The 53,536-nt window shown below is 38.9% G+C and overlaps 2 protein-coding genes across 2 annotated transcripts; both read left to right on the top strand.

Moving 5' to 3' along the window:
* Positions 1 to 1,531: 1,531 nt before the first annotated feature.
* Positions 1,532 to 14,764, top strand: LOC139764609 (protein Asterix). The gene is made up of 4 exons (XM_071691452.1): positions 1,532 to 1,666; positions 3,705 to 3,813; positions 6,939 to 7,036; positions 13,085 to 14,764. The coding sequence occupies exons 1-4, from the start codon at positions 1,614 to 1,616 to the stop codon at positions 13,158 to 13,160; spliced, it is 336 nt and encodes a 111-aa protein (XP_071547553.1). The 5' UTR covers positions 1,532 to 1,613; the 3' UTR covers positions 13,161 to 14,764.
* A 6,233-nt stretch (positions 14,765 to 20,997) lies between these two features.
* Positions 20,998 to 49,108, top strand: cni (protein cornichon). Its single transcript, XM_071691451.1, has 5 exons — positions 20,998 to 21,122; positions 22,937 to 23,005; positions 32,896 to 33,008; positions 46,477 to 46,620; positions 46,897 to 49,108. Exons 1-5 carry the CDS (start codon positions 21,042 to 21,044, stop codon positions 46,925 to 46,927), a joined length of 438 nt encoding a protein of 145 aa, XP_071547552.1. The 5' UTR covers positions 20,998 to 21,041; the 3' UTR covers positions 46,928 to 49,108.
* The last annotated feature ends 4,428 nt before the right edge of the window (positions 49,109 to 53,536 follow it).

Below are 53,536 nucleotides of genomic sequence, written 5' to 3'. Positions count from 1 at the left end.
GCGTTGAAAAATGTGTGGAAGTCGAGAACGTTATCTTGGAAAGCAAAAATGGGTATGTTTGTAGGAATAGTGGTTCCAACAATGTTACACGGTTGCGAGGCGTGGGCTATAGATAAAGTTGTGCGGAGGAGGATGGATGTGCTGGAAATTAGATGTTTGAGGACAATATGTGGTGTGAGGTGGTTTGATCGAGTAAGTAATGAAAGGGTAAGAGAGATGTGTGGTAATAAAAAGAGTGTGGTTGAGAGAGCAGAAGAGGGTGTTTTGAAATGGTTTGGTCACATGGAGAGAATGAGTGAGGAAAGATTGACAAAGGGGATATATGTGTCAGAGGTAGAGGGAACGAGAAGTGGGAGACCAAATTGGAGGTGGAAAGATGGAGTGAAAAAGATTCTGAGTGATCGGGGCCTGAACATGCAGGAGGATGAAAGGCGTTCAAGGAATAGAGTGAATTGGAACGATGTAGTATACCGTGATCGACGTGCTGTCAGTGAATTGAACCAGGGTATGTGAAGCGTCTGGGGTAAACCATGGAAAGGTTTGTGGGGCCTGGATGTGGAAAGGGAGCTGTTGTTTCGGTGCATTATACATGACAGCTAGAGACAGTGTGAACGAATGTGGCCTTTGTTGTCTTTTCTCACCGCTACCTTGCGCACATGCGGGGAGGGGGTTGTCATTTCATGTGTAGCGGGGTGGTGACAAGAATGAATAAGGGCAGACAATATGAATTATGTACATGTGTATATATGTATATGTTTGTGTTTGTATATATATGTATACGTTGAGATGTATAGGTATTTATATGTGCTGTGTCTGGACGTGTATGTATATACATGTGTATGTGGGTAGGTTGGGCCATTCTTTCGTCTGTTTCCTTGCGCTACCTCGCTAACGCGGGAGACAGCGACAATATATATATATATATATATTATCCCTGGGGATAGGGGAGAAAGAATACTTCCCACGTATTCCCTGCGTGTCGTAGAAGGCGACTAAAAGGGGAGGGAGCGGGTGGCTGGAAATCCTCCCCTTTCTTGTTTTTTTTTTTTTTTTTTTTTTTTTTTTTCCAAAAGAAGGAACAGAGAAGGGGGTCAGGTGAGGATATTCCCTCTAAGGCCCAGTTCTCTGTTCTTAACGCTACCTCGCTAACGCGGGAAATGGCAAATAGTATAAAAAAAAAAAAAAAAAATATATATATATATATATATATATATATATATATATATATATATATATATATTATATATATATATATATATATATATATATATATATATATATATATATATATATATGTATGTATACACATATATATATAAAGACCACGATCTGTATGACCTATTTCCATGTAGAGACAGTAGCGCTCTCTGTAGGAATTTCAATAAACCATTACAACTGAAGTGCGGTTATCCATATATATACATATATATATATATATATATATATATATATATATATATATATATATATATATATATATATATATATATCGTATAGTTATCCCTTAGAAAAGAAGTAAAGAACCATCGTCGTGTTGTCAGCTGAGGAACGTCAACAGCAGACGATTGGAGTGTCTGTTACACGTACGAAAAGTTGCCTTTCGCCAAGAAAAAATGCAGATGTCAAATAGCAGTTCGGATCCAAGGAGATCAGATAAAATTATGAGGTAATACCTTATCATCTTAACCGCATGGAAAGCTTTATATGTTTTCTAAACGTAATTATGGTCAAGGGAAGTGGGAGCACGGACCTGACGAGATGGCAACATGCATATATATTTCAGTTTTCTTCCTACTTTCAAAAGTGATGTAGATTTTGTGTACAAAAAAAAAGTTAATAATAGATGTGGGTAATGTTCCTGTTTAGAGGCACCACAGGAATAACTCGGGGGCTTTAGGTAAAATGCATATAATGGATTCCTTTCATCAAATACAATTGATTTAGACACGGGGAACTGGTCATTACTTTTTTTTTTAGTATCACAGGGATAATTACGAACAAAGTAGGCGGGACTTTGATTGATGACAGAAATTTTGGGAATGATAACAAGGAATTTATGTTAAATTTAGCGCATACCTGTATTAACCAAATTAATGTAAATTTATCCTCAGTACAGCATAGTATAATAGCATACCATACTATAACACACCCTTTTTACATCCATATTATAACGTTTTCCTTATAGTCTTTGATATTATACATCAATACGAGACAAGCACATGAAGCAAATATCGCTAATGAATCAGAGAGCAGATGCATAATGTATAGTTGATGAGTTTTGATTGAAGTAGTATCATTGGATTCATTGCATTCTACACTCTGTAGAGTTGATGTATATTGTGGGTTATTACTTGTAGCCTTTCCTTCTGCAAGGTAAAGTCCTTAGAAGTTGGGCAGGGCTTTGAATTTGAAGGAAGTGTTATGTTAAAAATTATTCTTTACTAAGTGTTCAGAGTGGAAGGAATAGATTAGTACCACTTCCACTAGAATTCATCAGATGGAGCAGGAGTAAGTTGCAGATGTCCACATGCTATGTGTGAGGACATTTACAAATAACTGTCCTGCTGTCCTACGACAGCAGCAACAAAACATCCACCTAATGCTTTCATCAGATTCTAAAGAGCTTCACTTGAAGTGTAAATCAGTTTGAAAATTGAACAAAGCTTTAAAAAAGACAATTTGCTAGTGAATTCAAGCAAGGGCAAATTTTCCTTTGTATTAAGCATTGTAACATTTGAAAATTGAACACAAATGAATCTAAGACCTGCAAGTGTGTTAGGTGAGTTCAGATGTCTACAGATATGAAAGGATCAAATTACTGCCTAAGGGGGTCTGTGTGCAAACCAAGTAAAGCTCAGTAAAATATGAAAAGTGCCAGTTAGATGTTTTATTACAGCAGTCCACGGGACAGTCATGTGCAAAGGTGCGAGGCCAAAGCAAATGCCTTGCAGATGCTAAAGGCATCCCTCTTGTGATTGGAACAATTTGCCATGCCTCATACAGAGTTGGATTTTAGCATATTTACAGAAATTTAACACGTTGTTCAGCTTTATTCATGTGGTAGGAGTTTGGAGTGAACCAACATATTTGATGCACATAGCAGTCCTTGTTTCTTTGTCATCTATATTTTGCCAATATTGTTTGGGCCATTGATGTGATAAAGCAAAAATGATTTGTGAGATTATCTCAGTAATTATTTAAATCATCAGAATATAACCTTTGTTTTGCAAAACCTTTGATTACCCTAGAAGAATACCATGGTCAGAGATTTGATTCCCAAAACCAGTTGTCGAACAAAGCAAAGGTAGCTTTTCTCATGTGACCCATGCTGGACATAGTTTCATAGTTTAGTGAAAATCTAATACTGTATATCTTTTCTCTTTCATTAATAGAGGTTTTAATTTCATGGTAAGTTTTTCTTCCTTTCAGAACAATGAGTTTCAGGAATCTGGAGGGGGTATGTTTGCATTTAGGAGAACTGTGAATGGTACGGAAATCTTGTATTTGAATGCTGTAGTTTTTTGATTGCAGCTACTTTGAATTACTGCACAGTAGATCTTCTGCACACCCATCATTTTGCAATCATAAGTGGTGAACCTGTCACCTTGTGCTGTTTTGCAGTACTGGTTTTATCACTGTCATTTGATATTATCATAATGACTTGATATTAGATGTGATCTCTCAAAGAAGATCATTATTGACAGGTACAAACCTCCAGCACAGGGAACTCCTGGGGCTCCTGGTGAAGATCCAACAACTGACTACATGAATGTACTCGGCATGATATTCAGCATGTGTGGACTCATGATGAGGGTAAGTGATAGATTAGTAAGGAAGATGAGATTTGTGAATATTTCATTGGTTGTTTATGATAAAGCATACCTTCAAGTTTTTATGGTTACTTCTGAGAGTAAATTGAATGTAACCTTAAACTTAAACACAATTGCCCTTACCTGCACATATACATACATATGTATAACATATATGTATACACACAGACAAATACATATATACACATGTACGTATTCATACTTGCTTGCCTTCATCCATTTCTTTCGCTAACCCACCCCATAGGAAACTGCATCGCTACCTCCCCGCTACAGTGAGGTAGCACCAGGAAAATAGACAAAAAAAGGCCACAGTCATTCACACTTGGTCTCTAGCTGTCATGTGTAATGCACCAAAACCACAGCTCCCTATCCACATCCAGGCCCCACAGACCTTTCCATGGTTTACCCAAGATGCTTCACATGCCCTGATTCAGTCCATTGACAACACATTGACCTGGTATACCACATCGTTCCAATTCAATCCATTCCTTGCACACCCCTCACCCTGCTGTATGTTCAGGCCCTGATTGCTCAAAATCCTTTTCAGTCCATCCTTCCTCCTCCAATTTGGTCTCCTGCTTCTCCTTCTTCCCTTCACCTCTGATACATATAACTTTTTTGTCAGTGTATATATATATATATATATATATATATATATATATATATATATATATATATATATATATATATATATATTTTATACATATTCACCATTTTCCGTGTTAACAAGTTTTAACAAGCATTAAGAACAGAGGACTGTGCCAAGGAGGAAAAATCCTCACTTGACCCCCTTCTCTGTTCCTTCTTTTGGAAAATAAAAACTAGAGGGGAGGATTTCCAGCCCCCCCACTCCCTCCCCTTTTAGTTGCCTTTTACGACACTCATATATATATATATATTTTATTTTATTTTATTTTTCTTTGTCGCTGTCTCCCGCATTAACTAGGTAGCACAAGGAAACAGACGAAAGAATGGCCCAACCCACCCACATACACATGTTTATACATACACATCCACACACGCAAATATACATACCTATACATCTCAATGTATACATATATATACACACAGACATATGCATATATACACATGTACATAATTCATACTGTCTGCCTTTATTCATTCCCATCGCCACCTCGCCACACATGGAATAACAACCCCCTCCCCCCTCATGTGTGCGAGGTAGTGCTAAAGACAACATAGGCCCCATTCGTTCACACTTAGTCTCTAGCTGTTATGTAATAATGCAGTGAAACCACAGCTCCCTTTCCACATCCAGGCCCCACAGAACTTTCCATGGTTTACCTCAGACGCTTCACACGCCCTGGTTCAATCCATTGATAGCACGTCGACCCCGGTATACCACATCGTTCCAATTCACTCTATTTCTTGCACGCCTTTCACCCTCCTGCATGTTCAGGCCCCGATCACTCAAAATCTTTTTCACTCCATCTTTCCACCTCCAATTTGGTCTCCCACTTCTCCTCGTTCCCTCCACCTCTGACACATATATCCTCTTGGTCAATCTTTCCTCACTCATTCTCTCCATGTGACCAAACCATTTCAAAACACTCTCTTCTGCTCTCTCAACCACACTCTTTTTATCACCACACATCTCTCTTACCCTATTATTACTTACTCGATCAAACCACCTCACATCACATATTGTCCTCAGACATCTCATTTCCAGCACATCCACCCTCCTGCGCACAACTCTATCCATAGCCCACGCCTCGCAACCATACAACATTGTTGGAACCACTATTCCTTCAAACATACCCATTTTTGCTTTCCGAGATAATGTTCTCGACTTCCACACATTCTTCAAGGCTCCCAGAATTTTCACCCCCTCCCCCACCCTATGATTCACCTCCGCTTCCATGGTTCCATCCGCTGCCAAATCCACTCCCAGATATCTAAAACACTTCACTTCCTCCATATATATATGATGTAGGTGTTACTGGACTCTGCTGACTCACGGTTAACTGCAAGGGAAAAGTTACCTTTGATGAGGTTGTATCATTGGAAGTACAGTCTCATCAAAGGACACAAAGGAGTCCATATTTCTTCAAGTCTTGATATCAGGACCTTTTCATAGAAATATGTACTGAGAAACATTATATCGGAACCTTTGCAAACACTGCACAAGAGTTGGCCTCTACCAGTGGATAAGAAGCAACTCTTAAGAGTTCGCTAGTTATGGAGACTGTGTTGTCATGGCCACCCCCTTTATGGAGTTTCAGGAGGGAACAGACATCAGAGATATAGATAGAAAGATAGAGATGTCTTCTTGTGGAACAAGTGCTGTAGAATTGCTTCCTTGGGTGGTAGTAATGGTTATTGTTCTTAAGAATACCAAATGAAAATAAATTCAACATTCACAAGTTTGTTTTAGCTTGCTGTATCATTGATCGCCTCTGCCGTGCTCTCACAGGACTATACACTTTCCATTGTCTCCAGCAGAATATTCCATGTGTGGACACCTCTGTTGCATCTAACGACATGGTGGGCTGGCTGATAATTTTTTATTTTTCATCACTTTTTGTTTTACTGGTAGAGGTAGCTAATCCAGGTGCCTCATCCATATATTCCGGAATCTCACCTTCCTTAACCTTGTATATCACACACATTGTTAGGTTTATATTAACCACTTTCTTGGGCACCATTGATGTTTTACCTACACTCACACTTATATGCCATTTTCCAGGTATGATGGGTTTAAAATGTTCTCTAGATACAAACAGGGAATAGCTGTAGAGAGAGCAATGAAGACTAAACTGATGCAGATTATGGCATTGGGTGCACAGTTGCCTTAGAGAATGGAAACAAAGATTGTAGTGAGTGTCTTGACTTTTCTACCAGTGTATGGAGAAATTTTTCACCAAATATCCAGATTGGTTTCTTTCTTATTAAACACATTATTTATATTCACACATTATTTTTTTTTATAAATTGGTTTTCGATCACTTTGTTACACAGCTTTTTGTATGTTTGATTTTATATGGAGAACAAATTTCTCTTAGGGGAGCTGTATGACACTGTATATTTATTAATTTTCTGTGTTATTTAGTAAGAAAAGTAATTTACTCCATATTATTTTCCTTACAGTTGAAGTGGTGTGCTTGGGTGGCACTATACTGTTCATGCATCAGTTTTGCCAACTCCAGAGTAAATGATGACACTAAGCAGATGCTCAGCAGCTTCATGTAAGACTTTCGTGTGATATAGTTGTTAGATGTATGATATCTGTAATCGGCTTCTGGTAACCAGAATGTTTGGGTAAAATTTCATTTGTCTTTTCCTGATTTGAGTATATTGAATAATATATTTCTTATTAATAAATTGATTGAGCAGTATTATAAGTGCAGTTACTGAAGATGATAAAGGATTCCTTTAATCCTTTCAGGATGAAGCCATGAAAATTAAGGGGATTCCTTAGGTTGGAGGGTTATCAAAAATTTCAAAAAGCTGTTGTAGTCATTAATTTATAGAATATATCAAGATGAAAACACAAAAAAATAGGATATTAACCATATTTTGTTGCTGTACAGGCATTTAAATTTGGTGTACATTTCAAAGCCATACCTTTCTCCCTGTGTTTTATATGGGTAACTCACTCACAAGAATTCTTTCCCAATGCTAATTGTAATTGCTTGTGACATAAGGCATGTTTACATATCAGTTAAATGTGCCATACATTTTAAATGACAATAGGAAAAAGCATCCCATACAAGTAAACATAGACTTTCCACATTGACAGTCACACTACCCCATCATGTATGGGTAAATGACAACATAGGATTTTTTTTCTTGTACTAGTTATAGTTGCTTGTGGAATGTGACACCTTTACATACCAATAAAGTATGCCTTCCAGTTAAAATGAGGATGGGACAAAGCAATTCTTATAAGTATGGCTGAGTCCTGGCACCCTAGATTATACATATAAAGAGTTAAGAGAAAAGAGCATAAGGTACTAACCCTCAAGTTTTAATGTGGGATCAGACCTGAATCTTTCGTGTTCATTTGTATTTTGATATATCTGAGTTATACCCCACCATGATTATATATGCAGAATTAAGATTGTTAGATGAAAATGGCCAGCTAGATGCAATTTGGAAGCCCTTTAAAATGACAGATTACATAGAGTAAAGGAAAGTTATGAGGTATGGTATTCCTCCTTCAGCAGGAATTGCCATTTTGAGACAATAATTTGATAATAACTATGGTCATACTTTGTGACTAATGGGCACTCAATCCCCTTGCTTCACTTCTAAGCTGCCATGTAATGCAAATAGTGACACAATTCCATCTTTTGCTTCTTTTTTTACCCAATTTGTTATTTTTTTTCTGCAAGTAGAAGTGGATGTGCTGGAAATGAGATGTTTGAGGACAATGTGTGGTGTGAGGTGGTTTGATCGAGTAAGTAACGTAAGGGTAAGAGAGATGTGTGGAAATAAAAAGAGCGTGGTTGAGAGAGCAGAAGAGGGTGTTTTGAAATGGTTTGGGCACATGGAGAGAATGAGTGAGGAAAGATTGACCAAGAGGATATATGTGTCGGAGGTGGAGGGAACGAGGAGAAGAGGGAGACCAAATTGGAGGTGGAAAGATGGAGTGAAAAAGATTTTGTGTGATCGGGGCCTGAACATGCAGGAGGGTGAAAGGAGGGCAAGGAATAGAGTGAATTGGAGTGATGTGGTATACAGGGGTTGACGTGCTGTCAGTGGAGTGAATCAAGGCATGTGAAGCGTCTGGGGTAAACCATGGAAAGCTGTGTAGGTATGTATATTTGCGTGTGTGGACGTGTGTATGTACATGTGTATGGGGGGGGGGTTGGGCCATTTCTTTCGTCTGTTTCCTTGCGCTACCTCGCATACGCGGGAGACAGCGACAAAGTATAAAAAAAAAAAAAAAAAAAAAAAAAAAAAGAAGTTATAATATATGCACAACTTTGTGCCATTTGATTTGTGAGACATTCGTCTATCTAAACAATTTAATATCACAATTTTGTTCATGGTTTAACATAATAAGAGTTTATAGTGTTCGTGGTTTTACATGATAAGAGTTTAATATGTTCATGGTTTTACATAATCAGAGTTTAATATGTTCATGGTTTTTCATAATAAGAGTTTAATTATTTTTTATATTTTTTATTGTACATGATTGCCATTTCCTGCTTCAGCAAGGTAGCACCAGGAAACAGACAAAGAATGGTCCATCCACTCACATACACACATATATATATGCATATATATATATGCATATAAACGTGCATACACGCGACAGGAATGAATAAGGGCAGTCAGTATGAATTATGTACATGTGTATATATATGTATATGTGTATATGTGTGTATATATATGTATACTTTGAGATGTAGAGGTATGTATATGTGCGTGTGTGGACGTGTATGTATATACATGTGTATGTGGGTGGGTTGGGCTATTCTTTTGTCTGTTTCCTTGCACTACCTCGCTAACGTGGGAGACAGCGACAAAGTATAGTAAAATGAGAATGAAAAAAATACATACATGAACATATACATACATCAACACATATACATATCAGTATATACACATATGCATATCAACATATACACATATACATAGACAGGCATATACATACATGTACATATTCATACTTGCTTGCCTTCATCCATTCCTGTCGCTACCCCGTCCCACTGGAAATAGGATCACTACCTCCTACTTTGGCGAGGTAGTGCCAGGAAAACAAACAGAAAAAAAGGCCACATTCATTCACACTCAGTCTCTAGTTTTCATGTGTAATGCACCAAAACCACAGCTCCCTATGCACATCAAGGTCCCACAGACCTTTCCATGGTTTATCCCAGATGTTTCACATGCCCTGCTTCAGTCCATTGATAGCACTTCAACCCTGATATACCACGTCATTCCAGTTCATTCCACGTCATTCCAGTTTTCACTCCATCCTTTCACCTCCAGTTTGGTCTCCCACTTCTTGTTCCCTCCACCTCTGACACATATATCCTTTGTTGATCTTTCCTCACTCATTCTCTCCATATGTCGGAACCATTTCAAGACACCCTCTGCTGCTCTATTTTCACACATCTCTCTTACCCTTTCATTACATAGTCGATCAAACCACTTCACACCACATATTATCCTCAAACATTTCATTTCCAACACATCCACCCTCCTCCGTACAACCCTCTCCATAGCCCATGCCTTGCAACCATATAATATTGTTGGAAATACTGTTCCTTCAAACATACCCATTTTTGCTCTCCGAGGTAACGTTCTCTTCTTCCACACATTCTTCATCGCCCCCAAAACCTTTGCCCCCATCCCCCACCCAGTGACTCACTTCTGTTTCCATGGTTCCATTTGCTGCCAAGTTAACTCCTAGATATCTAAAACACTTCACTTCCTCCAATTTTTCTCCATTCAAACTTTCATCCCAATCAACTTATCTCTCAACACTACTGAACCTAGTAACCTTGCTCTTATTTGCATTTACTCTCAACTTTCTCCTTTCAAACACTTTTCCAGACTCAGTCACCAATTGCTGCAGTTTCTTCCGTGAATCAGCCACCAGAGCTGTATCATTGGCAAACAACAACTGACTCACTTCCCAGGCCCTTTCATCCCCAACAGACTTCATACTCACCCCCTTTCACCAAAACTCTTGCATTTACCTCCCTAATCGCCCCCATCCTTAAACAAATTAAACAACCATGGGGATGTAACACCCCTGCCACAGACTGACCTTCACTGGGAACCAATCACTCTCCTCTCTTCCTTCATGTACACATGCCTTACGTCCTTGGTAAAAATTTTCAGGGCTTGAAACAGCTTACCTCCCACACAATAAACTTTTTAGGCCTTCCACAAAGCATCTCTATCAATCCTATCATATGCCTTCTCCAGATCTGTAAATGCTACATACAAATCCATCTGTTTTTCTAAGTATTTCTCACACACATTCTTCATAGCAAACTCCTGCTCCACTGATCCTCTGCCACTTTTGAAACCACATGCTCTTCCCCAGTCCGATGCTCTGCACATGCCTTCCCATATAATTTCCCAGGAATACTCAATAAACTTATGCCTCTGTAGTTTAAACACTCACCTTTATCCCCTTTGCCTTTTTCCAAGGCACTATCCATGCATTCTGCCAATCCTCAGGGACCTCACCATGATATATACATACATTGAATATCCTTACCAACCAATCAACGACACAGTCACCCCCTTTCTTAATAGGTTCAACTGCAATACCATCCAAACCCGCTGCCTTGCCAGATTTCATTTTCTGCAAAGCTTTCACTACCCCTTCTATATTAACCGAACCATTCTCCCTGAGCCTCTAGCTTCGTACACCACCCTGACTAAAACACCCTACATCTGCCACTCTTATCATCAAACACATTCAACAAACGTTCAGAAAAGTCACTCCATCTCACTTCATCACTGCTTGTTATTACTCCCCCTCCTTGCCCCCTTCACTGATGTTCCCATTTGTTCTCTTTTCTTACACACGTTCCAAAACATCTTTTTATTCTCCTTAAAGTTTAATGATATTCTTTCACCCCATGTCTCATTTGCCTTTTTTTCAACCCTTGCATGTTCCTCTTGTCCTCCTGCCACTTTCATTTATACATCTTCCAGTCCTTTGCATTCCAATCGCCTCTCTTTTCTCTCACTAACAACTTCTTCATCCCACCACTCACAACCAATAAATAGCAGTTTAATATGTTCATGGTTTTACATAATAAGAGTTTAATATGTTTATGGTTTTACTTAATAAGAGTTTAATATGTTCATGGTTTTGCATAAGAGTTTAGTATAAGAAATTTACATGGTCTCCAGTGTGCATAAAAGAACCACAGATTTTGATCCCATGCTTTTTCAGTTAAAAAGAATCCCATTTTCATTTGCAATATTTCTTAATAAACCAAGAAACTCTTATATGAAACATCTTCTACACCAAGTTAGATGGGGTTTGAAAAATGTATTTTGTTGCAAACCTTGCAGGCCAACTTGTTGAAAATTTATGCTAAATTTTTCTTCTTTTGCGACCTACTTACACACTATCTGTTCTCTCTACAGATCACATATACATCACTTTTAAATCACCTATATATTAGTATTCATTTTTCATACATGTTCATCATTTCCCGTGTTAGTGAGGTAAAGTTAAGAACAGAGGACTGAGCCTTAGAGGGAATAACCTCGCTTGGCCCCCTCCTCTGTTCCTTCTTTTTGAAAAGTGCAAACAAGAGGGGAGGTTTTCCAGCCCCTGCTTCCTCCCTTTCAGTCACCTTTTACGGCATGCAAGGAATACATGGGAAGTATTCTTTCTCCCACCCCCAGGGATAATTGGTATTCATATTAATGATAAGAATTATATGCTAAAGCATTTTTGTCAATAGACACCATGCAGTCACCATACACACACAACAAAATGGGCCATACTGATGGAAGGCCATGTCATTATGACAGTTTGACAGATAGAATTCATTTATCCACCTAAGATCACTGTGTAATGATGACATCAGTCTTTCAATGTGCAATTGATTTTTTGGCCTCCCATTGTGCTAAACATAGCTTTCTTTTCTTTTCACGGAGGTGCACAAGCAGTATAGAAACTTTTTTGAAAGAATTGAGATTAAACATACCTAGTTTAGGAAAAGCACAAGCACAGTATACTGTATATTTATACATTACAAGATCTGCCAATCCGAAGTACACAAGTTTATATTTACTTACATTTCGTGTTTTTTTTATGTAACTGATTAAGAGCAGACAAACCATGAAAGCCATTTTTGTTTTCTTATGAATTAAAAGTTAAGCTTTTGAAGCTTAGGTATTTTTTACCAGAATGGTTTATCCTGTGTATTGGTGGTGTGGGTGCACTGATGGGAACTATGGGTTGCAGTGAGTGCTCTGCTTGAACTATTTCCCAAATACTAGGTGCACCATGGTCATTAGTGGGTTACTGAGGCTTCCAGGCACCTCCAGTGATTCATCCTATGTTTTGGGTTACCATCTGTGGCAAATTATTCTTGAGGGAATCTGTTTTTATTTGTTCAGAGCCAGTTCAGTTTCCCAGTTCATTCATTAGAAAAATTATTGTCTAGGGTATGGCCTTTTTGACACAATATTTTTCAGGGATCTAAAGCAGTTTCTTGACTTTTCATAACTAATGTAAGAAAAGACTTCCCAGATCATTTTATTTGTACTGTACACATATTTCTTTTGTTTTTACATTGCAGGCTTTCCATATCTGCCGTTGTGATGTCTTACCTCCAGAACCCCCAGCCAATGACACCTCCATGGTCTAATATATAGATGATTTGAATATTAGCTCTTCACTTCATTGGGAAATTTAAGATATGTTTCAATGTATTCAATGTATTGTTGAGTTGTTGAATGATGAATGTTTGAATTAAATGGTTTAACATTTTGGGCCAGTCAAATTTTCCAATGCTGTCATCAAATGGAAGATGTATACCAAGATTTTTGTAATCTGTAGTAATGCATAGGAATGTCTGAACAAGCAAGGCATTGTTATGAAATTTTCGTAACAGTGTGTGTTATGTAGGACATGGGAAAGAGGTAATGCTTTATGGACTTTAAATGGAGGGTAACGTGATCTATCTCTTGTTAATATATGAATATTTGGTTTTGATTCATTTTTTGTAAAATAATGTTTATCCATTCCATTTGTCACAATATTTGATAATAACATTTATCATTCATATTAGCAAATAATAATACCTACAAATAACTTTTTTATCTACTTGCCCTTTTCTGCCATAGCAAGATAGCATTAGAAACAGAAGAACAAATAACATAAACATTTATATATGACACCTATAACAGACATAAGTATTTTGAATGTGTTTCTGGATAATAGGTGATGTTACTGAGTGTGAGCCCATGTTTTGTCATTGATTTGCAAAAAATTTGGATTTTTCAAAATTATTTTGTTGATCTCGTTTTACCTTACATGGGCAAAGGCCCTGTGAGTCTTCATCATCATTTGGCATAAGTCAATGTATTGTCTCCTTTAACTTCTAATATTTTAAACTTCTCTGAAACTCCATAGCAAATTTGAACCAACCTTAGCAGAGTTAGTCCATAGATAGTCCGTTTTCAAATTTGTATCTAGAGATCCTAACATCATCCATGATGGCTGCTGCTACTAAAAACATATTCAGACAGCCATAACTTTTTTATAGCAAAATTGGCTGAAATTTGAGATGCAAGTAAGGCTTATTGCCAAACCTTTAATGGAAAATATCCTTCAAAAGCACTGGACCAATTTGGACTGTACTTGTGCAATTGGTTTTTGTGCAGTCCCTTTTCAGAATTGTGTATGGTATCCAAGATAGCCACTGCAATTAATTTCTTTAATGGCCAAAACTCCATAGTGTAACAGCAGATTTGCTTTGATTTCAAATAAAGCTAAAAAGTTATTAGTACATAACATATAATCACAGAATTGGCTCAGATATTGACTGTATGAGTTGTTTGACATGTAGGTTTTTCTTTTTCTCTATTTTGCCTGTTAGGCCTATCTTGTAAAAATAATCACATGATGAAGCCAGATGAGTGATACAAGCTCTTGGGAGCCTCTAGTTTAAGGATGTAATTCATATATATGTTTTTACTTGTACCATCCTTCAAAAACTCTTTATGGAAATTGACATATCTGTATATTTTCATGCCTCTCCCAGTTATACATCCCAGTTGTTAGTTTTAATAATAGTTATTCTCTTGATATTCAAAGTGGAGAGAAAAATAAGTGTTTGAAAATGTTATCATTCATTGTTTGTGTAATAATATTTATACATGTACAGAATATAATACTGTATATATTTAAGTACTAGCAATACATACTACAGTTTAAGATGTACTTTTTTATTGCTAAGTAAACCCTTTTACAAAAATGTTATTTTCCTCTCCCTTTAACAATAGATTATATACCACATGTATCTTCTCTAAATTCATTGCCTGAAGCTGTAGCTTTTTCTTATTATAAATGTATTCTTTAAGAATTTGTAGTTCTCATATTATGTCTGCCAAGTTAAAAAGCCATCAAAACCTTAAACAGAATCCAGATACCACAGCTGCCATTTTTATTACAACAAATGCTAATAATCTAAATGAGTTTTTGTGGTTTATTTGATTTTGTGATGTATGGTGTTCCCATAAGCTAAGCTGGTGGCATTAGAGGAGAAATGATGGTTATACGTAAGAGAAACCAACAAAGATATTGTTTCACTCATCTGTGGTCAAGATTTTTACACAGTTCTATACGTGATACCTTTAACTTTCATCAATTGACTTGAATGGTATTATCAGTATTATTTTCCCTTTGAGAGGGAAGGGTAGTTCTAGGCTTGGAGGTCAGGGCAAGGGAAGGCCATGAAGAGTAGTTGTCTAGGAAGAGGTAGGTCATACAAGGTATGAGGGGCTCAGTGGATGAGAGGGCAGTGCAAGGAATGGGGTTTTGGAAAAGAAGGGTTAAGCAGGTGTGGGGAGTGGAGTATGCCACAGGGGATATAAGAGTTGAGGGTTGTGAATGTAATGCAAGGGGTGTGAGTCAGGGTTAAGTGAGGGGGATGTGGTTGGTGGAATGCAGGGCCATACAGGGGGTGGAGGGCAGGGGATGGCAGCACAAAAGGCCTGGGGAAGGGAGTGCCATGTAGAAGGAAGAGGTTAGGGGATGGGAGTTCTGTGCAGAATGTAAGGGGTCATATAATGGAAGAAGTGTTTGTGAGGACTATATCCAACCATGAAAGTTACCAAAATGATGGTAGCTTTAAAGCTACATTCAAGGTTGCCTAATAATGACAATAAAGATATATATAATAGGGTTGATAGAGATGCATTGTGGAAGGTTTTAAGAGTATATGGTGTGCGAGGTAAGTTGCTGGAGGAAGTGAAAAGTTTTTAACAAGGATGTAAGGCATGTATATGAGTAGGAACGGAGGAAAGTGATTGGTTCCCAGTGAATATCGGTTTGTGGCATGGGTGCGTGATGTCTCCATGGTTGTTTAATTTGTTTATGGATGGGGTGGTTAGGGAGGTGAATGCAAGAGTTTTGGAGAGAGGGGCAAGTATGCAGTCTGTTGTGGATGAAAGGGCTTGGGAAGTGAATCAGTTATTATTCACAGATGATAAAGCGCTAGTGGCTGATTCTGGAGAGAAACTGCAGAGGTTGGTGACTGAGTTTGGTAAAGTGTGTAAAAGAAGAAAGTTGAAAGTAAATGTGAATAAGAGCAAGGTTATTAGGTTCAGTATGGCAGAGGGACAAGTTGATTGGGAGGTAAGTTTGAATGGAATAAGACTGGAGGAAGTGAAGTGTTTCAGATATCTGGGAGTGGATTTAGCAGCAGATGGAACCATGGTAGCAGAAGTGAGTCACAGGGTGGGGTGGGGGCGAAGGTTCTGAGAGCGTTGAAGAATGTGTGGAGGGAGAGAATGTTATCTCGTTGAGCAAATATGGGTATGTTTGAAGGAAGAGTGGTTCCAACAATGTTATATGGTTGCGAGGCATGGGCTATAAATAGGGTTGTGTGGAGGAGAGTGGATGTGTTGGAAATGAAATGTTTGAGGACTATGTTGTGTGAGGTGGTTTGATCAAGTAAGTAATGAAAGGGTAAGAGGGATGTGTGGTAATATAAAGAGTGTGGTTGAGAGAGCAAAAGAGGGTGTGTTGAAATGGTTTGGACACATGGAAAGAAGTAAGGAAAGATTGACCAAGAGGATATATGTCTCAGAGGTGGAAGAAACAAGGAGAAGTGGGAGACCAAATTGGAGGTGGAAGGAGGGAATGAATAAGATTTTGAGTGACTGGGGCCTGAACATACAGGAGTGTGAAAGGTGTGCAAGTAATAGAGTGAATTGAAATGATGTGGTATACCAGGTCGACATGCTGTTAATGGAGTGAACCAGGGCATGTGAATCATCTGGGGTAAACCATGGAAAAGTCTGTGGGGCCTGTATGTGGAAAGGGAACTGTGGTTTCGGTGCATTACACATGACAGCTATAAACTGAGTGTGAACTTTTTTGTCTTTTCCTGACACTACCTACCTTGGGTGGAGGATGCTATTTCACGTGTGACAGGAATAGATGAAGGCAGCAAGTATGAATATGTACATGTGTATATATTTTTTTTTTTTTTTTTTTTTTTATACTTTGTCGCTGTCTCCCGCGTTTGCGAGGTAGCGCAAGGAAACAGACGAAAGAAATGGCCCAACCCCCCCCCCCATACACATGTACATACACACGTCCACACACACAAATATACATACCTACACAGCTTTCCATGGTTTACCCCAGACGCTTCACATGCCTTGCTTCAATCCACTGACAGCACGTCAACCCCTGTATACCACATGACTCCAATTCACTCTATTCCTTGCCCTCCTTTCACCCTCCTGCATGTTCAGGCCCCGATCACACAAAATCTTTTTCACTCCATCTTTCCACCTCCAATTTGGTCTCCCTCTTCTCCTCGTTCCCTCCACCTCCGACACATATATCCTCTTGGTCAATCTCTCCTCACTCATTCTCTCCATGTGCCCAAACCATTTCAAAACACCCTCTTCTGCTCTCTCAACCACGCTCTTTTTATTTCCACACATCTCTCTTACCCTTACGTTACTTACTCGATCAAACCACCTCACACCACACATTGTCCTCAAACATCTCATTTCCAGCACATCCATCCTCCTGCGCACATCTCTATCCATAGCCCACGCCTCGCAACCATACAGCATTGTTGGAACCACTATTCCCTCAAACATACCCATTTTTGCTTTCCGAGATAATGTTCTCGACTTCCACACATTTTTCAAGGCTCCCAAAATTTTCGCCCCCTCCCCCACCCTATGATCCACTTCCGCTTCCATGGTTCCATCCGCTGACAGATCCACTCCCAGATATCTAAAACACTTCACTTCCTCCAGTTTTTCTCCATTCAAACTCACCTCCCAATTGACTTGACCCTCACCCCTACTGTACCTAATAACCTTGCTCTTATTCACATTTACTCTCAACTTTCTTCTTCCACACACTTTACCAAACTCAGTCACCAGCTTCTGCAGTTTCTCACATGAATCAGCCACCAGCGCTGTATCATCAGCGAACAACAATTGACTCACTTCCCAAGCTCTCTCATCCCCAACAGACTTCATACTTGCCCCTCTTTCCAGGACTCTTGCATTTACCTCCTTTACAACCCCATCCATATACAAATTAAACAACCATGGAGACATCACACACCCCTGCCGCAAACCTACATTCACTGAGAACCAATCACTTTCCTCTCTTCCTACACGTACACATGTGTATATATGTGTATATATATACGTATGTATCTGTTGAAATGTGCATGTATGTATATGTGTGTGTATTGCCATTTATGTATATTAATGTGTATGTAGGTGGTTGGGCCATTCCTCGTCTTTTTCATTGGGCTACCTTGCTGATACGGGAAACAGAGATTAAGTATAATGAAATTAATAAAATAGTAATATATGATAATAATAATGATAATAATAATAAAGTACCTTGCTAATACAGAAAATGGTGAACAAATATAAAAAGATAATTGTAATAGTAATGTGTAAACAAAAATGTAGACTTAATACTGATGATAATAATTACTGTTGTCATAAGATTAATAATTTGAAATCTGTAATAGCAAAATATGCCATGAATATAATCACATGTAGAGACAAGCACTGGGACAAGAAACAGATGAAAGTAGATGGCATACCTCTTGAAGTCTTAAAGGAGTGTGCCTCTGAGCTAGCTATGATCCTTGTTCATCTATTTCACCTGTCTAAAAACTCAAACTTTTCCTTCCTATTAGAAGCATGTGTTAGTGTAGCCTATGACTAAAACGGACACTTCTCTAACCTTTCCTACTATTACCAAGTTGCTCTCACTTTTACTATCTCCCATGTCTTCGAAACTCTCCTAAACTCCCACTTTCTCAAAACACTTTGAATACTGTTTCCTTCTTTCTCATTATCACTATAGATTTTGCAGTGCTAGTTCAACTAGCCAGCTTTACTGTGTGATTCATTTCTGCTCCTCTTCTCTCATATCCCTTGTTATCTCCAAAATATTTGACTGGGTTCTTGGTTTTTAAACTCCCCTTCCTTTAGTGTTTCTGCTTAACTTTGTTCCTCAGTGCAGAGTGTCTTCTGGCCATTCTGCTGCAGTAGCCACTAATGAAGCAACTTCCCCTACCTACCCAATCAATAGTTGTGTTCCACAGGGTTCTGTCCTTTTACTATCTCGCTTCTCTCAATAAATGATTTTCTCTCTTCTACTTTTTACCATATTCTGTCTTATGCTGATCATTCCACTTTACATACTTCAACTCATCTTCCCTACACTCCCTACTCTATTACTAATTCTCTTTCTCATATTGAGTATATTTCCTCTTTCAGTTCAGACCTGTGTAGCATTTCAGAAATTTTAATTCAGTTGTGCTTCAATACAATTTCTCCCTGTATCTTTAAGAATAATTTATTTCCCCCTGTTCAGTTTCAGAACAGCATAATTCAACCATATAAAAAGATAAATATGTTGGACATAATCACTGAAACACATCTATCCAAGAAACCCCATGTAATTAAAATCACAAAGACTGCAAAAAGCTGGGAATGCGGTGCAAATTCCACAATTAATGTATTTTAATCACGAGCAGCTATTTCATGTCTACAGGGGTTATATTTGCTCACATACCAAGAGTGGCTGGCTCTTCCTCCATTTCTCCCTCAACCAAGGTCAAAAGCTTGATGATCTCACTAATTCTCATGGCATCACCAATCTTCACCCAATCCTTTCGGGACGTTCTCTCTCTCTCTCTCTCTCTCTCTCTCTCTCTCTCTCTCTCTCTCTCTCTCTCTCTCTCTCTCTCTCTCAGTGCTAGAGGTATATATAATTTTGGCCACTGTTCTTACGAGCCTGTTGCTTATCCCCCTCCCCTCCACCACCACCAAAAAAAAAAAAAGCTTTGACCCGAAGCACCATCGAGCTGTTGCTTCCCATAGTTTCTGAGTGGAATGCGGAGGCCAGCCACTTGAGGGTTGGCCGTTACAATACTCCCCTCAAACAGCTTAACTATGGAATTCTCTTCCTCCTCTCTTTTATCTCCTCTTACTAAAGTATAACCTTTCTACCTTGAAGAGTCAGTACCACACAAAAAAAGGCTAATCTCATTAATTTCCACTTTTCTTTTCCCTTTATTTCCTTCATCCGTGATGGCCTTTCAGACAGGCGTGTTTATCCCTGCTCCATGTCGGCCACTAACATCCACCAGTGAATGTGAAATGCCTCCTACTGCCCCATCATGTCCACTAAGGAGGGAGATGCCAACAAACAGTGCTAACTATAGCCTCGATAAACTTTACTCGTAAACCTTTCTTCATTACACGGAAAGTCATTTCCTCCTCGACAAATGCATCATCATGACATTCTCAATAATACTGTTGGCCTTTGACCTGTCCCCGTTTATGTCAGAGGCCATGCACCTCAGTAATCCTTGATAATGAACCGGTAATGTTCTGGTAAATCGCATCTTCACTATTTTAGCACCAGGGTCAGAATGCTGATTTTTTTTCTTTCTTTTTCTATGAATTTAGCAAAAACACGTATTTTCTACCCAAGAAGGATAAGCATTAGTAGATGATGAAGACATCAAGTTGAGCATAAGGAAGATTTAATAGTGGCATTATTATAACGTTAATAATAACAGAGTACGGTAAGCACGAACAGATATATCGCGTTGTTGGATTAAAAGATATGAAACAGTTAAAACTATGAGAATGATGATGAGGGATGGATGAGGGGAATAGGAAAGATGATAAAACATAGAAGAAATGTGATACCTTTGTACGTTTATTTCCGATTTGCATTATATAATTTTTGTGTAACAGCCTCGTAAGTATATTTTTGAAACACGTTATATAATTCTTGCATAAGTTTAGAGAGGAATGTTACAAGCATTATGAAGTTCGTCCTCATAAAAATTTTTTTTTGATATAATCCGAAGAAAATAAAACATAAATCTTCGTTATTTCACTTATTTTCTTGAATAAGTGAAAGATTATATTTTTTTGCAAAATCTAAATAACTTGTTATTAGAACCAACGGATTCGCAGGTTTAACTCCAGTGTTCCAAACATAAACAAGAGGTTAACATGGCGTTCACATTTGCGGCATTTTCTTACATTGTTGCCCTGATTGCTGATGCATTTCTCATATTCTTCGCTATTTTCCACGTGAGTAACATCATTAAACAATAATCTTATGAATAGACTATTTGGCCTTTGTTTTTATTAAGGTTTTCATTAAAGATTTGTGCATGATAGCGGGTGTGTCGTTTCGGCACCATGTCATGACAGTAAGTATGTAATGCCATGCCAGACAATAGATAATAGTTCAGTATATATTCCGTATTGATGACACAGACTATACATTGATCTATATAGATGTTACTCAGATTTCGTCCCTAGTAATCATTTGATTTAGTCTTTCCATTTATTTGAATGTTATATAAATATCGGTATTTTTGATCACCATCTAACTCCACAAGTGTCTGAGTCATCATTGCTTTGTGATACTTTTAGGTCGTTCTTTGAGAGAGCATTTGATAAGTTTTATCCTGAATCATTATCTTGTATCATTATTTTCCCGTTCATCCATCTCCTACAGTTACACCAAGTTTTAGCGTTATTTGTATAACCTAACACCTCGTGATTGATAAATAATACCAGTGGGCTTGAAATGATAATTAGAATATGATCATGGATAATCTTGGGGCATCACAGATATACCTTATGAGCTGAACAAATGCATATTCTCTGTACTTAGTAGTGGTGATTTAGGGTAAAGTTCATGGTTGCTACAGAAATAAGTTTTGTATTTGAAAGAAGTGCTTAGTAGTGGACTCTTCATACTTAGTAGACGTGATATGGATTGTAGAAGTGTAATTTAGGGTATCATACTTTAAACTATCATAATAAATAGAGAAGTGGGGATGGCAGTGATGATTAGGGAAAATGTGGGATAACAATAAGATATAACACTTCGAGAAATCAACAGAACTTGGAAACCTTACTTTCCTTCCCTTAGCATCATAGCTTAACCTAATTTATAGTATAAATTGTAAAGTGTTTATGTTAGGTTGTGATTGCATTGTGTTATTAGGAGGTTTCTATGCTGTAGCCACACTGCATATACTTAAGATTGCTCAGTCAGGTATTCAGGTTTTTTTTTTTTTTTCAAGGCTAGGGGTACTTATCACTTGATTCAGATGGAATGTTGTTATTTTGCCTATTAGTCAGCATTATTGGATCTGAAAGAAGTGTTTAAGAAAGAGTTTAGGGAATTTTCAAAGATTTTAGAGATGGCAGAAGTGAAAGCAGTGGAAGGGTTTAGAGCAATTTTGCTTTGTAGGTATGGGTTGCACCAACTAGTGGTTACAAGTAGAAGGGGAAGTCTGGGTTTTTAGTTAGACGAAATAGGTAATATCCATACTGTGACTAGCTTAACCCTTAAATTGCTATAATTATAATTTGATAATGCACATTTTACTATAATGAGTCATAAGATTGGAGAGGAGGCTGAGTTGCTGGGTGCATTTATGAGTGTATGGAAGGAGAGGTCACTGTATGGAAAATAATGGGTATATTCGGAGATATAATAGTCACAACAGTGTTTTATTGATATTATCCCTAGGAAGCTGGTTGTAGTGAAAGTGAAATGCTGGAAGATAGTATTTAGTGTGAGGTGGTTTGATTATGTGAAAAATGATAGTGTAAAAGAGAGGTGTGGTAGTGAAATCATAATGACTGAGATAGCTGACCAGGGCATGCTGAAATGGTTTGGATATATGGAGTGGACAAATAAAAAAGACTAAGAAGATTTATTCATCAGGAGTGGAGGGAGGATGGGGAGGTGAAGACTAAGGAGATGGAAGAATGTTATGAGGGCTTTGGCATATTATGGTATTATTGGTTGTAAATGAGAATGAGCTCTCATTTTTCATATTATCAGTTATGTATGAACTGTACTGTTATACTTTTCCTTACAGATTATTGCCTTTGATGAACTGAAAACAGACTACAAAAATCCAATTGACCAGTGCAATAGTTTAAACCCTGTAAGTATTCAATATCATCAGTAATCATTTTTATCTGTAGTAATGCATTAATCATTCAGGACTGAATTGTCTAAAGTGTGATTGATAATATCTGTAGTATTACATTGACTGGTTTGCTCTAGATTGTCATGTAGTGTGTGATAGTAAAACCTGAATATAATAGATATTATCTGCAGACACTGATAGGTCTAGATATCTGACATAACAGTGCATCACATTTCAGTGTTTCTTTTTTGATCAGTGCTGCTTTTTGAAGAATGTGTATGTATACATGTACAGTAAATGTCTTAGCATCAAAGTGTTCATGCATGGTCTTGTATAAATACGTAGGTCATTTATTTCTTTACCAGTATTAAAGTATTGCTGGTGAAGAGATGAAAATAATTTATATATTAGGTTTGAGAATACCCTTCAAAAAAGAAGTAAAATTCTAACTAAGAATGAAAGGACTGTTCATTGGGAAACTGTTTTGACAAATAATCAAAATGCTTGATTTATCGACCAAGAAATAGGCAAAATATAGGAGTATTAGACAAATCTGAAACTTTGCCTTTTAGAATTCTAAAGCAGAGCAATTTAGAGAAAGAATCAGACATCGCAGTAGCCCACCCTTAAGTCATCAACAGCTACACAGTAGGTGATGCAGTAGCTTGCTGAGCCTTGTTTAATCTGACTATCCAGTGAATGGTGAAATCATGCAGTCAACTTGCTTTCAGGAAAAGAAATTAATGCTATATCCGTAGAAGAAGGGTAAAAACCAACAGCATAGCACAGGGGAAGTTGGTTGAGTTTTGTTGTTAGATTAAGAGAGTTGCCATGTTAGACTGCTGTTGACTGAACTCTTCATAAAGTATATGAACTTAGAGCCACCATGTATGTGTAAGCTCCACGCTAAGTAAGGAGAGATCAGTCTGAACAAGATAGCCATTTGTATATAGTGAGGTTCTAAACATGAATTGATATTGCTAATGCGGGAGACAGCGACAAAGCAAAATAAATATAAATATATATATATATTTATCCCTGGGGATAGGGGTGAAAGAATACTTCCCACGCATTCCTCGCGTGTCGTAGAAAGCGACTAGAGGGGACGGGAGCGGGGGGCCAGAAATCCTCCCCTCCTTGTACTTTTTTTTAACTTTCTAAAATGGGAAACAGAAGAAGGAGTCACGCGGGGAGTGCTCATCCTCCGCGAAGGCTTAGATTGGGGTGTCTAAATGTGTGTGGATGTAACCAAGATGTGAAAAAAGGAGAGATAGGTAGTATGTTTGAGGAAAGGAACCTGGAAGTTTTGGCTCTGAGTGAAACGAAGCTCAAGGGTAAAGGGGAAGAGTGGTTTGGGAAGGTCTTGGGAGTAAAGTCAGGGGTTAGTGAGAAGACAAGAGCAAGGGAAGGAGTAGCAATACTCCTGAAACAGGAGTTGTGGGAGTATGTGATAGAATGTAAGAAAGTAAATTCTCGATTAATATGGGTAAAACTGAAAGTTGATGGAGAGATATGGGTGATTATTGGTGCATATGCACCTGGGCATGAGAAGAAAGATCATGAGAGGCAAGTGTTTTGGGAGCAGCTGAATGAGTGTGTTAGTGGTTTTGATGCACGAGACCGGGTTATAGTGATGGGTGATTTGAATGCAAAGGTGAGTAGTGTGGCAGTTGAGGGAATAATTGGTATACATGGGGTGTTCAGTGTTGTAAATGGAAATGGTGAAGAGCTTGTAGATTTATGTGCTGAAAAAGGACTGATGATTGGGAATACATGGTTTAAAAAGCGAGATATACATAAGTATACTTATATAAGTAGGAGAGATGGCCAGAGAGCGTTATTGGATTACGTGTTAATTGACAGGCGCGCGAAAGAGAGACTTTTGGATGTTAATGTGCTGAGAGGTGCAACTGGAGGGATGTCTGATCATTATCTTGTGGAGGCTAAGGTGAAGATTTGTATGGGTTTTCAGAAAAGAAGAGTGAATGTTGGGGTGAAGAGGGTGGTGAGAGTAAGTGAGCTTGGGAAGGAGACTTGTGTGAGGAAGTACCAGGAGAGACTGAGTACAGAATGGAAAAAGGTGAGAACAATGGAAGTAAGGGGAGTGGGGGAGGAATGGGATGTATTTAGGGAATCAGTGATGGATTGCGCAAAAGATGCTTGTGGCATGAGAAGAGTGGGAGATGGGTTGATTAGAAAGGGTAGTGAGTGGTGGGATGAAGAAGTAAGAGTATTAGTGAAAGAGAAGAGAGAGGCATTTGGACGATTTTTGCAGGGAAAAAATGCAATTGAGTGGGAGATGTATAAAAGAAAGAGACAGGAGGTCAAGAGAAAGGTGCAAGAGGTGAAAAAAAGGGCAAATGAGAGTTGGGGTGAGAGAGTATCATTAAATTTTAGGGAGAATAAAAAGATGTTCTGGAAGGAGGTAAATAAAGTGCGTAAGACAAGGGAGCAAATGGGAACTTCAGTGAAGGGCGCAAATGGGGAGGTGATAACAAGTAGTGGTGATGTGAGAAGGAGATGGAGTTAGTATTTTGAAGGTTTGTTGAATGTCTTTGATGATAGAGTGGCAGATATAGGGTGTTTTGGTCGAGGTGGTGTGCAAAGTGAGAGGGTTAGGGAAAATGATTTGGTAAACAGAGAAGAGGTAGTAAAAGCTTTGCAGAAGATGAAAGCCGGCAAGGCAGCAGGTTTGGATGGTATTGCAGTGGAATTTATTAAAAAAGGGGGTGACTGTATTGTTGACTGGTTGGTAAGGTTATTTAATGTATGTATGACTCATGGTGAGGTGCCTGAGGATTGGCGGAATGCGTGCATAGTGCCATTGTATTAAGGCAAAGGGGATAAGAGTGAGTGCTCAAATTACAGAGGTATAAGTTTGTTGAGTATTCCTGGTAAATTATATGGGAGGGTATTGATTGAGAGGGTGAAGGCAGGTACAGAGCATCAGATTGGGGAAGAGCAGTGTGGTTTCAGAAGTGGTAGAGGATGTGTGGATCAGGTGTTTGCTTTGAAGAATGTATGTGAGAAATACTTAGAAAAGCAAATGGATTTGTATGTAGCATTTATGGATCTGGAGAAGGCATATGATAGAGTTGATAGAGATGCTCTGTGGAAGGTATTAAGAATATATGGTGTGGGAGGCAAGTTGTTAGAAGCAGTGAAAAGTTTTTATCGAGGATGTAAGGCTTGTGTACGTGTAGGAAGAGAGGAAAGTGATTGGTTCTCAGTGAATGTAGGTTTGTGGCAGGGGTGTGTGATGTCTCCATGGTTGTTTAATTTGTTTATGGATGGGGTTGTTAGGGAGGTGAATGCAAGAGTTTTGGAAAGAGGGGCAAGTATGAAGTCTGTTGGGGATGAGAGAGCTTGGGAAGTGAGTCAGATGTTGTTCGCTGATGATACAGCGCTGGTGGCTGATTCATGTGAGAAACTGCAGAAGCTGGTGACTGAGTTTGGTAAAGTGTGTGAAAGAAGAAAGTTAAGAGTAAATGTGAATAAGAGCAAGGTTATTAGGTACAGTAGGGTTGAGGGTCAAGTCAATTGGGAGGTGAGTTTGAATGGAGAAAAACTGGAGGAAGTAAAGTGTTTTAGATATCTGGGAGTGGATCTGGCAGCGGATGGAACCATGGAAGCGGAAATGGATCATAGGATGGGGGAGGGGGCGAAAATTCTGGGAGCCTTGAAGAATGTGTGGAAGTCGAGAACATTATCTTGGAAAGCAAAAATGGGTATGTTTGAAGGAATCGAGGTTCCAACAATGTTGTATGGTTGCGAGGCGTGGGCTATGGATAGAGTGGTGCGCAGGAGGATGGATGTGCTGGAAATGAGGTGTTTGAGGACAATATGTGGTGTGAGGTGGTTTGATCGAGTAAGTAACGTAAGGGTAAGAGAGATGTGTGGAAATAAAAAGAGCGTGGTTGAGAGAGCAGAAGAGGGTGTTTTGAAATGGTTTGGGCACATGGAGAGAATGAGTGAGGAAAGGTTGACCAAGAGGATATATGTGTCGGCGGTGGAGGGAACGAGGAGAAGAGGGAGACCAAATTGGAGGTGGAAGGATGGAGTGAAAAAGATTTTGTGTGATCGGGGCCTGAACATGCAGGAGGGTGAAAGGAGGGCAAGGAATAGAGTGAATTGGAGCGATGTGGTATACAGGGGTTGACGTGCTGTCAGTGGATTGAATCAGGGCATGTGAAGCATCTGGGGTAAACCATGGAAAGCTGTGTAGGTATGTATATTTGCGTCTCTGGACGTATGTATATACATGTGTATGGGGGTGGGTTGGGCCATTTCTTTCGTCTGTTTCCTTGCGCTACCTCGCAAACGCGGGAGACAGCGACAAAGTATAAAAAAAAAAAAAAAATATATATATATATATATATATATATATATATATATATATATCCCTAGGGATAGGGGAGAAAGAATACTTCCCACGTATTCCCTGCGTGTCGTAGAAGGCAACTAAAAGGGGAGGGAGCAGGGGGCTGGAAATCCTCCCCTCATTTTTTTTTTTTTTTTTTTTTTTTTCCAAAAGAAGGAACAGAGAAGGGGCCAGGTGAGGATATTCCCTCAAAGGCCCAGTTCTCTGTTCTTAACGCTACCTCGCTAACGCGGGAAATGGCGAATAGTTTGAAAAAAAAAAATATATATATATATATGGAGTGGGGGAGGTTTTGTGTGGTCGGGGCCTGAGCATGCGGGGGGGTGAGGGGAGGGCGGGGAATGGGGTGAATTCCGTCGATGTGGTGTGCCGGGGTTGGCGTGCTTTCGGTGGATTGAATCGGGGCGTGTGGGGCGTCTGGGGTAAACCATGGAAAGCTGTGTAGGTATGTATATTTGCGTGTGTGGACGTGTATGTATATACATGTGTATGGGGGGTGGGTTGGGCCATTTCTTTCGTCTGTTTCCTTGCGCTGCCTCGCAAACGCGGGAGACAGCGGCAAAAAAATATATATATATATAGGGTGGGGGAGGGGGCGAAAATTTTGGGTGGGCCTTGAAGAATGTGTGGAAGTCGAGAACATTATCTCGGAAAGCAAAAATGGGTATGTTTGAAGGAATAGTGGTTCCAACAATGTTGTATGGTTGCGAGGCGTGGGCTATGGATAGAGTTGTGCGCAGGAGGATGGATGTGCTGGAAATGAGATGTTTGAGGACAATGTGTGGTGTGAGGTGGTTTGATCGAGTGAGTAACGTAAGGGTAAGAGAGATGTGTGTAAATAAAAAGAGCGTGGTTGAGAGAGCAGAAGAGGGTGTTTTGAAGTGGTTTGGGCACATGGAGAGGATGAGTGAGGAAAGATTGACCAAGAGGATATATGTGTCGGAGGTGGAGGGAACAAGGAGAAGAGGGAGACCAAATTGGAGGTGGAAAGATGGAGTGAAAAAGATTTTGTGTGATCGGGGCCTGAACATGCAGGAGGGTGAAAGGAGGGCAAGGAACAGAGTGAATTGGAGCGATGTGGTATACCGGGGCTGACGTGCTGTCAGTGGATTGAATCAAGGCATGTGAAGCGTCTGGGGTAAACCATGGAAAGCTGTGTAGGTATGTATATTTGCGTGTGTGGACGTATGTATATACATGTGTATGGGGGGGGGTTGGGCCATTTCTTTCGTCTGTTTCCTTGCGCTACCTCGCAAACGCGGGAGACAGCGACAAAGTATAAAAAAAAAAAAAATATATATATATATATATATATATATATATATCTTTTCTTTCTTTCGTACTATTCGCCATTTCCCGCATTAGCGAGGTAGCGTTAAGAACAGAGGACTGGGCCTTTGAGGAAATATCCTCACCTGGCCCCCTTCTCTGTTCCTTCTTTTGGAAAAAAAAAAAAAAAAAAAAAATGAGAGGGGAGGATTTCCAGCTCCCCGCTCCCTTCCCTTTTAGTCGCCTTCTACGACACGCAGGGAATACGTGGGAAGTATTCTTTCTCCCCTATCCCCAGGGATATATATATATATATATATATATATATATATATATATATATATATATATATATATATATATATATATAAAAATATATATATATATATATATATATATATATATATATATATGTATATATATATATATATATATATATATATATATATATATATATATATATATATATATATATATATATATATATGTATATTTATATATATATATATATATATATATATATATATATATATATATATATATATATATATATATATATATACATATATATATATATATATATATATATATATATATATATATATATATATATATATACATACATATATACATATATATATATATATATATATATATATATATATATATATATATATATACCTTATCCCTGGGGATAGGGGAGAAAGAATACTTCTCACGTATTCCCTGCGTGTCGTAGAAGGCGATTAAAAGGGAAGGGAGCGGGGGGCTGGAAATCCTCCCCTCTCGTTTTTTAATTTTCCAAAAGAAGGAACAGAGAAGGGAGCCAAGTGAGGATATTCCCTGAAAGGCTCAGTCTTCTGTTCTTAACGCTACCTTGCCAATGTGGGAAATGGCGAATAGTATGAAAAAAAAAAAAAAAAAATATATATATATATATATGTAATTTATATATTAGTTGTTAGAAGCAGTGAAAAGTTTTTATCGAGGATGTAAGGCATGTGTACGTGTAGGAAGAGAGGAAAGTGATTGGTTCTCAGTGAATGTAGGTTTGCGGCAGGGGTGTGTGATGTCTCCATGGTTGTTTAATTTGTTTATGGATGGGGTTGTTAGGGAGGTGAACGCAAGAGTTTTGGAAAGAGGGGCAAGTATGCAGTCTGTTGTGGATGAGAGAGCTTGGGAAGTGAGTCAGTTGTTGTTTGCTGATGGTACAGCGCTGGTGGCTGATTCATGTGAGAAACTGCAGAAGCTGGTGACTGAGTTTGTTAAAGTGTGTGAAAGAAGAAAGTTAAGAGTAAATGTGAATAAGAGCAAGGTTATTAGGTACAGTAGGGTTGAGGGTCAAGTCAATTGGGAGGTAAGTTTGAATGGAGAAAAGCTGGAGGAAGTGAAGTGTTTTAGATATCTGGGAGTGGATCTGGCAGCGGATGGAACTATGGAAGCGGAAGTGAATCATAGGGTGGGGGAGGGGGCGAAAATTCTGGGAGCCTTGAAGAATGTTTGGAAGTCGAGAACATTATCTCGGAAAGCAAAAATGGGTATGTTTGAAGGAATAGTGGTTCCAACAATGTTGTATGGTTGCGAGGCGTGGGCTATGGATAGAGTTGTGCGCAGGAGGGTGGATGTGCTGGAAATGAGATGTTTGAGGACAATATGTGGTGTGAGGTGGTTTGATCGAGTAAGTAATGTAAGGGTGAGAGAGATGTGTGGAAATAAAAAGAGTGTGGTTGAGAGAGCAGAAGAGGGTGTTTTGAAATGGTTTGGTCACATGGAGAGAATGAGTGAGGAAAGATTGACTAAGAGGATATATGTGTCAGAGGTGGAGGGAACGAGGAGAAGTGGGAAACCAAATTGGAGGTGGAAAGATGGAGTGAAAAAGATTTTGAGTGATCGGGGCCTGAACATGCAGGAGGGTGAAAGGCGTGCAAGGAATGGAGTGAATTGGAACGATGTGGTATGCCGGGGTCGACGTGCTGTCAGTGGATTGAACCAGGGCATGTGAAGCGTCTGGGGTAAACCGTGCAAAGTGTGTGGGGCCTGGATGTGGAAAGGGATCTGTGGTTTCGGTGCATTATTACATGACGGCTAGAGACTGAGTGTGAACGAATGGGGCCTTTGGTGTTTTTCCTAGTGCTACCTCGCACACATGAGGGGGGAGGGGGATGTTATTCCATGTGTGGCGAGGTGGCGATGGGAACAAATAAAGGCCGACAGTATGAATTATGTACATGTGTATATATGTATATGTCTGTGTGTGTATATCCCTGGGGATAGGGGAGAAAGAATACTTCCCACGTATTCCCTGCATGTCGTAGAAGGCGACTAAAAGGGGAGGGAGCGGGTGGCTGGAAATCCTCCCCTCTCGCTTTTTTTTTTAATTTTCCAAAAGAGGGAACAGAGAAGGGGGCCAGTTGAGGATATTCCCTCAAAGGCCCAGTCCTCTGTTCTCAACGCTACCTCGCTATCGCGGGAAATGGCGAATAGTATGAAAAAAAAAAAAAAAAAAAAAAGTGTATATATATGTGTACATTGAGATGTATAGGTATGTATATTGTGCGTGTGTGGACATGTATGTATGTACATGTGTATGTGGTTGGGTTGGGCCATTCTTTCGTCTGTTTCCTTGTGCTACCTCGCTAACGCGGGAGACAGCGACAAAGCAAAATAAAAAAAAATAATAGAATATATATATATATTTATTATCCCTGGGGATAGGGGATTAAGAATACTTCCCACATATTCCCTGCGTGTCGTAGAAGGCTACTAAAAGGGGAGGGAGCGGGGGGCTGGAAATCCACCCCTCTCGTTTTTTTTTTTAATTTTCCAAAAGAAGGAACAGAGGGGGCCAGGTGAGGATATTCCAATAAAGGCCCGGTCCTCTGTTCTTAACGCTACCTCGCTAACGCGGGAAATGGCTAATAGTTTTTTTTTTTTTTTTTTTCTTTAGACAGCGACAAAGTATAAAATATATATATATATATATATATATATATATATATATATATATATATATATATTTTTTTTTTTTTTTTTTTTTTTTTTGCTTTGTCGCTGTCTCCCGCGTTTGCGAGGTAGCGCAAGGAAACAGACGAAAGAAATGGCCCAACCCACCCCCATACACATGTATATACATACGTCCACACACGCAAATATACATACCTACACAGCTTTCCATGGTTTACCCCAGACGCTTCACATGCCTTGATTCAATCCACTGACAGCACGTCAACCCCGGTATACCACTTCGCTCCAATTCACTCTATTCCTTTACCTCCTTTCACCCTCCTGCATGTTCAGGCCCCGATCACACAAAATCTTTTTCACTCCATCTTTCCACCTCCAATTTGGTCTCCCCCTTCTCCTTGTTCCCTCCACCTCCGACACATATATCCTCTTGGTCAATCTTTCCTCACTCATTCTCTCCATGTGACCAAACCATTTCAAAACACCCTCTTCTGCTCTCTCAACCACGCTCTTTTTATTTCCACACATCTCTCTTACCCTTACGTTACTTACTCGATCAAACCACCTCACACCACACATTGTCCTCAAACATCTCATATATATATATATATCCCTGGGGATAGGGGAGAAAGAATACTTCCCACGTATTCCCTGCATGTCGTAGAAGGCGACTAAAAGGGAAGGGAGTGGGGGGCTGGAAATCCTCCCCTCTCGTTTTTTTTTTTTTTTTTTTAATGTTCCAAAAGAAGGAACAGAGGAGGGGGCTAGGTGAGGGTATTCCCTCAAGGGCCCAGTCCTCTGTTCTTGACGCTACCTCGCTACGTGGAAATGGTGAATAGTATGGGAAAAATATATATATATATATATATATATATATATATATATATATATATATATATATATATATATATCTTTTTTCTTTCTTTCAAACTATTCGCCATTTCCCGCGTTAGTGGTAGATTTATGGAGCCATCAGATGCAACAGGAAAGTCAAGAGGAGTGTTAGAAAGAAAAATTAGTTATTACACTTCGGAGACATCAATCTGTGTTAGAAATAGAAATCTTGGTCTGATACCACATTAATGTAGTGTCATCATAGCAAATAATGCTTTCACATCCAGCTTTACCATGGGTACAGAAGTTTAGAGAGCAGTTAAAGGTTTTTGGGGCACTTTAGATATTTGTATGTAAGCATGTTTTATGTAGTTTATTACCATGTAGAAAAAAGTGGTGATCACTAATGGATATTGTCATACATATAACTAATAGAAATTGTATCTATTTTTTTACAGTTAGTCCTTCCAGAATATGCTCTGCATCTGCTCTTCAACATATTGTTCCTCATTGCTGGGGAATGGTTTTCTTTGCTGTTGAATATTCCTCTCATCTTATACCATGTCAACAGGTAATACTAAATTATCCCCCCCCCTTTTTTTTTCAAATATGATTGTGTCATTATTTAAAGATGGCAAAGAATTTTTTCTTTTCATGTTAACTGAGACAGTATGGGCAACTGAGACCCTAATCAAGGCCTTCTCGTTAATGCTGTATGTAACTGTACATATATGATTGAGTTTGGAAAAGTGTGTGAAAGGAGAAAGTCAGGAGTAAATGTGAATGAGAGCATAGCTATTAGGTTCAGCAGGGTTGAAGGACAAGTTAGTTGGGATGTGAGTTTGAATGGAGGAAATTGGAGGAAGTAAAGTGTTTTAGATATCTGGGAGTGGACTTGGCAGCGAATGGAACCATGGAAGTGACTCATAGGGTGGGAAGGAGGCATAGGTTCTAGAAGCGATGAAGAATGTGTTTAAAGAGAGAACGTTATCTTGGAGAGGAAAAATCTGTGTGTTTGAAGGAATAGTGGTTTCAGTAATATTATATGGTTGCAAGGCATGGGCTATAGATAGGGTTGTATGAAGGAGGGTGGATGTGTTGGGTATAAAATGTTTGAGGACAATACGTGGTGTGTGGTGGTTTGATCGAGTAAGTGATGAAAGGGTAAGAGAGATGTGTGGTTGAGAGAGCACAAGAGGGTGTGTTGAAATTGTTCAAGACATATGGAGAGAATGAGTGAGGAAAGGTTGACAAATGATGAGAATGAGTGAGGAAAGGTTGACAAAGAGGATATATGTGTCAGAGGCGGAGGGAACAGGGAGAAGCAGGAGACAAAATCGGAGTTGGAAGGATGGAGTGAAAAAGATTTTGAGCAAACGGGGCCTGAACATGCAGGAGGGTGAAAGGCGTGCAAGGAATAGAGTGAATTGGAACAATGTTGTATACTGGGGTCAATGTGCTGTCAGTGGACTGAACCAGGGCACTTGGAATGTCTGGGGTAAGCCATGGAAAGGTCTGTGGGGCCTAGATGAGGATAGGGAGCTGTGGTTTCGGTGCACTCGTGTACACATATATATATACATAATCGCCCATGCATGCACATGTGAGTACATATATGTATATCAACATGTACATACATATGCAAAGACATATACATATATACACATGTACATATTCATACTTGCTTGCCTTCATCCATTCCTGTTGCTACACCACCTCACAGGAAGCAGCATTGCTACCCGTCACTCTAGCAAGGTAGCGCCAGGAAAACAGACAAAATAGGCCACATTCATTCACACTCAGTCTCTAGCTTTCCTGTGTAATACACCGAAACCACAGCCCCCTGTCCACATCCAGGCCCCACAGACCTTTCCATGGTTTACCCCAGATGCTTCACATGCCCTGGTTCAGTCCATTGACAGCACGTCGACCCTGGTATACCACATCATTCCAATTCACTCTGTTCCTTGCATGTCACTCACCATCCAGTATGTTCAGGCCCAGATTGATCAAAATCTCTTTCACTCCATCCTTCCCCCTCCAATTTGGTCTCCCGCTTCTCCTTGTTTGCTCCACCTCTGAGACATATATCCTCTTTGTCAATCTTTCCTTACTCATTCTCTCTATATGTCCAAACCATTTCAACACACCCTTTTCAGCTCTCTCAATCACACTCTTTATATTTCCACATATCTCCCATACCCTTTTGTTACTTATCCGATCAAACCACCTCACACCACATATTGTCCTCAAACATTTCATTTACAACACATCCACCTTCCTCCATACAACCTTATCTATAGCCCATGCCTCGTAACCATATAACATTGTTGGAACTACTATTCCCTCAAACATACCCATTTTTGTTCTCTGAGATAATGTTCTCTCCTTCCACACATTCTTCATTGCTCCCAGAACTTTCACCTCCTCCCCCACCTTGTGACTCTCTTCTGCTGCTTCCATGGTTCCATCTCCTGCTAAGTCCACTCCCAGATATCGAAAACACTTTATTTCCTCCAGTTTTTCTCCATTCAAACTTACATCCCAATTAACTTGTCCCTCACCCCTACTGAACCTAATAATAACCTTGCTCTTATTCACATTTACTCTCAACTTTCTCCTTTCACACACTTTTCCAAATTCAGTCACCAACTTCTGCAGTTTCTCACTCAAATCAGCCACTAGAGTTGTATCATTGGCGAACAACAAATGACTCACTTCCTAAGCCCTCTCATCCCAACAGGCTGCATACTCGCCTTTCTCTCCAAAACTCTTGCATTCACTTCGCTAACCACCCCATCCATAAATAGATTAAGCATCCATGGGGACATCACACACCCCTGCCTCAGACCAACATTTACTGGGAACCAGTCAATCTCATCTCTTCCTACTCATACACATGCCATACATCCTTGGTAAAAAAATTCTCACTGCTTCTCGCAACTTACTTCCCACACCATATACTCTTCAAACCTTCCACACAGCATCTCTATCAACCCTCTCATATGCCTTCTCCAGATCCATGAATGTTATATACAAATCTGTCTGTTTTTCTAAGGATTTCTCACATACATTCTTCAAAGCAAACCCCTGATCCTCATGTCCTTTACCACTTCTGAAACCACACTGCTTTTCCCCATTCTGATGCTCTGTACATGCCTTCACCCTCTCAATCTATACCCTTCCATATAATTTTCCAGGAGTACTCAACAAACTTATGCCTCTGCAGTTTGAACACTCACCTTTATCCCCTTTTCCCTTTGTACAGTGGCACTATGCTTGCATTCTGCAAATCCTCAGGCACTTCACCATGATCCATACATACATAGAATATCCTTACCAACCAATCAACATTACAGTCATCCCCTTTTTTTAATAAATTTCACTGCAATAACATCTAAACCTGCTGCCTTGCTGGATTTCATCTGCAAAGCTTTCGCTACCTCTTCTCTCTTTTCCAAACCTTTCTCTCTGACCCTCTCACTTCGCACACCACCCCATCCATAACACATTATATCTGCCACTCTTGTCATCAAACACATTCAACAAACCTTCAAAATACTCACTGTGTCTCCTCACTTCATCACTACCTGTTATTGCTTCCCCATTTACCCCCTTCACCGATGTTCCCATTTGTTCTCTTGTCTTTACACATTATTTACCTCCTTCCAGAACATCTTTTTATTCTCCCTAAAATTTAATGATACTCTCTCACCCCAACTCTCATTTGCCCTCTTTTTCAACCCTTGCTCCTTTCTCTTGACCTCCTGCTACTTTCTTTTATACATCTCCCTGTCATTTGCACTACTTTCCTGCAAGTATCATCGAAACGCCTCTGTTTTCTCTTTTACTAACAACTTTACTTCTTCGTCCCACCACTCACTACCCTTAGTAATCTGTCCACCTCCCACCTTTCTCATGCCACATGCATCTTTTGCACAAGCCATCACTGCCTCCCTGAATACATCCCATTACTCACCCAGTCCTCTCATGTCATTTGTTCTCACCTTTTGCCATTCTACACTTAGTCTCTCTTGGTACTTCCTCACACAAGTCTCCTTTCCAAGCTCACTTACTGTCACCACTCTTCTCCCCACCATTCTTTCTTCTTTTCTGAAAACCTCTACAAATCTTCACCTTTGCCTTCACAAGGTAGTGATCAGACATCCCTCCAGCTGCCCCTCTCAGCACAGTAACATCCAAAAGTCTCTCTTTTACATGCCTATCCATTAACATGTAATCCAATAATGCCCTTTGACCATCTCTTCTACTCACATAAGTCTACTTATGTATATCTCTTTTTAAACTAGGTATTCCCAATCAACAGTCTTTTTTCAGCACACAAATCCACAAGCTCTTAACCATTTCCATTTACAACACAATACCCCATGTACACCAGCTATACCCCCAATAGCCACAATACTAACCTTCACATTTATATCACCCGTCACTCAAACCCGGTCTTGTGCATCAAAGCTGCTGACGCAATCACTCAGCTGCTCCCAAAACACCTAGTCAGGTGAATAGCTGGGTTGACTGTAGACTGACTGCCACGACAAAAATTCAAACCTATGCACTCAAACCCTGGGTGGCCTGTTAATACTTCATGGTCAGGAACGCAAACTGCTAAACCTCGAAGTTTTATTGATATATTTATTCTTATTCTTGTATTGGGTATTCTGTTATTTTTTAAATCTTGTTGCACCAACTTGGAATAGAAGCACCTAAAGATTAATGGTTGAGAAGAATTTGGTAGGCCAATCTTTTTTATATCAGTATATACTAATATTTAGAGAAAAAGGATAAGTATGCATCATCTTTAGATTTGGAGAAAGCATATGATAGGATTGATAGAGATCCCTTGTGGAAGATATTAAGAATATATATGGTATGAGAGGAAAATTGCTAGAAGCAGTGTGAGGTTTTTATCAAGGGTTTAAGGCATGTGTATGAGTAGGAAGAGAGGAGAGAGAGTAGTTCCAAGTGAAGGTTGGTCTACAGCAGGGGTATGTGATATCACCATGGCTGTTTATTTTGTTTATGGATAGGATGGTGAGGGAGGTAAATGCAAGAGTCGCAGAGAGAAGGCGATTAGAAGATGAGGGGGGCCTGGGAAGTGAGTCAGTGGTTGTTTGCTGATGACACAGAATTTGTTGTAGATTCAAGTGAGAAATTGCAAAAGCTGGTGATTTAATATGGGAGAGTGTATGAATAAAAGCTAGTTTTAGTAGGGTAGAGGGATAAGTTGGTTAGGATATGAATTTGAATGGAGAAAATATGGAGGAAGTGGTTTTAGATACCTAGGAGTGGTCATGACAGCAATTAGAAGTGGAAGCAAGAGAGTGAAGGTTCTGGGAACATTGAAGAATATTTGGAAAGAGAAGAAATTATCTGAGAGTAATAATTGGTATGTTTGAAGATTAGTAGTCCCAACAATGTTTTGTGGATGTGAGATATGGGCTGTAGATGAGGAATTGCAGAGGTGGGTGGAAGTGTTGGAAATGAAATGTTTGTAACAGTATGTGGTGCGAGGTGCTTCCTTTAAGTAAGTAATTAAAGGATAAGAACAAGATGTGGTAGTAAAAAGAGTGTGGTTTAGAGAGCTGAAGAATTTGTTGAAGTGGTTTTAATATATGGAGGGAATGAGTGCAGAGATTTTGACAAAGAGATGTGTCAGAAGTGAAGGGGACAAGGAGAAGGGGGAGAACAAATTGGAGATTGAAGGATGGAGTGATCAAGGTTTAGAGTGACGGGGGCCTGAACAAGCTGGAGGGTGAAAGGCGTGCATGGGAAAGACTGAATTGAAACTTTGTGGTATACAGGAGTTGATTTATCAACAGTGTACTGAACCAGGGCTTGTGAAGCAGCTCGGGGAAACTAGAGAGAGGTCTGTGGGGCCTGGTTGTGGATGGGGATGGCTCTGATTTTGGTGCTTTGCACATGACAGTTTGAGAATGGATGTGAGAGATTGCAGCCATCCTTTGTCTATTCTTCATACTTAATCACTATTGCAGGAATTGGTGATCAAGTATAAAGAAAAAACTTGCCATTCAAGTTATAAGTGTGTACGTACATTAGTAAGGTTTTATAGTACCTTGAAAGTGTCCAATTGTGTGTTATATGGGATTAATAGTTCTGTTTAAATTTTTTTTGGAAAACATACTTTACAGTGTGTATATTTGGTCACATGGAGAGAATGATTGAGGAAAGATTGACAAAGAGGATATATGTGTCAGAGGTGAAGGGAACGAGGAGAAGTGGGAGACCAAATTGGAGGTGGAAGGATGGAGTGAAAAAGATTTTGAGCGATTGGGGCCTGAACATACAGGAGGGTGAAAGGCGTGCAAGGAATAAAGAGAATTGAAACGATGTGATATAACGGGGTCGACGTGATGTCAATGGATTGAACCAGGGCATGTGAAGTGTCTTGGGTAAACCATGGAAAGTTTTGTGGGGCCTGGATGTGAAAATGGAGCTGTGTATTTGGTGCACTACACATGACAACTAGAGACTTGAGTGTGGACGAATGTCCCCTTTGTTGTCCTTTCCTAATGCTACCTCACGCGCATGTGGGGGGTGGGGGGGGTGTCATTTTATGTGTGGCGGGATGGTGGCAAGAATGAATAAAGGGAGCAAGTATGAATTATGTACATGTGTATGTATGTATGTATATGTCTGTATATATATATATATATATATATATATATATATATATATATATATATATATATATATATATATATATATTTTTTTTTTTTTTTTTTTTTTTTTTTTATACTTTGTCGCTGTCTCCCGCGTTTGCGAGGTAGCGCAAGGAAACAGACGAAAGAAATGGCCCAACCCCCCCCCCCCCATACACATGTACATACACACGTCCACACACGCAAATATACATACCTACACAGCTTTCCATGTTTACCCCGGACGCTTCACATGCCTTGATTCAATCCACTGACAGCACGTCATATATATATATATATATATATATATATATATATATATATAGTGGTAGAGGATGTGTGGATCAGGTGTTTGCTTTGAAGAATGTATGTGAGAAATACTTAGAAAAGCAAATGGATTTGTATGTAGCATTTATGGATCTGGAGAAGGCATATGATAGAGTTGATAGAGATGCTCTGTGGAAGGTATTAAGAATATATGGTGTGGGAGGAAAGTTGTTAGAAGCAGTGAAAAGTTTTTATCGAGGATGTAAGGCATGTGTACGTGTAGGAAGAGAGGAAAGTGATTGGTTCTCAGTGAATGTAGGTTTGCGGCAGGGGTGTGTGATGTCTCCATGGTTGTTTTTAAGTTGTTTATGGATGGGGTTGTTAGGGAGGTAAATGCAAGAGTTTTGGAAAGAGGGGCAAGTATGAAGTCTGTTGAGGATGAGAGAGCTTGGGAAGTGAGTCAGTTGTTGTTCACTGATGATACAGCGCTGGTGGCTGATTCATGTGAGAAACTGCAGAAGCTGGTGACTGAGTTTGGTAAAGTGTGTGAAAGAAGAAAGTTAAGAGTAAATGTGAATAAGAGCAAGGTTATTAGGTACAGTAGGGTTGAGGGTCAAGTCAGTTGGGAGATGAGTTTGAATGGAGAAAAACTGGAGGAAGTGAAGTGTTTTAGATATCTGGGAGTGGATCTGGCAGCGGATGGAACCATGGAAGCGGAAGTGGATCATAGGGTGGGGGAGGGGGCGAAAATTCTGGGGGCCTTGAAGAATGTGTGGAAGTCGAGAACATTATCTCGGAAAGCAAAAATGGGTATGTTTGAAGGAATAGTGGTTCCAACAATGTTGTATGGTTGCGAGGTGTGGGCTATGGATACAGTTGTGCGCAGGAGGATGGATGTGCTGGAAATGAGATGTTTGAGGACAATGTGTGGTGTGAGGTGGTTTGATCGAGTGAGTAACGTAAGGGTAAGAGAGATGTGTGGAAATAAAAAGAGCGTGGTTGAGAGAGCAGAAGAGGGTGTTTTGAAGTGGTTTGGGCACATGGAGAGAATGAGTGAGGAAAGATTGACCAAGAGGATATATGTGTCGGAGGTGGAGGGAACGAGGAGAGGAGGGAGACCAAATTGGAGGTGGAAAGATGGAGTGAAAAAGATTTTGTGTGATCGGGGCCTGAACATGCAGGAAGGTGAAAGGAGGGCAAGGAATAGTGAATTGGAGCGATGTGGTATACCGGGGTTGACGTGCTGTCAGTGGATTGAATCAAGGCATGTGAAGCGTCTGGGGTAAACCATGGAAAGCTGTGTAGGTATGTATATTTGCGTGTGTGGACGTATGTATATACATGTGTATGGGGGGGGTTGGGCCATTTCTTTTGTCTGTTTCCTTGCGCTACCTCGCAAACGCGGGAGACAGCGACAAAGTATAATAAAAATGAAATATAATATAATATATATATATATATATATACGTTGAATTTATTTAAAAAGGGGGGTGACTGTATTGTTGACTGGTTGGTAAGATTATTTAATGTATGTATGACTCATGGTGAGGTGCCTGAGGATTGGAGGAATGCTTGCATAGTGCCATTGTACAAAGGCAAAAGGGATAAAAGTGAGTGCTTAAATTACAGAGGTATAAGTTTGTTGAGTATTCCTTGGAAATTATATGGGAGGGTTATTGATAGAGAGGGTGAAGGCATGTACAGAGCATCAGATTGGGGAAGAGCAGTGTGGTTTCAGAAGTGGTAGAGGATGTGTGGATCAGGTGTTTGCTTTGAAGAATGTATGTGAGAAATACTTCAAAAAGCAAATGGAATTGTATGTAGCATTTATGGATCTGGAGAAGGCATATGATAGAGTTGATAGAGATACTCTGTGGAAGGTGTTAAGAATATATGGTGTGGGGGGCAAATTAAGAGAGGAAAGTGATTGGTTCTCAGTGAATGTTGGTTTGCAGTAGGGGTGTGCGATGTCTCCATGGTTGTTTAATTTGTTTATGGATGGGGTTGTTAGGGTGGTGAATGCAAGAGTTTTGGAGAGAGGGGCAATTATGCAGTCTGTTGCTGATGAGAGAGCTTGGGAAGTGAGTCAGTTGTTGTTCGCTGATGATACAGCGCTGGTGACTGATTTGTGTGAGAAACTGCAGAAACTGGTGACTGAGTTTGGTAAAGTGTGTGAAAGAAGAAAGCTGAGAGCAAATGTGAATAAGAGCAAGGTTACTAGGTACAGTCGGGTTGAGGGACATGTCAATTGGGAGGTAAGTTTGAATAGAGAAAAACTGGAGGAAGTGAAGTGTTTTAGATATCTGGGAGTGGATTTGGCAGTGGATGGAACCATGGAAGCGGAAGTGAATCATAGGGTGAGGAGGGGGCGAAAGTTTTGGGAGCATTGAAGAATGTGTGGAAGTCGAGAACATTATCTCGGAAAGCAAAAATGGGTATGTTTGAAGGAATAGTGGTTCCAACAATGGTTGCGAGGCGTGGGCTATAGATAGAGTTGTGCGGAGGAGGGTGGATGTGGTGGAAATGAGATGTTTGAGGACAATATGTGGTGTGAGGTGGTTTGATCAAGTAAGAAATAATATGGTGAGAGAGATGTGTGGTAATAAAAAGAGTGTGGTTGAGAGAGTAGAAGAGGGTGTTGTGAAGTCGTTTGGTCACATGGAGAGAATGAGTGAGGAAAGATTGACCAAGAGGATATATGTGTCAGTGATGGAGGGAACAAGGAGAAGTGGGAGACCAAATTGGAGGTGGAAAGATGGTGTGAAAAAGATTTTGAGTGATCGGGGCCTGAACATGCAGGAGGGTGAAAGGTGTGCAAGTAATAGAGTGAATTGGAACGATGTGGTATACCGGGGTCGACATGCTATCAATGGATTGAACCAGGGCGTGTAAAGTGTCTGAGGTAAACCATGGAAAGTTGTGTGGGGCCTGGATGTGGAAAGGGAACCGTGGTTTCAGTGCATTATACATGACAGCTAGAGACTGAGTGTGAACGAATATGGCCTTTGTTGTCTTTTCCTAGCACTACCTTGCGCACATGCGGGGGAGGGGGTTGTTATTTCATGTGTGGCAGGGTGGCGATGGGAATGAATAAAGGCAGACTATGAATTATGTACATGTGTATATATGTATATGTCTTTGTGTGTATATATATGTATACGTTGAGATGTATAGGTATGTATATATGCGTGTGTGGATGTGTATGTATATGCATGTGTATGTGGGTGGGTTGGGCCATTCTTTCATCTGTTTCCTTGCGCTACCTCGCTAACGCGGGAGACAGCGACAAAGCAAAATGAATAAATAAATAAATATACATTGAGAGCGGGTGGCTGGAAATCCTCCCCTCTCGTTTTTTTTTAATTTTTCATAAGAAGGAACAGAGAAGGGGCCAGGTGAGGATATTCCCTCAAAGGCCCAGTCCTCTGTTCTTGGCGCTACCTTGCTAACGCAGGAGGTGGCAAACTATGAAAAAAAAAAAAATATACGTTGAAATGTATAGGTGTTTCTATGTGTGTGTGTGTGGACGTGTAAGTACATACATGTGTATGTGGGTGGGTTGGGTCATTCTTTCATCTGTTTCCTTGTGCTACCTCACTCATACGGGAGACAGCAACAAAGCATAATAATAATAATAATAATAAATATTTGGTACATGTCAGTTGTTTAATCAGATTAACTCTTATTTATTTATTTATTATACTTGCTGCCTGTATATATTCCCGTCGCCACCCCGCCACACTTGAAATGACAACCCCCTCATCCCGCACATGTGCAAGGTAGCACTAGGAAAAGATAACAAAGGCCACATTTTGTTCACACTCAGCCTCTAGCTGTCATGTATAATGCACCGAATCCACGGTTCCCTTTTTACATCCAGGCCCCACAAAACTTTCCATGGTTTACCCCAGACGCTTCACATGCCCTGATTCAATCCATTGACAGCACATCAACCCTGGTATACCACATCGTTCCAATTCACTCTATTCCTTGCACGCCTTTCACGTTTAGGCCCCATTCGCTTAAAATCTTTTTCACTCCATCCTTCTACCTCCAATTTGGTCTCCCACTTCTCGTTCCCTCCACCTCAGACACATATATCCTTGTTGTCAATCTTTCCTCACTCATTCTTTCCATGTGACCAAACCATTTCAATACACCTTCTTCTGCTCTCTCAACCACACTCATTTTAGTACCACACATCTCTCTTACCCTTTCATTACTTACTTGATCAAACCACCTCACACTACATATTGTCCTCAAACATCTCATTTCTAACATATCCACCCTCCTCTGCACAACCCTATCTATAGCCCACACCTCGCATCCATATAACATTGTTGGAACCACTATTCCTTCAAACATACCCATTTTTGCTCCGAGATAATGTTCTCGCCTTCCACACATTCTTCAATGCTACCAGAACTTTCGCCCGCTCCCCACCCTGTGACTCAATTCCGCTTCCATGGTTCCATCCACTGCCAAATCCACTCCTAGATATCTAAAATACTTCACTTCCTCCAGTTTTTCTCCATTCAAACTTACCTCCCAATTGACTTGTCCTCAACCCTACTGTACCTAATAACCATGCGCTTATTTGCATTTACTCTCAGCTTTCTTCTTTCACACACTTTACTAAACTCAGTCACCAGCTTCTGCAGTTTCTCACTCAAATCAGCCACCAGCGCTGTATCATCAGCGAACAGCAACTGACTCATTTCCCAAGCCCTCTCATCCACAACAGACTGCATACTTGCCCCTCTTTCCAAAACTCTTGCATTCACCTCCCCAACAACCCCATCCATAAACAAATTAAACAACCATGGAGACATCACACACCCGTGCCGCAAATCGACATTCACTGAGAACCAGTCACTTTCCTGTCTTCCTACTGGTACACATGCCTTACGTCCTCGATAAAAACTTTTCACTGCTTTTAGCAACTTGCCTCCCACACCATATTATACTCTTGATACCTTCCACAGGGCTTCTATATCAACTCTTATCGTATGCCTTCTCCAGATCCATAATTGCTACATACAAATTCATTTGTTTTTCTAAGTATTTCTCTCATACATTCTTCAAAGCAAACACCCGATCTACACATCCTCTACTACTTCTGAAACCACACTGCTCTTCCCCAATATGATGCTTTTAGCTCTAACAAAAAAGATTTGAATATTTAAATTTCAATTATAACCCCCAGATGACTGTTGAGTAATGATATAACAATTTGAATTTAGTTAAAGCTTGTTGATCATTGAGAATAAAAGGGCATAATAACATTTCTACAATTTATAATTCTAATTTCCAATTAATTTTAGATAATATGTGAGTGCCTAGTCTGTGGATTAAGGTAATGGGTCAAAAGGTACTTCTTTCTCCCATACTCTTAAATATCAACAACTTGAGTTTGTTTTTTAATTGAGGAGGCATAAAAAACTGTTAGATAATCTCTGTTTTCTCCAGCAAATCTTGGCCTGCCACAATTTTCCAAAGGTCCTGTAGATAGGGGAGCAGGATATTCTTAAAAATTCTCAGGTACACAGTATATATAGTCTCACCTTCTTATTATTATGCATTCTTCTGAAATTTCTAAGCTAATGCCGCTCATGGCTCTATTAGCTGTGTTGGCCTTTATTTTTTCAGAGATACTGTTTAGTGTTGTCATAGAACCATATTAGACAGGAGCATTAGGTTGAAGTAACCAGTAGGAATATCAGGTAGAAACCTCAGCAGACACCGCTGGAGTTACCCTCTGCCAAAGGCCTGTAAGAGGTGAGGCACTAAAGGCTAAGAAGCTGCTCTGGAGTTCATGTTGGAGGAAATAGATGACTCTATCAAAGCATAAAAGCCATTAAATTTATCAATGCTTGCTCTTTTCCATCACAGCAATATAGCATTAAAAACAGACAAACAATAGCTTCACTTATTTTGCATCCACTCTTTAACAGTCATGCATAATTTACAGCATTCAGAACCCCCTATTCATATTCATGCCCCACAGATCATTTCATGGTTTCTCCTGACTACTTCATATACCCTGGTTTGGTCCATTAACAGCACATAATCTCATGTATACTGTAATGCTCCAATTTATTGTATCCTATGCATTCTTTTCATCCTCTTCAATGTTCAGGTCATGATAACTCAAAAACCTCTTTCAACTACATCATTGCATCTCCTTGGTCTCCCTCTCCACTGTCCCCTTTGCCTCAGACAATCTCCCTTTTCCCATCCTTTTTATATGTCCAAACTATTTCATTGTGCACAGGTCAGTTCCCTCAGTCATACTCTGCTTACTGCCACACCTCTCTCTCAGTCTTTCCTTATGCTATTATATCCAGCACTTCTACTACTCTCTTCTCTTCCTTTGCATTTAGGGCCCAAGACGCATCCATACAAAACTGTTGGGACTACTGTACCTTTAAACATACTCATCATTACCTTGTTAGACATTTCACACTTTTAGACACTCTTCAATGCACCTAGGACCTTCACCCTCTCTCCTACCCTATGACTCACATACCTCCTTGGTTCCCATGCCATTCCAAGGTATCTAAAACACTTTACTCCCTACAGATCCTTTCCATTCAGACTTACACTCCACTTATCCTCTCATTTCTTTCACCTATCCTCTCATTTCTTTGTGGCATCACATCAAGCTTTTTTTTTCATATTCGCTCAACAGTTTCCTTTTCACACCCAGCCAGCTGGGCTCACATTGCATCACAATGGCTCGTGACATGATAAAAAAAAATGTGAGTAATTTAGATGCTCTCATTGTATCAAGGTCTTTATCTAAAGTCATACTGTATCAGGCTTTGAATTATGAAAGTTGACTATTCACAGAGTTTTCTGTTTGATCCTTAGACACAAAAATCCCAGTTGTTCACATCAGCAACTCGTAAATTTGTCCCTTGTAGATTTTTTAAGTTGCAAGTCACTTTTGATAGAAATTTCAGTGTGTGGTATGGTAATGTTTTATTTTGAGGTGTTATGAGGCTTGTGGACTAACATGATTTTATTATTATAATTATCATTTTTTTTTTAATCATTAGGGCATGCCTTCTCACTTCTTATTCTTTTTAGGTATCGAAACCGACCAGTGATGAGTGGACCTGGATTGTATGATCCAACAAGCATTATGAACCATGAAGTTCTCAGCCAATGTCAGCGTGAAGGCTGGATCAAGTTAGCCTTCTATCTACTTGCATTTTTCTACTACCTCTATGGGTATGTGACACTTTAGTTTACAGTGCTCAGCATAATCAAAGAACTATGCTCTTTAATGATAGATGGTAGATTATTAATGCTTATGGTCATTTTTTTTCTCTCTCCATGTACCATACATACCCCATTCATTAGTCAGTTTCCAAGGGATGATTTGAAAACTGCCAATTTTTCAGGTGATAATTATTTTGATATGAAAGTTTTTGCATAGAACATGACAAAAACAGTAGCTATTTTATGTCATTTCTTCAAAGTTCTGAAGATAATTTCTCCTTACAGGATGATTGTGTCTCTCATATCTGGAGCATAAGTCCAATAGGATCATAATAAAAGCCTTCATCAGCCTGCATTGCTGCTTTACCCTTAAAGTAGCTCTGCTCCAAAGTCCTTTTGGTGTTAACTTCACTTACTGTGTCTTTAACCTAAAACACCCTTTATGTAAGTTTGTACAGTATTTTCTAGATATGCCTTGTTTTATGTTGTTTAATTTGATATTTAAGTCATGATTGTAAGCTTTGTTTGGAAATTGTATTTTTTTGTTGTTGAATGGTTTGGCATTACTTGATCCAGCAATGCCCTAGTTCTCTTATGCATTAAAAAATCCAGTATGCTGAGATCTTTGTGTCTGTGGGTTTTACTCTGTGATTCTTAGGGTGATCTTGAATATTTCATACTACTGTCATCTTAAAAAGATTGTTCCTTTTTTTCAGGGGAATTCAAATGTCTGTATTCATATTTAAGTACACTAATGAGACATCTTTATTTTTAGGTTATTTTTCTTTTTCTTTGGAGTTCTTTTTTAGGATGTAGATGAAAGACTGAGCAGATGAACTCTCAGATATTGTCAGCTATTGTTTTCCTACTGTTAAGGTAAAGCTCTTTCAGTATAGTATTACATATCTGTGAAATGTATTGTTTGAAACTGCTCAAAGTTTTTGGAGTAATTATGTGATATCCAATTTGCCATTTCCTATAAACAATTTGATAGGGATTGTTATGGAATCTGCCTTACCTTTTCATTTGGGACTTTCTATTGTAAAGATGCAATATGCATTAATTTTTCATTTATCATTGCTAAAGCATGACTATATAAGCCAGGCCACTATTTTATTACACTGATGTGGAAAATGTGATAGTTGATTGGTTTTAGATATGCACAAAATATATTTATAATATGGTTGTATTGTAGCTCTTCAAATAATTTTACCATTTTGAGAAAATGTGGCAGATGATTTCAGATAGTCAGTCAATCCTTCTGAGAAATCCCATGCTTGTAAAAGAGTGGTAACTCAGATAGAAAATATGCATTTTGTTTGAAGATGTTATAATTACTGTGATGGATTGACCGATAGAAAATATGTATTTTGTTTGAAGATGTTATAATTATTGTGATGGATTGACTTTTTTTTTGTCGGGGATCTGTCACACTAATCTTTGATGGTCATAGCTAGTCATAATTAACTAATAACACCTCCAAACCAGTTATGGGTCTCTGATTTAGCATTAAATTTGGTCCTGAATATAAGATTAAGAAGAGTGAATTAAAAGTTACAGATCATCATTGACAAAAGAGAACTCAGTTACAGCAGTATACCAATTGTGCTGAAGTTATTGTCGAATGTATGGTACATTGATACCATTTTACTTTTGATCTTTTGAAACTTGTTCCCATCAAAATAACCAGAATTGACTGATGTAATTTCCCCAGGTTTTGACATATAGACAGCACTGCCAAGTAATTATCTTTAGGAATACATGTACAGCATAAATTTTAAAACACGTATGGGTACCAGTAGCTTAAACTGAATAACTAATAGAAAAATTGTTGCAGAAACTTGCTTAAAAAAATTTAATTTGTAAGGCTAGTAACTGCACAATGTACAGCTTCCATCAAGACTTTAGTATTTCAGCCTATTTGTTTTTGAAATTGAAAATTTTTGTAGAATAGGAAGACATCTTTTACAACTTAATGCTACACTAAATGACCCAAGAATGCATGATGTCTAGATTACTTGAAGTTTTGTTATTAAACATTGATATTTTTTATCCTTTTTTTTTTAAGATCTCTTTGTTTTGTAGATGATGATATTCATGGGTTAAGCTAAATGTTATAGTTGAAATCTTGTACGAGGACTCAAACTTGAGCTCCAGTTTGTGATAACATCTGCCTTTCAGAGCACCATCTTTAGTTCCTTGGAGTGTAGAATTATTGATAAAGTGATTTATTTTAACTAATCTGTATTCAGCATACAGCCGTTCTTCATGTAGGCAGTATTAATATATTTTGTGAAAGAGCCATACAAGTTGGAAATGTTAATGGAGCTATTGCAAATTAAATTATTGCTGAACTATTCACTTTAATGCTCAGATTCAATTTGAGAGTGGTTTGTTATTTCATAACATTTGATTTTATTACTAATATCACATTTGTTTATATATATATATATACATATTATTACTGGTATTATTAATTATGATTTTTTGTTAATTATTGAAATCTCTTATTTCACTTGATAATCACACATTATGAGAACATGTTTTGGGTATGCATTCCTATGTTTCAGATATTTTCATTGTCTTTTGACCTTGAGTTGTAAAATTAGAATTTTATTTCCATACTTGTTTACCAGTTCCCCCCATATCATTTATCATACAAATACACCAAAGTTTTCTATACAACTCTCTATGGTTTCTACTCTTTCATATCCCCCCGTTTAGCCCTTTGATTGCATGCCTGCCCATATATACCATATCATTTCATTTCATTCTGTCTCATGCATGCCTTACATCTTCCTGCATGTTCAGGCCCCAATCCTTCAAAGCATCTTTCACTCCACCCTTTCATCTCCAATTTAGTCTTCCCTTTGTTATGCTTTCCTCATCTGACACATTACCCTTTTAGACTTACCACGCTCATTCTCCTTGTATATCTAAACCATTTTGGCATGCTGTTCAGCATTCTCAACAATACTCTTTCTTACCGTATCATTCTTAATCAATGAACCCTTCTCACACTTATGTGTTGTCCTTGAGCATTTCATTCCAATGCATCCATGTGCTTCCATTTTTTTCTAGGGCCCATGCCTTGCAGCTTTGTAATACCTCAGATATACCTATCTTTGCCCTTATAGACAGTATCCTCTCTTTCCACACACTTCTCAATGCACTGAGGACCTTAACCTTGTCACCCACCATTTAGCAAACTTCAGCTTTCATGGTTCCATGTGCATTTATGTCTACTCTCAAGTATGTAAAACCTTATAATCTTAGTTTTATTTGCATTAACTGTCATGTTAATCATTTCACACTTTTTCCCAAAGTCAGGCACAAGCTTATGGTTTCTCACTTGAATCTGCTACCAGAGACATGTCATCAGCATATAGTAGCTGACCTTCCATACCTTCATTCCTAACATACTACAGACTTGTCCCCTTCCCCAAGACCCTTTTATCTGCCCCTCTCACTACCCATCCATAAACAAAATAACCATGGTGAAACACATCTTTGTCACATATCCATCTGTGCCTGGAGCGACACATTTCTCTCTTGCACTCTGCTCTTTCTCTTGATAGAAACTCTTCACCGTATAATTTTAACACCTTCCATAGAGCACCTTTATCAAATGCCTTTTTCAAATCCATAAACTACACATACAGATCCTTTTCTCTTTCTTATTTCTCACACAGGTTCTTCACAACAAACAGCTGATCCACATATCCTGTCCCATTATGGAAGCCACATTGTTCCTCCCTAGTCTGATGCTCTGTACATGCCACCACTCCTGTATAATTTACCAATTATACACACCAAATTTATACATCTGTAATGTGAACGTTCACTTTTGTCCCTCTTGTCTTTATACAGTGGCATATTGTCCACCTCAGGCATCTCACAGTGAACCATATTTTATTTTATTTATTTTGCTTTGCTGCTGTCTCCCGTGTTAGCGAGGTAGCGCAAGGAAACAGACGAAAGAATGGCCCAATCCACCCACATACACATGTATATACATACACATCCACAAACGCAAATATACATACACATCCACAAACGCAAATATACATACCTATACACCTCAACATACACATATATATACACACACATATATACACATGCACATAATTCATACTGTCTGCCTTCATTCATTCCCACTGCCACACTTGAAAACAACCAACCCCTCCCCCCAAATGTGCGCGAGGTAGAGCTAGGTAAAGACAACAAAGGCCACTTTTATTCACACTAAGTATCTAGCTGTCATGTAACAATGCACCGAAACCACAGCTCCCACAGTGAACCATACATACATTAAATATCTAAACTAAATAATCAGTAGCACTGTCCTCCCTTTCTAGAGAAATTTAACTGTCATCCCATCAAGCTCAGCCACTTTGCCACACTATTTCTTATGAAGTATATTTTTATTATCATATTGAGAATGGATGTGAGTGAATGTCATTTCTTTGTCTTTTGCTGGAGCTTCCTTGACAGAATGTAGGAAATTGTGAAAAATATGATTTCATCCTTGCTCAACATTTTCTGTTTAAGCGAGGTGGTGCAGGAACAGATGAAGAAAAGACCTCAGTTACATCCATTCTCTGGCTGTCATCTGTAATACACCAAAACCACAGCCCCCTATCCACAACCAGGCTTCACATGGTTTCCTGTAGCTGCTTCACATGCTCTGGTTCAGTCCATTGGTAACACATCACCACCTGTATACTACATCTCTCCTGTTCACTTTATTCCATGCATGTCTTTCACCCTCTTGAGTTCTCAGAATCTTTTTCTTTCCATACTTCTACATTCAGTTTGGTCTTGTCCCCTGCATTTCTGACACATATATCCTCTTCGTCACTCATTTGTCAGTTGGTATCATTTATGTTATTACAAAGTTACCATCTTTTCTTTGCCTACCTTTTCCATGAAAATCACTCACAAATAGGCATTGGATGTGCACAAGTTCATGAATAAGCCAGTAATGTTTTTAACATTGCTGCAGTGCCTATCATTTGACCTTGAATTGATTTAGTCATCTACATGGAGATCCTGTTGTCAGTTATGTAGCAAAGGTAATGCAATACAGTTTCTTCATTGTAGTCACGTTTATGAGCAGTAAGGTTATATTTGTTTGGGAATTGTTTTGCATATCACTATTTTAAATTGAAAGATGTATGTATATTTGTACACCATCTCATAATGTGTAATGTAGATAGGCTATATATACTTAAGTTTAACTTTTTGAACAAGTTGTTTCTTCCACAGGCTCACCTTTGTGATATTTTGATTTACAACTATTAAGTTTTCCTCTGTATAGATGGTATTGAATGTCCTCTTTCAGTTTCTTAAGCTTGCAAATACATGAGCAGTAGTAATTACTGCAGCTAATCCTGTTTTTTTTTTTTTTTATATATATATATATTTAGGGCGGAAAATATTGTTTGTACATGCTGTGGACAGATTGAATAAAATAATGTAAAAAATTTGTGTTCATTTTGTACAGAAAGTGAATGGACATAGGGTTGTGCTTTTAAACCTTAATGTTAGTATTGGATGTTGGCAGCACCTGGAGTTCCGGCAATTCTTACCATAAAAATTCCTGGTGTTTGCCCACCAGATTTGTTGGTATATTACAGGAAACCAACTGAAGGGCGAATGCCAATTAATTTGTCTTGTGTATTGAACAATTTCCTGCATGTGTGAAATCAGTTGTGTTGTAGTAATTCTAGCTTTGTGATTATGTTAAATATTTTTATGAGTGGGAAAAAAAGATGTGGCATTGAACATAGCAGATTCTCATTTTCTGAAGACTGGTGGTATACCTTACAGATTTTTTTCAACAAGGTACATGTCAAGAAGAGTATGTTATGTTATTTCCAAACTAACAGAATGAGTGCAAACAGTTATGAGGGAATGATGCTTCCATGAAGTTGTGTAAGGAAAATGTAGTACTATGATTGAAATTTGTTATAGCAATCAAGTACTGGGATGCTCACCTATAAACAGGTGATACTACAGAATTAGATTATAATGAGAATGAAAAGGAAGAAATTGTCAGAAACACCATCATGAGCTGAGCTGAAGGACAAAGAAGAGCAAATATTCATGGAATGTTTGTATGAATATTTGCACTCTACTGTTTATTGTACTACCATGGAAGTAGTTTCATTTAATTGCTATTATTTTTGTTGTCTTATGCAGGTGTATTTTGTTGCCTGGAAATGTGTAAGGATTCTTTGCCAAGATATTTGCTGTGATGTTCCGTACTTTGTAGTTTGTGACAAGCTATAAGAATATTCTTTAATATCTTTGCAGCATAATAATGTCATCCCTTATCAATCTTATTTTGGCTGAGGTAAATCCACATTGCAATTTAATAGCAATTTACAAACAGTATTCATCATGAAACTGCTTTTCTCAGGCCTGCTTTTGCATACTAAATGGGACACTTGCATGTTATATAGAATTTGATCCAACTTTTTTTCTTGCTTCTCTCTCTTTCTTAATTGTATCAGTAACTGCAGGATGTGCTTCTTAAAAGTACTCCTCGTCAGACAATAGTTCTGGCAAACCTTCAACTTGGAATGGGTCAGCTTTTGTTTGTGATGATGGACCACCCATAGGAACAGTTATGAGGGTAGTGATGCTTGAAGGGTCTGTGCCACTGGCTGAATCTGTAAAGAAGATATTTAAAAAATCATATCAAAATACATTACTTCTCAAAGCAAAATAACATCTGGAGTATATGTACAGTTGTAAAGATAGAAAGATAGACTGATGGAAGAAAGACAAATTGATGGATACATGCACAGATAGATGAATAGACAGACACAGACAGTAGATACATAAATTGACAGATATATACATTCCAATTGTTTCCCCCAAAACAGAATTTCAGTCACTGATAAAATTTGTACTTATA

The sequence above is a fragment of the Panulirus ornatus genome, chromosome 50 (genome assembly GCF_036320965.1).
Source record: "Panulirus ornatus isolate Po-2019 chromosome 50, ASM3632096v1, whole genome shotgun sequence".
Classification (NCBI taxonomy): Eukaryota; Metazoa; Arthropoda; class Malacostraca; order Decapoda; family Palinuridae; genus Panulirus; species Panulirus ornatus.
The sequence above is the reverse complement of the archived record's forward strand: the minus strand, read 5'-3'. Positions and strand labels throughout refer to the sequence as shown.

Coding starts and splice junctions, on each gene's coding strand:
- cni (XM_071691451.1), top strand. CDS start 21,042: ATGGCGTTCACATTTGCGGCATTTTCTTACATTGTTGCCCTGATTGCT. Junction 21,123..22,936: donor TATTCTTCGCTATTTTCCAC/GTGAGTAACATC, acceptor TTTTCCTTACAG/ATTATTGCCTTTGATGAACT. Junction 33,009..46,476: donor ATCTTATACCATGTCAACAG/GTAATACTAAAT, acceptor TATTCTTTTTAG/GTATCGAAACCGACCAGTGA.
- LOC139764609 (XM_071691452.1), top strand. CDS start 1,614: ATGCAGATGTCAAATAGCAGTTCGGATCCAAGGAGATCAGATAAAATT. Junction 3,814..6,938: donor TGTGTGGACTCATGATGAGG/GTAAGTGATAGA, acceptor TTTTCCTTACAG/TTGAAGTGGTGTGCTTGGGT. Junction 7,037..13,084: donor CAGATGCTCAGCAGCTTCAT/GTAAGACTTTCG, acceptor TTTACATTGCAG/GCTTTCCATATCTGCCGTTG.